Raw genomic sequence first — 72,089 nt, 5'->3', positions numbered from 1 at the left:
CGGGAAGTGCAGGCCGTGCCTACCTCCTAGTTCGCTGGAGACAGAACTGCGGAATCTGGTCAACGGTGGAAATTCAAACCTAAATGGAGACTTTATCCTATAAATTATCCAAAAATAGTTAAGAAACAATTATTTGGAAATCATATGGAATGAAATGAATGCAGATGCAAACTCTACAACTTACACCAAATTCACTCAAAATTATTCAGACAAATTTTAAATGCAAAATTATTCAAAATTATAGCAGAAGATGTAGAAGAAAATTGACAGGCGCTTGGGTTTGGTCAGGTAGGTCATGAGCTCTGAGTTTTAACAAACAACACAAAAAAGCAATCCACAAAGAAAAACAAGGAATATCATGGACTTTGTAAAATTAAAGATTTCTAGTCTGTGAATGGCCTTAATCAAAAAAATCAAAAGATAAGTCACAAACTGAGAGAAAAATATTTGCAGATATATCTAACATAGGATTTTTTTTTTTTTGTCACACCCATGGCATGTAGAAGTTGTTGGGCCAGGGATCAAACCCATGCCATAGCACATAGCAGCAACCTGAGCCACTGCAGTGACAATGCCAGATCCTCAACCCACTGAGCCACAGGGGAACTCTACAACGGATTTGTTTCAAAATATACAAAGAACTCTAACACAAACAACCCTATTAGAAACAAAGAAGGCTCTGAATAAACACCTGGTCAAAGAAGGTAACACAGATATTACATAAAACTATGCCCAGGACTAGGAGTGGCAAAGAAACAATGGTCCAGCACAAGGGTCTGTGTGATCCTAGACTAGCCCTGTCCTTCCTGGAGGCCTCAGAGAGATGGAAAGGGACAAGGGGGCTTAGGGCAGGTTAACCTAACTCTAACCTTGACCCTAATATTCTAACCTATAACCCTAACCCCCAACCTAACAATCCTACCCTCGGACCCTAGACCCTGATCCTGACACCGCAGTTCTTTTTTTTCTTTTTAGGGTCGCACCCACAGCATATGAAAGTTCTCAGGCTAGGGGTCAAATCAGAGCTGCAGCTGCTGGCCTACACCACAGCCACAGCAATGCCAGATCCAAGCCACATCTGCAGGCTTTACCACAGCTCATGGCAACCCCAGATTCTTAAGCCACTGAGCAAGGCCAGGGGTTGAACCTGCTTCCTCATGGATACTAGTCAGATGTTTCCACTGAGCCACAATGGGAACTCCCCTGACACCTCAGTTCTAATCTCTGACCCTGAGCCTTTAACTATCACCCTCTACCTTGACTATCTACCCCCAACCATAACCCTAAACCCTGACCCCTAAGCCCTGACACGGACTCTGACCACAGACCTTAACCCTAGGCAAAGTGGATACCCTGGGATGACTATAATTTCTCAAATAAACAAAGGGAACGAATCTTCATGACCTTGAATTTAGCAATAGTTTCTTAGATCTGACATCACAGCACAAGCAATGAAAGAAAAAAAAAAAATACATTGGATTTCTGTAAAGTTAAAAACTTTATTGCACCAAAACTGCTATCCACAAAGTGAAAAGACAGCCTACAGAATGGAAGAAAATATTGGCACATCATATATCTAGTAAGAGTCTGTTATCCATAATATATCAGGAAACTCATCAACCAAATTACAAAGATTTCAATTTTCCAAGTACACAAAGGACTTGACCAGGCTCTTCTCTAGAAAAGATATATAGGAGTTCACGTTGTGGCGCAGCAGAAATGAATCCAACTAAGAACCATGAGGTTGCGGGTTCGATCTCTGGCCTTGCTCAGTGGGTTAAGGATTCAGCATTGCCGTGAGCTGTGGTGTAGGTCGCAGATGCTGTGGCTCTGGCATAGGCTGGGGGCTACAGCTCCGATTCAACCCCTAGCCTGGGACCCTCCATATGCCGTGAGTGTGGCCCTAAAAAGACAAAAAAAAAAAAAAAAAGAAAGAAAGAAAAGACATACAAGGACAGGCAAAGATGTCAAATATCAGTAGTCATGATAGAAACGAAAATTTGAACCGTGATGCAATATCCCCTCAAACACACTAGAATTGTTAAAATCAAGAAAAACAGGAATTCCCACTGTGGCTCATACTAAGGAACCCAACTAGTATGCATGAGGACATAAGGATGCAGGTTCAATCCCTGGCCTAGTTGAGTGGGTTAAGGATCCGGTGTTTCTGTGACTGTGGTGTAGGCCGGCAGCTGCAGCTCTGATTCAGCCCCTAGCCCAGGAACTTCTATATGCCACAGGTGTGGCCCTAAAAAAAAAGAAAAAATAACAAATATTGGTAACAATGTAGAGCAAACAGAACTTTTAAACATTACTTGTGGAAATATAAAATAGTGCAGCCTAGGTGTACAATATTTTTGACATTTCCTCAAAAACATAAATGTATAGTATGATAGGGTTCAACAATTCCACTCCTAGTGATTGACACCAAAGAACTGAAAACAAGTGTTCAAACAAAAATTGTAGGGAGGTTTCTGGTGGCCTACCAGTTAAGGGTTTAGCATTTTTACTGCTGTGCCTGAGGCTCGATCCCTGGCTTGGGAACTTCCACATACCTCAGGCGTGGCCAAAAACACAACCCCAAACCGCAGCAAGTTGTACACGAATATTCATAGCAGCATTGTTCATAACAGCCAAAAGGTAGAAACAAAATGTTCCTTAACAGGTAAATGAATAAACAAAACGCAGCACATCCATGGACTGTCCTATTATTCTGCCATATGAATGGATGGAGTAAAATGGTACAGCCACCATGAAAACAATATGGCAGCTTCTCAAAAAGTTAAACACAGAGTTAACATATGACCCACAAATTCCACAGTGTATTTACTCAAAATATCTGAAAGCAGGAACTGGAGCAGATATTTGTACACTCATAGTCATAAGAGCGTTATTCACAAGAGCATTATTCACAGTAACAAAAGGTGGAAGCAACCCAAGTGTCCACTGGTGGATAAATGGATAAATAGAATGTGGTATATTCACAAGGGAATATTACTTAGCCTTGAAAACTAAGGCACTTCCGTCACATGCTACAACATGGATGAACCTTGAAGTTATTGTGCTAATTGAGATGACAGTCATGGATGTGAGAGAGCCGCCCACTGAAAACCTCAAGGCATCAATGAAGAAACTAAAGATGCAAACAAATAGAACAATATCCTGTGCTCTTGGATGGAAAGCGGTAGGAGTGCTAAAATGTCCATTCTACCCCAAACCATATGCACATCCAATCCAATTCCTACCAAAATTCCAATGGCATTTTTTATAGAAATTGAACAATCCTGACATTTGTTCAAAGGGCCCCAAAGAGCCACGCGGACTCTGAGAAAGGAGGACAGCAACTGGAGTAAAACTCACTCACTGACTTGAAACCACATTGCAAAGCTCTGCGAACCAAACAGTGTAGAAATGACACAAAGAGGGGCACACAGGCCAGAGGAGGAGAACAGAGGGGCCAGGGAAAACCCGCACATGTGTGGTCAGTTCTAACAAAGCGGCCAAGGACATACACCAGGGAAAGGACAGTCCCCTCAATAAACTGTGTGTGACAAAAAGAAAGGACAGAATCCCTCTATCGGTGTCTTGGGGACTCCCAGGGGGAGCTTCTGACAGTGCAGGTGCAATCTCTTCATCCTTTCCCTCCTTGGTGGCGATTTCCATATGACATGACCTTCTCTAAGTATCCTGGCTGCACTGGGGCCTGAAGAAATCAGAGCTGAGATTCAAGTTGTCTTCACAGACGATATCTCAAGGTTAGGGCTAAGTATCACTTCAGCAAGGGAATTTAAAATGCTATTAGTGTCTTCTGTTCCAAACACCTAAGGGGGAAGTGTCGCTGCTGTGGCTCTGGTGTAGGCTAGCAGCTACAGCTCTGATTTGACCCCTAGCCTGGGAATCTCCATATGCCATGGGAGCAGATCTAAAAAGACAAAAAAAAAAAAAAAAAAAGAGAGAAGTGTGGGCAGGAGCCTTGTGTTCATGCTTAGAGCTGTCTGATTTCACTGCATCTGTTCATTCATCCCCAAATGGCCTAACCCCTATTTCACTTACTGGTGATGACCAAGGTGAATTCAGAGACTCGTTAGTGGGAAGGACACTTTTGGAAACGTCCCTATGGCCTGTCCTGCTGGTTTCTCTACACCTTTTTTTTTTTTTTTGTCTTTTCACTATTTCTTTGGGCCGCTCCCTTGGCATATGGGCATATGGAGGTTCCCAGGCTAGGGGTCGAATCGGAGCTGTAGCCACCGGCCTACGCCAGAGCCAGAGCAACACGGGATCCGTGCGCCGGATCGTTAACCCACTGAGCAAGGGCAGGGACCGAACCTGCAACCTCATGGTTCCTAGTCGGGTTCATTAACCACTGCGCCACGACGGGAACTCCTTCTCTGCACCTTCTGGTCACTAGGTTGTGTCACTTCCTTTGGTGCCTGGGTACCAGGTTTTCAATACGGTTCTAACCAGTTATGAGACTAAGAGTGAACGGAAACCAAGCTAGCCCATGAAATCTCTCTGAAAGTGGAGGACAGAGTCATTTCTTTCTTTTCTTTGTTTAACAGGTCAATTAGCTACTGCTCATTACTAACTAGGCCTGCTTTACAATCATACCAGGCTCTCAACTGAGACTTACCCATATGTATATTTACACTGGTTCTACCTCCACATTGATCAAACATATGAACAACTTCACCTCAATCTGGAAATACTGGAAAGGGAGAAGAAATTCAGCTTAATGTAATTTATGTAAATCATTTCTTACAGAGAATTCTCTTGGTGGGAAAGGTCGATGTTTACCACCAAGTAAAAATAAATATTATACCAATCTGATTTCAAAATTTTTTTTCTAGGAGTTCCTGTTGTGGCGCAGTGGTTAACAAATCTAACTAGGAATCATAAGGTTGCAGGTTCAATCCCTGGCCTTGTTCAGTGGGTTAAGGATTCGGCATTGCCGTGAGCTGTGGTGTAGGCTGCAGATGCGGCTCGGATCCTGCGTTGCTGTGGCTCTGGCGTAGGCCGGCAGCTACGGCTCCAATTCGACCCCTAGCCTGGGAACCTCCACATGCCGCGGGAGCAGCCCCAGAAAAGGCAAAAAGACAAAAAAAAAATTGTTTTCTATACACACACACGCTGGCGTGGGCACACACACCCTCTGCTAAAGTTACCAATAGCTTTTATTGGATTACCTGCCCTACTTACCTTTCAATTATTTTTTTTTTTGGTCTTTTTTTTTAGGGCTGCACCCTCGGCATATGGAGGTTCCCAGGCTAGGAGCTGAATCGGAGCTGTAGCTGCCGGCCTACACCACAGCCACAGCAAAGCCAGATCCGAGCTGTGTCTGTGACCTACACCACGGCTCACGGCAATGCCGGATCCCCACCCAATGAGTGAGGCCAGGGATCAAACCTTCGTCCTCATGGATGCTAGTCAGATTTGTTTCTGCTGAACCTCGACAGGGACCCCTAAAGTTACCAAGAGCTTTTGGAGGTCAGTGAAACCCCTAGACTATGAGCTATGGAATGAGCCAGATCTTGGTTTAAATCCTGCCTCTGGCTGTGGGACAGGGCACAGTTCCCCTCCCCTCATGTACTGTTTTCCTCTTCTGTTAAACACCACCCACTAGAGAAGAATTAATGTGAGGATCAGACAGAATAGTGCCCAACAAACCAGTGCTTCTCAAACTCCAAAGCGCACACAAAGCAGAATCTTGTTACAGAGCAGATTCTGATTCAGATTCGCAAGTGGGGCTTGACATTCTAAGCCTCTAGGTGATTTCACGCTGCTGGTCCATGGACCAAACTGTGCAGCAAGGCGAATACTGAAACTTTATAAAAGAGAAACCAAAATTACTATCCAGTGGTCCTGCCAGCTACCTAAGAGAAGAAAGCTGAGAAAGGATTTTTTTTGGAGGGGTGCCCAGTGTGAACTTGGCATGGACTCAGTTTCTCTAGGTATGGAGAGGGTAACACCTTTGGGGCAAGGCTTTTGTCTGCCCCCTCCTGAGCTTCAGCAGGGCTTCATTTCCATTCCTCTACCCAGGTCAGCCAGGGGCTACAGGAATGCACAGAGATGGGCAGTCTCCTACCTGTCCTAGTCTTGGCAAATCTCCCCCACAGCCACTAAGGCCTTCGGGGACTCAATGGGTAGGTAAGGGTGGATGCAGCACAGGGAACAACTGTTCCTGGGGTCCCTGTTGGAGGCAGCTGAATTTCCAGCTACTGGAAGAGAAGAGAGGTGGATGGGTGGATTGAAAGTGAATGCATCCCATAGGAGTTGTAATTAACTCGGAGAGAGACATGGCCTAAGGGGGAAGAGCAGCATCTTACACACCCTACTGATAAAAGCAGTGCTAGAGAAGACGTTAGCCTTAAAAACTACTTATTGATCTGGCCGAGGCCATTTCTGTAGTCTTCCATCTCCCTCTCCCCCATGCCCTCTGGTGTCCCCGTACAAAGAGGAACTTGAGACTGCTATCCAGCCAGAAAGCCCAGCCACTGCTGATCCACGATGGTACCAGGCAGCTAGAATAAGGGTGGAATATTGTAATTCACTAAGAAAGGTCTTCTGGGAATTTCGGTCGTGGCGCAGCAGAAACAAATCTGACTAGCATCCATGAGGACGCAGGTTTGATCCCTGGCCTCGCTCAGTGGGTTAAGCAGCCGGCGTTGCCATGAGCTGTGGTGTAGGTTGCAGATGCAGCTCGGATCCCACGTTCCTGTGGCTGTGGCGTAGGCTGGCAGCTACAGCTCTGATTCAACCCTGAGCCTGGGAACCTCCATATGCCAGGGTGAAGCCCTAAAAAGACAAGAAAGAAAAAAAAAGAAGAAGAAAGGTCTTCTGTGTTCTCCAGACAGTTCCATCTCTGAGGCTGAGGTAAACACCCTTCGAATTCTGTGTTAAAGCTGTGGTCTGTGTAACAAAGCTATTGCTACTTTCATGAGTGGCCAGCTGCAGAGAGATATGCTGAAGTGGTTATAATAAAATTTCTGCCAGAAGCAGTTCTGTATATGTCTCCATGCATTGTAAAAACTTCTACCTGCAACAAAGAAGGTGCCTGAATGCTACGGCATTGTCAGTGGCAGGTGGAGAAGAGAAACCTCTGTTTTGCCACCAAGTTGTCATTATCCTGGAACTTCTCAAATTTTTCTGGCTCCCAACATCAGCATCATCTAAATAAAAGCTGACTCTCTCAACAGGTGTCTTGATGTAAAACTAGAAAATGAAATCAGATAATACAAAGAGCAGAGGGAAAAACATCCATAAAGAAAAATGGCAACTCAAGAAACAAAAGCAAACATTTTATCCTCCCCAGGCAAGGGGGAGATCCTCCAAGCATGTAGGCACCAAGTGGCATATTTGAGCTACTGGTGAGTAACTGGGGTATGTGGAGAAATGTAAGTAACATCTGGATGAGCATTAATAGACTTTGGCAACAATTTACACTAAAATTTTTTTAAAATCATGGGGCTAGGATTAGACTAAGACAAAGAAGTAACTAGGGCGCAAACTCAGCAAGGCACTCATCTGAGCTGACGCAACATCTACCTGGTCCTGAGAGTGATGTCTCCTTAAAATCTGCATCCTAGGTGCCTCTATTTCTTCACTCTTGTCCTGGAGCTGCTGCATCATTTCATTTCTGTCAACTCTTCATCCCTAGGCCTGGAATAATTTCCCTATGTTTAACCAACTGTGGTGGAGGCAGAGATGATGGTGAGAAGTGGATTAGATTGAATATACTAAGGACAGAAAACAAATAGGATTTAGTGACTGACTGTGAAGTTGGATGCCTGTTAGGGGAAGGGAGGGGCAAAAACAAATAGGATTTAGTGACTGATTGTGAAGTTGGATGCCAGTTAGGGAAAGGGAGGGGCCAGATCTCCTGAGGGCTGTCCTGCCACTGTGCCACCCAGCCAGGCTGCAAGTGCCCCACCAGATGCTGAAGGCAGACCTGTCCTCTCTCTGAAGCGAGGCAATTTTGACCACAGAGTCGGAGGTGTGGGGAAACCAACCCCTCTCTCTGGGCACCTCTTTGGGGTTCTGCCAAACCCTCTCCACCCCCAACTCTGAGCCTGGAGGTCGCGCTTGGCAGAGGCAGGTAGGCTCCGCCGGTGTTCCGACGCCCTCTAGTGGCCATCAGCTCTAACACAAACTCGCAGCCTTTCCTCCTGCCTCCCTCCCCAGCCCTGGGGGCTGCACTTGCCTTGGGCTCCTTTCCTTCCTCCTCTCCCTCTAAGGACAATGAAGGCCCTACAAAGGTTTAGGATCTCTTGGAGAAGGCATCTTAACTCTGAGAAGGTGGTTTGGAGAATGAACCTGAAATATTGTATTTTTTTCCTGATGTTTCCAAGGAGGAACAGCTCTAGTTTTCTTAGTCATAAGAAATACAAAGTTATAGGGAGTTCCCGTTGTGGCTCAGCAGGTTACTAACCCAACTAGTATCCATGAGGATGCAGATATGATGCACATGAGGCCCTAAAAAGCAAAAAATAAAAAATAAAAAAACAAAGTTATAAATATGATGTTCTTAGCCAGAGATAGAAAAGCAATTTTTTTATATATATAATATATGGAAGTTCCCAGGCTAGGGGTCAAATCAGAGGTGCAGCTGCCGGCCTACGCCACAGCCACAGCAACACAGGATCTGAGCCAGGTCTGCAACCTACATCACAGCTCAAGGCAGCGCCGGATCCTTAACCCACTGAGCAAGGCCAGGGATTGAACCCTGTCCTCATGGATACTAGTCAAGTTCATTACTGCTGAGCCACAAGGGGAACTCCAGAAAAGCAACATTTTAGAAAATGTGTTCTTTCTTTTTGAATGGATCTTTCGCTGAAGATGGAATAATGGTCTCCCCTTGACTTGGACTGTAAACACATGCAATCTCTCCTTGACTTTACTGACTCAGTTGTGACACTGAAAAGAGAAAGTGCACGAGCAATTCTTCTCCATAAAACATGCACATTAACAGGGTTTCTAGAGACCTTTACAAAGCTGCTTTCTATGAAGAAAGATTAATTGATCGTGATGCGTGGGCTAACTAGATTAATGTGCTTTTAAAAAAATTATGAGATACTGAATAAAATCCACAGCCTAGCTGGACAGAACTGCAGAGTGGGCTGTTTTTTCCAGTTATTTTCCTTTGCTCTCTCTGGCCTTACCCTTGTATCCTCCCCAGCACCCCTCACACTCAGTCTCCTCACTCTTGTTACCCAATATGGAACCAGCTCCCCTTGTCCTCTCACCCTCCCAATTATATGACCAAACTGAGGGTTATTTGATTCTTTTGATAGAAAACAATTCCTGGAGTTCCCTTGTGGTGCAGCAGATTATGGATCCTGTGTTGTCACTGAAGTGGTTCTGGTTGCTGCTGCAGCAACACAGGTTCAATCCCTGGTGGGAGAACTTGTGCGTGCTGCAGGTGCAAGAAAGAGAGAGAGAAAGAGAAAAAGACAAAGAGAAAGAGAAAGGGAGGGAGGGAGAAAGGAAGAAAACAATTCCCAGAGTTCCCGCTGTGGCTCAGTGGTAACAAGCCTGACTAGTATCCATGAGGACATGGGTTCAATCCCTGGCCTCTCTCAGTGGGTTAAAGACCTGGCATTTCTGTGAGCTGCAGTGCAGGTCTCAGACACGGCTCGGATCCAGCATTGCTGTGGCTGTGGCGTAGGCCGGCAGCTACAGCTCCGATGCGACCCCTAGCCTGGGAACTTCCATATGCCATGGATGCAGTGCTAAAAAGAAAGAAAAAAGAAAGAAAAGAAAAAGAAAACAATTACCTACCCCAAGAGAATAAATCTCTACATTTCTGCTGGTTGACTCTTCTGTCACTGTCATTGTCCTAGGGCCCACTCCCCAGCCACTGTCCACCCACTGGCAGATGGGGCCAGCTCTGTTCTTCCTCCTTCTAACAGAGTCTCTGAGAATTTGTCAACAGCAAATTAATAACACACAACATTGGGCATGTCATGCGTTAGCCTTAGAGATATGAGTTTCTTCTGAAAAGATAAAAGAAAATGTCAACAATTTGTTTTCCTATCTTATGTCTGAAAAAAGTGGATAACCTTTTGCAACATTTTTCTATTTCAATATACAATTCACCTGTCCTATTTGAAATACCTTGATATTAAAAGCATGAAAGTCAAGTGTTCTACAGAATGAGGCTTGTTTTTATTTCATTTACATAAAATGTTTTCAGTATGGTCCAAACTAATTGTCATCTAAACCATATTTTTTATTATACTTGTCAGGTCCAAATGCGGGATACTGGGGGAAAAAAGGGTAGGAATACACCCTTTTCGGTGGTGATGACCTCGCACAAGAATGTGCCTCTAGGAGTTCCCACTATAGTTCAATGGGTTATGAACCCGAGTCGTATCTGTGAGAATTCGGGTTTGATCTCTGGCCTCGTTCAGTGGGTTAAGAATCCAGTGTTGCCATAAGGTGTGATGTAGACTGCAGACTCGGCTCGGATCCCACGATGCTGTGGCTGTGGTGTAGGCCTGCAGCTACAGCTCCAATTCGGCCCTAGCCTGGGAACTTCCATGTGTCATAGATGCAGCCCTAAAATGTAAATAAATAAATAAATAAACAAATAAATAAATAAAAATAAATGTGCCTCTCACAGAGGATCTCCTTCCTCCCTTTCCAGAAGAAGAGAACACGCACAAGAAGAAGCACCTAGTGCAGAGCCCCAATTCCTATTTCGTGGGTGTGAAATGCCTGAGATGCTGTAAAGTCACCACTGTCTTTAGCCACACACAACTGTGGTGTGGCTGCTGTGCTGTCTTCTGCCAGCCCACAGGGGGGGATGCTCTTTCACGGAGGCAGCACTAAAAGCACCCTGAGTCAAGATGAATGGAAACCATCCCATTAAACACACTTTGGATGCCAAAAAAAGGGGGTGGGAGGTAGGATTTCAAAATGTAGGTTTTGCAGCTCTTATAAATGTCTCTAGGGGCCTAGTGCTTAACAAAAATGCTTCAGCCTTCATCTTTATGTTGAAAGCACTTGTTATTTCTGTAGTTTAGAACAAATTAAAATTTTCATAATCAATTAGCTTATCAGGGGCCCTATTTCATTTTTCTTTTTTCCTTCTCTCTCTTCTCCCCATCTCTCCCTGTCCCCTACCTTTCTTCCTTCTGTCCCTTCCTTCCATTTTCAAAACATTTTGGTAGAAAATAAGTGAGTTCTAGCAGGACATAAGCCTAGATTTTAATCTCGGTTTGGACACTCAGCACCATATTTACCATTTTTCCTTTGGTGAGTTAACCCCTATGAAGTTAGGTTTCCTCAGTTATAAATTGGAAGGAGGGTTACATAACTTACAAAGTAATGGGAGTGAAATGAATCAGCCAATATATGTAAATGCCCCTGATAAACGCTTAATATAATGCCATTTCCCCTCCATTTATATCATAATCTAATGTAGAGATGATTATGTGTAAGTATTGTTTATCCAGCTATACAGGTAACAATATATATAACCCTGAATGCCAGATCCAGCTATATAGGTAACAATATATATAGCCCTGAATGCCAGATCCAATACCAAAAGGTAAAAAAAGAGTCATCATTTTCCTTAAGACAATTTAAGATATGGGGTGAAGGTCCAAGTGGCTGTGACATTCCCAGCCAACTAACACTCCACAACATTATTCACTCTCAGAAAAACTACCAGTCACTGGTTTTGGTAAACAGTAAACAAACACAACAGGGTAAGAGAATCCAGGTGCCATTTGGGCGACTTAGTATTGTAGAGAAGTCTGGTCACACACTGGTGGGAAAATAACATCTTAGAAAACATACAGCCTTGGAAACAAAAATCATCCATTATTTCATCCATATGCGATTCAATAGAAATACTACATTAAATTTATTTCTCTGAACATCAACATTACCTTTACTTTGCATGGCAATGGGATTTGATTACGAGTAAACAACGAAGAAATTACAAAATAACATTGCTGGCATGATAGCACTATCTCGAAACTTTTCTGAGGTTATGGATAGAGTGTTCTTATTTGGATCAAATGGAGATGCAGCTCTCATCCTTAAAAATATATTTTTTTTAAATTCTAAACCCTTGCTTTGGCTCTGCCTTCCAATTAAGCATCTCTTCCTGTACTTAACATTTATTTAACAGAGAACTTTTTGAAAAACTTCACTTGCTATTTCCTTTTCCCATTCATTCTTCAGTGGCTCCAACCACCAGACCCCAGAGACACAAACTCCAGTGGCCTCTCCCAACAGCCAAACCCAGGGGCTGGCTTCCTTCCACGTCTCACCACTGACCACATCTTAGTTTTCCTGATTTTATTTATTTTCTTACTTGCTGATTGTTAAGTATTCATTTCCGTAGCTTCCTAGCCATTGTAAGCCAGTTTCTAATCTGACTCTATTCCTAAGGCTCTGATCATTACTGTTGTTGTTGGTTTTTATTTTTTATTTTTGTCTTTTTAGGGCTGCACCCATGGCATGTAGAGGTTCTCAGGTTAGGGGTCGAAATGGAGCTGTAGCTGCCGGCCTAAGCCATAGCAACACAGGGAGCCAAGCCGAATTTGCAACCTATACCACAGCAACTCAGGATCCTTAATCCATCGAGCAAGATCAGGAATCGAACCTGTGTCCTCATGGATGCCAGTCAGATTCGTTTCCACTGAGCCACAACAGGAACTCCTCTCATGATTACTTTTTTCTTTTTTTCTGTCTTTTGTCTTTTTTTTTTTAAGAACCGCACCCACAGCACATGGAGGTTCCCAGGCTAGTGGTCCAACAGGAGCTGTCGCCACCGGCCTACACCACAGCCACAACAATGTCAGATCTGAGCCACATCTGCGACCTACACCACAGCTCACAGCAACACTGGATCCTTAACCCACTGAGCGAGACCAAGGGTGGAACCCGCAACCTCATGGTTCCTAGTCAGATTTGTTAACCACTGAGCCATGACGGGAACTCCTGATGATTACTTTTGAGTCCCTTTAAAGGTAGCAGTATCTTTCCCTTAAATCATGTTTTTCAATAGCGTTTTCTTTCTTCTGTTTTTTTTTTTTTCTTCTCCCATGACCTCTTTGAGTCGTCTTATGACGACTTTACAATTGTTTATAGTCATTCGTTTTATCCTTACCCTTGGATACATGCAAAGATTGTATTTCCCCTCTCCTTAAGTTACTCCACATACAAGCAATCATAGGTCCTGTTTATGCTATCTAAACATAAAACAAACAAACAAACAAAAATAAATAAATATATAAATAAGGGAGTTCCCTTATAAATAAGTGGTTAGCGAATTCGACTAGGAACCATGAGGTTGTGGGTTCGATCCCTGGCCTCGCTCAGTGGGTTGGGGATCCAGCGTTGCTGTGAGCTGAGGTGTAGGTCTCAGATGCGGCTCAGATCCCAAGTTGCTATGGCTGTGGCATAGGCCAGTGGCTACAGCTCCCATTAGACCCCTAGCCTGGGAACCTCCATATGCTGCAGGTATGGCCCTAGAAAAGGCAAAAAGACAATAAATAAATATAAATAAATAAATAAATAAAAACAAGTAAATAAATAAATAAACTTAAAACTTTCCTTTTAATTCCCAGTGAACCTCCCAGTCATCCAGTCTCATCTGGGCTCCTGTGACACTATCCCAGATGGTCTCTTCATACAAACTTGGCCCTTCCTAGATTCTCTTCTCCCTCCACATCACAGCCAGAATTCCCCTCGTGCAACAATTCCCCACACCCTGCGAGTGAAACCTGTAACATCACACAGAGACTTTGCCCTGATCTCCTCAGTCTGTTTTTCTCTCCCTCTCCCTCTCACCTTCTAGTTCTCTGCTGCAGCCACCTTGATGTCTCTCGTTTCCTTCAAAACACTGTGTTCTTTGACCTGCATCTCAGAATATTATACATTCTAATATCTCAAACCTAGAAGTTTCCTTGCCATTTTTTAATCTTCTTTTTTTGGGGGCCACACCCAGGCATGTGGAAGTTCCCAGGCCAGGGATCAAATCCATGCCACAACAGTAAGCAGAGCCACAGCAATGACAATGCCAGATCCATAACCCTCTTCACCACCAGGGAACTCCTCCATTTTTCTCTTAGTTAACTCATATAAATTCTTCACATCTCAACCTGTACATCATATTTCACAATTCCTGATACACACAAAACCACAAACATTTGTGTAAGAACACCAGATCCGGAGTTCCCGTCGTGGCGCAGTGGTTAACGAATCCAACTCGGAACCGTGGGGTTGCGGGTTCGATCCCTGCCCTTGCTCAGTGGGTTAACGATCCGGCGTTGCCGTGAGCTGTGGTGTAAGTTGCAGACACGGCTCGGATCCCGCATTGCTGTGGCTCTGGCATAGGCTGGCAGCTACAGCTCCGATTTGACCCCTAGCCTGGGACCCTCCATATGCCGTGGGAGTGGCCCAAGAAATGGCAAAAAGACAAAAACAAAAAACAAAAAAACACCATATCCGACATGAATCTGTGACCTATGCCTCAGCTCACAGCAACACCAGATCCTTAACCCACTGAGCAAGGCCAGGGATCAAACCTGCATCTGTATGGCTACTAGTTGGATTCTTAACCCACTGAGCCACAATGGGAACTCCCTGATTTATCTCATCTTTAACTACAGTGTCCTCTATGAAGATGCTAGTTGCCTCAGTGTCGAATATTACGAGGTTTATTTTTCTCATTTTACCTTTTAGTTATTACTATCTTCTTTACTTGTCCCATTTAACTGGATCCTCCAATTTCAGTACAACTACTGAACAAAATAATTAAATGATTAATCTTTGGATTAATATACAGACTAGCCACAATAGATCTCATTAGCCGAAAATGCCAATCTTTAGTTGCTGTTGAGGAATGTTTTACCTATAGTTTCTTGTCATGCACATCACGAACTTGCAAAGTTTACTTTCTTGATAGCTTCACCAAAGTTTAGAATTTTTTCTAAAAGTAAGTTATAAGTTACAATGCCAGGGTCATGTTTTCTTGTCTTTTGGATGCCACTAAATCACAATTTAATATCATTAAGTATATTAAATTTTACACAGCTTATTTTGCAGGCAAAAATTGTGAACACAACTCCTTTTCAATAAATACAAAACCTATTGTAAACTACCCAAAAGGATGGATAATTTATATTCCTTCTTTCAATGAAATAAGCAATAAAACTATGATTTATAAGAACAAGACTACATTGAGAAATTTAAAGAAACAAAACAGGAGTTCCCGTCATGGCTCAGTGGTTAACGAATCCAACTAGGAACCATGGGGTTGTGGGTTCGATCCCTGGCCTTGCCCAGTAGGTTAACGATCCAGCGTTGCCATGAGCTGTGGTGTGGGTTGCAGACATGGCTTGGATCCTGCATTGCTGTGGCTCTGGTGTAGGCCAGTGGCTGTAGCTCTGATTGGACCCCTAGCCTGGGAACCTCCATATGCCATGGGAGCAGCTCAAGAAAAGGCAAAAAGACCAAAAAAAAAAAAGAAAGTATAACATTTTGTAAAATACATAACAACAGTGCAACTAAGTTACACATATATGCTTTTTTTTTTTTTTGTCTTCTTGCCATTTCTTGGGCTGCTCCCATGGCATATAGAGGGTCCTAGGCTGGGGGTCTAATCGGAGATGTAGCCACTAGCAACGCAGGATCCGAGCCATGTCTGCAACCCACACCACAGCTCACGGCAAAGCCAGCTCCTTAACCCACTAAGCAAGGCCAGGGATCGAACCTGCAACCTCATGGTTCCTAGTCAGATTTGTTAACTACTGCGCCACAAGGGGAACTCCCACATATGTGCATTTTATTTTATTTTTTTCTTTTTAGGGACTCACCTGTGGCATGTGGATGTTCCCAGGCTAGGGGTCAAATCAGAGCTACAGCTGCTGGCCTACACCACAGCCACAGCAACGCCGGATCTGAACTATGCCTATGACCTATACCTCAGCTCACTGCAACTCTGGATCCTCAACCCACTGATCAAGGTCAGGGATCAAACCTACATCCTCATGGATGCTAGTCAGATTCATTTCTGCTGAGCCTTGGCAGGAACTCCTAGAGAAATATTTTTGCTGCTTGAAAGCATTAGGATTGCTGACTAAGACATGACTCAAGTAGGATATAAGGGAAATTTTCTTCTGGTGTCTAATTTATCAAATTCAAGTTCTTTTTTTTTTTTTTTGTCTTTTTGTCTTTTTAGGGCCACAACCACGGCATATGGAGGTTCCCAGGCTAGGGGTCGAAATGGAGCCATAGCCTCCAGCCTATGCCAGATCCACAGCAACGCCAGATTCAAACCACATCTGCAACCTACACCAAAGCTTATGGCAACACCGGATCCTTAACCCACTGAGCAAGGCCAGGGATCAAACCCGCAACCTCATGGTTCCTAGTCAGATTTGTTTTTGGTTCACCACGATGGGAACTCCCAAATTCAAGTTCTTAAGGTATTTATTTCAGAAGTAGATTTCATTGTTTAAAGGATTTCTGACTTTCACAACAGGAATAAAAACAAAAAGAAACAAATGAGAACTAATCAAACTTATACACTTTTACACAGCAAAGGAAACCATAAAAAAGATGAAACGACAACCCACGGAATGGGAGAAAATAGTTGCATAAGATGCAGCCAACAAAATATACAAAATATACAAACAAAATATACAAATCTCCAAAATATACAAACAACTCATACAACTGAATAACAACAAAAAACAAACAACCCAATCAAAAACTGGGCAGAAGACCTAAAGAGACATTTCTCCAAAGAAGACATATGGATGGCCAGTAGGCACACGAAAAAATGTTCAACATTACCAATTATTGGAGAAATCCAAATCAAAAGTACAATGAGGTAGCACCTTACACTAGTCAGAATGACCATCATTAATGAATCTACAAATAACAAATGCTGGAGAGGGTGTGGAGGAAAGGGAACCCTCCTACGCTGTTGGTGGGAATGCAAATTGGTACGACCAGTATGGAAAACAGTATGGAGGTTCCTCAGACAACTAAATATAGAAGCAGGAGTTCCCATCATGGCGCAGTGGTTAACGAATCCGACTAGGAACCATGAGGTTGCGGGTTTGGTCCCTGCCCTTGCTTAGTGGGTTAAGGAGCTGGCTTTGCCATGAGCTGTGGTGTGGGTTGCAGACACGGCTCGGATCCTGCGTTGCTGTGGCTCTGGCGTAGGCCGGTGGCTGCAGCTCCGATTCGACCCCTAGCCTGGGAACCTCCATATGCCGCGGGAGCGGCCCAAAGAAATAGCAAAAAGACAAAAAATAAAATAAAATTAAAATTAAAAAAATAATAAATAAATAAATAAATAAATATAGAATCACTATATGATCTAGTAACCCCATTCCTGGGCATATATTCAGACAAAACTTTCACTGAAAAAGATACATGCATCCCTATGTTCCCTGCAGCACTATTCACAATAGCCAAGACATGGAAACAACCTAAATGTCCACTGAGTTAAGAAGATGTGGTACATATACACAATGGAATACTACTCAGCCATAAAAAAAGAATGAAATGATGCCATTTGCAGCCACATGGATGCAGCTAGAGATTCTCATACTAAGTGAAATAAATCAAAGAGAAAGACAAATACCATATGATACCACTTATATGTGAAATCTAAAATATGGCAAAATGAAACTATCTACAAAACAGAAACTCACAGATATAGAGAACAGACTGTGGTTGCCGAGGGGGAGGGGGAGGGACTGGAATGGACTGGGAGTTTGGGGTTAGTAGATGCAAACAATTACATTTAGAATGGATAAACAACACAAGGAATTATATCCAATCTCTTGGGATAGAATATGATGGAAGATAGTAGGAGAAAAAGAATGTGTATATATGCATATGACTGGGTCACTTTGCTGTTCAGCAGAAATTGGCACAACATTGTAAATCAACTATATTTTAATAAAAATAAATCAATCAATAAAAATAAAAGATTTCTGCCTTTCATTAAGTTCATATAACAATGTAAGCGCAGTCCTAGGGATATAAATATAAAACTTGTTGACATCCTTGTGGTTTTAGATAGCTGTTAATGTTTTTTTTTTCTGTCTGGATAGAATTAATTTGGTTTTTTGAATTGGTATGAAATAGAATACATGCATTTGCCTTGTTTCTATGTCTTTTATAAAACTGATTAAGGACAACTGAATTAATACTTATATTGCAAGAACAGATATGACCACAAACAATGGCAAAGGCATTATTTATTTTATTTTTTTAGGACTGCACCCTCAGCAAAAGTTCCCAGGCTAGGGGTTGAATCGGAGTTCAGCTGCCAGCCTACGCCACAGCCACAGTCACTCTGGATCTGAGCTACATCTGCGACCTAGACCACTGCTCATGGCAATGCTGGATCCTTAACCCACTGAACAGGGTCAGGGATCAAACCTCCATCCTCATGGATCCTAGTCAGGCTCATTACCACTGAGTCACAACGGGAACTCTAGGCATTACTTTAAAATGGATTCTTTAAAAAAAGAATTGCAGTAGTAAAAAGAAAAGATAATATTGCAGGTCTTATATTACTATCCTTTTGTAAAAGTTGTGAGAAACCATAAATAAGTAATTCTACATATATTAGCTAATAGTATGGTACTCCCAAACATTTCTCAAAATAGAAATGAGGTCCATATAAATACAGAGTATCACTAGAAAATATAGAGCCCCAAATGAACTTCTGAGGGTAAGGCTCTTAAATAAAGAATAACATTTTACGTGCATAGCTATTGCAAACTCATCTGATATTTACTTTAATTGCTATGATGCTAATGAGTATACTTTGTATTCAAACAGATGTCACATATACTCCTACCAAAGTTCCAATATAATTCAGCCTTAGTTAAGGTCAAGTAAATGGATATTTAAAGTTGAATGCTACCAGGAGGGAGGGGAAAAAAAACAATTACAGCAAACATTAGCTCCTTAAAACAGCCCATTAAAGATTTCTATTAAATCATGTTGGGTTTTTTTTTTTTCTTTTTCTCACTGGGATATATACAGAATATAGTAATACAGGAAATTTGCTATATCAACCACTCTTTTCCCTTGCTTCAGCTATTCTACTAATTAGCCTGGAAAATAGAAATTGGGATGCAAAAAATGACTCAGAAGGGGAGACTGTAATATGCTTTACAATATTTAGTCTATGAAAAGCGTTTTTAAAATACTACTAATGCCAATTTATTTTAGCTGAAGGAACAGGTAGTTACATATATCGTTTTACTTCAGTTGGTTAGTCAAGGGATAAATTAGGAGATTGGGATTAACATATACACAATATTATACATTAAGATAGATAATCAACAAAGGACCTACCATACACCACAGGGAACACAACGCAATCGTCTGTAAATAGGACTGTAAACAGATTCCTAACCTAAACAGGAATCTGAAAAAGAATTGCTAGTTGTGTATGTTTAACTGAATCACTTTGCTGTGCACCTGAAACTAACACAGCATTGTAAATCAACAATACCTCCTTAAAAATAATTTTTAAAAAGTAGCTTAATATTAAAAATAATCAATATGCTATTTGCTATTTACAAAGTTCTAAAGCTCATCAAGTCCTATAATAAGGACATGGTATATTTCCTCATTAAATTCTACCAGTCACCCCAAAATAGGCACTAGAATCCTTATTGGACTGAAAAAGACACTGGCAACTAGGCAGAGAAGTTCAATGAGCCCCCCAAACACACACACACAAAATAACATACCCAAGGATCAGCAAGGCTAAAAAGTGTGAATGAATCTCTGACTCAAAACACATGCTTTATTTCCACTATGATATGCTATCGATGGAGAGATTTCATTTTCTTTGACTACGCTGACTTTATTGCCAAGAACATCAGAGTGTGTGGGTCTTACAGTGAAGATATTTCCAATATACCCTTTGTAAACGTTCTATTTTCTACACCCCTAACACACACACACCACATACACATCCTCAAGCACTGCTAAAAGTAAATCATCATGAAAAAAAAAAAATTAGGGAGGACTTCTTGAGACCAAAAGATACTGTTAAACAATGACAGACAACAAAGAGCTCTAAATTCTATCCCGTTCTATATACTATCTACTGCAGACAGCTGCTGGAATTCTTTCCTCTTTAAAGTCAACTGAAGAACTGAAGGAAATTACTTGAAAGTTTACAAGGAGCTCTGATAAACTTTCACCCATAGCAACTACTGATTACTAAACATGACAAGCACTCACACAGAAATATATATCCATAGAAAATTGAAAAACCTATAAAAACAATGGAATTAAAAAAAAAATCGTATGTTCTTAGCTTTCTTTCCCAGAAAACAAAGCAGGTGGTTTTATTTTATTTTCACAGCCGCCTGCACTTTGAAGACTGGCTCGTTCGGGTAATAAGCCACACCTGAAGGATTGTTTCGGTCATTCCAGCCACTAGCTGAGATCGTAATGAAAAGTAACACTCCATTCTCAGCCTACCTGGGGTGTTCAACAGCCTCCCATCTTGCATTAGTAGGACACATACAGCTCAAACACTCGGAGCTGTTGGTGATGATGCCTATCTGGTCCATGGAGTCTCTGGAAACGAATATTTCTCTGGGTTGCAGCCCACTGCCGTAGGCTGTATCTGCAAATCATGAGATGCTATGCTATGGTCCATCCTTTGTCCTCTGTGAAGAGAAAAATGCCAGGACAGTGGGTCATTAGTATTCAAATGAATCTTCACTTGTCAGAAAATGAGTTACACTTTTCATCAGTTTTTTCCCCTGTACTGTTGTAGAACTGAGTTAAGATAGTAATTTTTAAAGAAACTCCTACCTACCCATTTTTCACTTCTAAGTTTTGCCTTATATACACAAAGTAGAAGAGTAATATTTTTATTAAAAACAAATCACAAGATACCTCCTGAAAACAAAAACAGTCTGGTACCTGGTCTAATGCTCCAATGATCTGCAGCCCTGAGTGTGAGGGCCATTTGTTCCAACACCTCCCGGACTTAGCAAAATCCATGCTATGGAAAAGGAAATAGATCGTACAAACTAGTTTTTCAACAGGTAAGTGATAAATTACAAGCGGAGACACACACACACACAGAGGCAGAGCATTAGATTAAAAGAGATGACCTAAAACTTGCCTTCTTGGGATCTTTCTATTCCAGGAAATGTTAACTTCCTCCAGTTCTCAAGGCGAAGGCCTTGGAGTTGCCCTTAACTGTTCTGTTTCTTCCTCCTCTGCTTGCAGCCTGTGCAGAGTGACTTCTATCTGCTCTGCCTCCAATGCGTCTTGGCACCCCCGCACCTCAGCCCCCACCACTGCTGGGTCGAAGCGAAGCCCTCGGAGCCCCTCTCCTGCACTGCCCAATAACCTCCTAACCAGGCCCCTCTTTCCGCTCTTGGACCCTCAGTTGCACCGTCAAAAAGCAGCCAGCCCTGAGCCTGTTCAACTACAAGTCAGATTCTGACATTTATCAGCTCAAAATTCTCTAGGGATCGCTGGGTCTCTTTTTTTAATTCCTAAAGTAGCCGAGGGCCCTCCTTGGTCCAGCGCCTCCTTCCCGCCCGCTTATCTCCCTCTTGCTCCTTGGGCTCTGGCCACCCTTACCTCCTTGGGTTCCTCAAACAGGTGGGAGGGAGGGGTCCCTCCTTGGAGACTTGAACTAGCTCTTTCCTGAGCCTAGAACCGTCTTTTCTGACATCTCCTGCTGCTCCTTCCCCAACAGATCTGAGCTCCAGCGCCAGCCTTCCCTCCGTCAAGTCCCACCCCCAGCACGTTGCTCTCTGCCTACCTGGGGGGCTTTGCACCTGTAAGTTTTTTTTGTTTGTTTTGTTTTTTCAGGGCAGCACCTGTGGCATATGGAAGTTCCCAGGCTAGGGGTTGAATCAGAGCTGCAGCTGCTAACCTACACCACAGCCACAGCAAGGCTAGATCTGAGCCGCGTCTGTGACCTACAGCACAGCTCATGACAATGCCGGATCCTCAACCCAGTGAGCAAGGCAGGGGATCAAATCCACATCCTCATGGATACTAGCCCCACTCATTACTGCTGAGCCACACAGGACTTCCTGTAAGTTATTTTATTGTCTGTCTTCCCTCATTTGAAGGAAAGAAAGCAGGGATTCTAAGTATGCACCCTGCTTAGAATGGTAATTGGCACATAGTAGGACTTCAAAATATTAGTTGAATAGAAGAATGAATTAATAAAAGTAAATAGAATGCAAACACTCGATCTAAGAACTTCTTAAAATCACTTTGGTTTGTAGTTCCCATTACAGCTCAGTGGTTAATTGTCTACAGCTCCGATTAGACTCCTGGCCTAAGAACCTCCATATTCGTCGGGTTTGGCCCTAGAAAAGACAAAATAAAATAAAATCACTTTGGTTCAAGTTCTTATATTCTAGTAGGGAAAGAAAAGAACTAATATGCAAAATTAAAATAGTATGTGTATTTAGCAAGTGATAATGGTGAGGAGAAAAATTCAATCAGGGAAAGGAAAAATAGGCTGTTGTCTACAGGGACTGCATTCTAAACACACAGGAAACCATAAAAGCCCTTAAAAAGTGACCTTTGAGTAAATAAGATAGTTATCCGGCAAGGCGTGTAGTCGTCTGTGGATGCTAGACTGAAGGCATGCAAATGTTTTAATTCTGAAATACTCTGGGTATCACTGAGGTGTGCAAAGAGGCCAGAGAGTGAGGAAGGGCAGAGAAGCAGAAATTGAAGGCAGAAATGTAATGGGGGTGAGTGGGATGTGACCTCACAGTGAGATGGAAGGCCATTGGCATTGGAAGGTTTGGAGAACTTTCTACTTATTCTTTGGCATGCTGTTCTTTGCTTCAATAAAATTATACTTCAGAAGGGCTTGAAAAATTATATATACCTTTACCAAGATATAAAACTTTTTCATGGCATTACAAAAAATATTATATAAGCTCTATTTTGTTTTTGTTTTTTTTTGTTTTGTTTTTGTCTTTTTGTCATTTCTTGGGCTGCTCCCGTGGCATATGGAGGGTCCCAGGCTAGGGGTCTAATCAAAGCTGTAGCTGCCAGCCTATGCCAGAGCCACAGCAATGCGGGATCTGAGCCATGTCTTCAACCTACACCACAGCTCACGGCAACACCAGAATGTTAACCTACTGAGCAAGGGCAGGGACCGAACCCGCAACCTCATGGTTCCTAGTCGGATTCGTTAACCACTGCGCCACCACGGGAACTCCAATATAAGCTCTATTTTGATAGTGTGAAACCATTACTGTTGATGCATCTTGCAAATTATTTTTAAATGCTTGCCTACCACACATTGCAACGGCTCCTTTGGAGCTATTAAATCTTAAAGGACAAATGGATATTAATGATTTTGCAGGTATCCAGCACCTAGAAGAAAGTTATGCTGAACTGATTTTTCTTCGCTTTCTTTACTTTTGAGGCTATGCCCGCAACGTGTGGAAATTCCTGGGTCAGGGATCAAACCTGCAAACCTGCATCACAGCAGTGACCCAAGCCACTGCAGTGACAACACCAGATCTTTCACCTGCTATGCCACAAGAGAACTCCTAGATTTTTCTTTGCTAGTATCGTCAGTGGAAAAAAAGCGTAATACTCTCAAGGTCCCTCCATGTTGTTGCAAATAGCAAGATTTCCCTCTTTTTTTGTGGCTGAATATGAGTCCATTTTATATATATACCACATTTTTAAATCCATTCATCTGTTGATTGGCGCTTAGGTTGGTTATTGTAAATAAGTTTAGTTATTGTAAATAATGCCGCAGTGTACATGGAGGTGCAGATGTCTCTTCAACATAGTGATTCTACTTCTTTTGCATATATTCTCAGGAATAGAATGCTGGATCTTACGGCAGCTCTATTTTTAATTGTGCGAGGAACCGCCATACTGTTTTTCCAAAGGGTCTGCACCAGTTTACATTCCCACCAACAGGGCCTGAGTTTCCCTTTTTTATTTTATTTTATTTTTTTTATGGCTGCACCTAAGGCATGCAGAAGTTTCCAGGGCCAGGGATTGAATCCAAGCCACAGCTGTAACCCTGGCTACAGCAGTGACAACATCAGATCCTCAACCCCAGAACCAGTTGGGGGCCTCCCTTTTCCCCACATCCTTGCCAACACTTGTTATCTCTTGTCTTTTTTTTTTTTTTTTTTGTATTTTCTACAGCCACATCCACAGCATATGGAGTTCCCAGGCTAGGGGTCTAATCAGAGCTGTAGCCGCCGGCCTATGCCAGAGCCACAGCAACGTGGGATCCGAACCGTGTCTACGATCTACACCACAGCTCATGGCAACACGGGATCCTTAACCCACTGAGCGAGGCCAGGGATCGAACCCAAAATCTCATGGTTTGATCTCATGGTTCCTAGTCAGATTCGTTCACCACTGAGCCATGACGGGAACTCCTCTCTTGTCTTTTTGATAACAGCCCTCCTGACAGGTGTGAGGATGATGAGTGATGTTGAGCCTCTCTTCATATACCTGTTGTTGTTGTGGTTTTTTTTTTTTTGTGTGGCTGTTGTGTAGTAGATGTTCTTTATTTGTTTGGGGTATTTACCACTTACCAGATATATGATCTGAAAGTAATTTCTCCCCTATTTGTTGCCCTGACTTTTGCTTTATGGAAGATGGGGGTCCAGGCCCTTGAGATTTGCCTCTCACACATGTGTTTCCAATAGTGGGTGGGGCAGTGTTCTGATAAAGCTGTACATGACCATGGATCCCTAATCCCCCTTCTAGGAGGCTGGCTCTGAGGAGGGTGGAGGAAGGTGGGCATGAGTTCCCTGAAGTCATCGGTCAGAGGGTCACGTGCTCTGGAGTTCACATCTCCCACTTCCCAGTGATGGGCGGTTTGTAAAGGGAGGACCTTGTTGCTAAAACACTGAGCAGGTGCTTTTGTTCCTTGTTGGAACAACCTGGAATCCAAGTTGTGCGGAACAGGGACTTCCCCCAAGCCATGAAAACTCTGTTCAGACTTCCTGGGATGCTGAGACCTGCTCCAAGCCACTCTCACAGAGGAGGGAAAGGCCTCAGACAGGAACAGAAGGTGCTGCTGGATGGCACTTGCGCTGCTTGTCAAGGATCAGCTGTGGGGATGTGTGGCACATATGCTTTGCTCTGGGCACATCAAGACTGCTTTCAACATCCATCCCAGGCCTGCACCCCTGCTGGCAGCATAGAGCCAGTCCTCCCTTTACAATCTGCCATGGGGCCTGAGTGCTGGCAGGACTTCCTTGCCTCAGTGTCCTCATCTGTAACAGAGAACCAGGGACAAGGCCCCAGAGGGCTCACTGAGAGCTGTTCTCATCAGCAGCCCCAACATGACAGAGGAAGGGGATGGAGGCCTGCTACAAGGACAGGGTCACATACCGTCCACGCCCCCCACGCCTTCCGAGCCATTGTACATCCTGCTCTACTGAGCACTCCTGTCCCCTGTCCCCACTGGATCACATCATGGTCATGCTCCGAGGCTACCCCAGTCATCTGCCCTCCTCCCCATCAGATGGATCCTCCTGTCCTCTTGAAAGCCCTCGACATCACAGCCTTCTCATCTGCTTCATTTGGTCTCTTGTGGTTAGATACCCAGGCCCTTGCAGTCCCCAGAGCTCCCAACCTGGGACTAAGGACACAGCAGGTGCTCAATACAGGTTTCAGGCTGCAGGGGAGGCACACTCACTCTCCTGCACAGGGTTATTCTCTGGAGGAGGCCAACTCCAGCACTTCAGAGTGCAGAGCAAGGCTCATCTGGTATGCAGAGGGCTGGATCAGGGCTCTGGGTTGTGGGTGGGGGAGGAGGAAGGGTGGGTGGTCTCAAAGCTCCCCAGGCTGCAGATCCGATCAAGGAGAGGGCAGGCCTGGAAGAGCCCTGTCCCCTCCATACCCTGACCAGGAGCTGATTCCTGGGGATAAAGAGGTTCTCTGACTGTTCACAAGGAGGCACCGGGTGGGGTCATGGGCACAGGGGCGGGGGCAGGGGAGCTGTGTAGTCACAGAGCATCCTGTTTGGACCCTGCCTCGGGGAGGCCACCTGGCTCACCCTCGCTCAAGAATCTTCTTCCTTTTTTTTTTTTTTTTTTGTCTTTTTTGCCATTTCTTGGGCTGCTCCTGTGGCATATGAAGGTTGCCAGGCTAGGGGTCTAATCGGAGCTGTAGAGGCCTGGCCTATGCCAGAGGCATAGCATAGCAACATGGGATCCGAGCCTCGTCTGCAACCTACACCACAACTCACGGCAACGGTGGATCCTTATCCCATTGAGCAAGGGCAGGGATCGAACCTTCAACCTCATGGTTCCTAGTCAGATTCATTAACCACTGCACCATGACAGGAACTCCAAGAATCTTAAACAAGGGCCTCAAACCAGGCCCAAGGACAAATTCAGATTTTTTAAATTCTAACATTGAAAGACTAGAAGATTTCCAACTAAATTCAGGGTTCTAGCTGTTTGTTTTGATATGAAATGAGAAGTTTCAGCCTTCTGGGTGGCGTTCCCCCAGGGCAAAGCTCTTCTGGGACTGAGTGGGAACCTCCTCTGGGTGGAGATTGTATCCCCAGTTCTGCGCAGTCCCCACCACTCCCTAAGCTTCCCCTGGGCCCAGGCTCTCTCCCCCCCCCCGCCCCCCCCCCCCGCCTCTCCTTGCCTGGCCCCTGGAGACATCTGGGTGCAGTCCTTCCTCTAGCCCGATGGAGCTTCACTGCTTCACAAGGAACATGGGGCCACAGCAGTATGGAGCCTATCCTGACACCACCTTCCCCAACCCCTGGGTGGGTGGAATAAATGGGCTCGGAGTGCAGCCGCCAAAACAGAGGATGGTCATGTGCCCTCTGCAGGCAGCCAGGAAGGGGTAGGAGGGAGTGGGAGAGGCCCAGGACCAGGGGCTCTGGAAAATGCCCCCTGCAATGCTATGTCTTTTGGCTCCAAAGCTGCACCCTCACCCTTCTCACACTCCCTCATGCATTGCTGCATCCAGGCATTCAGCAAACCCTGGCCACGCCAGCAGTCATGGTCCCAGGATCAGCAGTGAGGGCAACAGCAGCAGGGCCCCAGCCCCAGCCCCACCTCTACCTCTGGCAGCTCAATTAGCTCAGTGTTGCTGTGAGGTGGCCACTGCCAGATCCCTTTACAGTGAGAAATGGACCCTCTAAAGGGATAGGGGACTTGCTCAAGGTCACACAGACTTAGTTTATAACCTAGGTCTGCTGGTCTCTTAAGCTGGTCCTGAAGGGCAGATCATGTCCCAGGTAAACATTCAGTGGTCAGGCAATTGCAACCAGGAGAGCCAGGTACAGAGCCGGTGAGTCATGAATGGGATGGGTGCTCTGGCAGGGTCAAGGACAAGTCCTACAGAAAAGCAGCGTCTTGGAGGGCGAGGAGCTTTGCCAGCTAAGTGGAGGTGTTCCTGGTGGAGGACCCAGCCATGCGAAGGCCTGCAGGTGTGATGCAGCATGGGAAACAGTCTTGCGTGTCCAGGCGGGTACAGCAGAAAGTGACAGGATGTGACACTGGGAGCCCCCCTGGACTTGACCCAGGCCCTGGCAGCCCCACCTGCCTCCTTTCTCTTCATCTCCCGTCTTCTTGAAGCTTGAGGCCCAGCCCCTGAGCTCCTCCTTTTCCACCTCTTATGTTTCCATCTTGTCCAGTATCAGCTCAGATCCAACAGGTGGATCCCACTCTTGAAGTGGTAACTACGTTTCTCATTACTCAGAGGCACCATCATGACATATACTTCAAGTTAAAAAAAATTTTTGAAAATGAAAAAAAATCCAGACTGATAATGTCTAAATGAGCATGAGGGTGAGAGCAGGTCAGTCAGGCTCCTGTTGATGCTGGAGCCCTGCTCCTAGAGGGACAGAGAAAATGAGCTTGATGGACACATGGCCTGTGTTTTCTTTCATCTCTTTGATGTTTCATCTTCACATTTTTGTGAGCCCCCTTCTGCATCAGGCCCCTCATAGAGCTCAGGGGCTAGGGAGGTAATGAGAATGTGACCACAGCACTGGGGGTCCCAGGTGAGGGCTGCAGTCTGCAGGAGGGAGTGGGGATCAAGAAGGGCTTCATGGCAAAAGTGACCTCTGAGCTGTGTCTCTAAGGACAAGCTGTCATCTAGCCAGGAGTTTTTGAAATTGACAAGTTTCAATAATGTATGTTTTAGGGTGGGAACCTTTTTAAAAAGTCCTTGCATTTATCATTTATCAGGTATTATCATTTATCAGGTATTTGGCCAGGACAACCAATAATTCTCCTGGCAGTATTGAACCTTTTATTTATTCCCAGGCAATCTCAAGAGGTATATGTATTCCAAGTGTGACTCAAAACCAGTAATTCTTTTTATAGCTTAACCATAGACAAAAAGATGTCACTAAGGAACACAAAAAGTTCCCATTGTGGCACAGTGGAAACAAATCCGACTAGGAACCATGAGGTTGCGAGTTCTATCCCTGGCTTCGCTCAGTGGGTTAAGGATCCAGTGTTGCCATGATCTGTGGTGTAGGTTGCAGACACGGCTCGGATCTGGCATTGCTGTGGCTCTGGCGTAAGCCAGCAGCTGCAGCTCTGATTAGACCCCTAGCCTGGGGGAACTTCCATATGCCTCAGGTGTGGCCCTAAAAAGGACAAAAGACAAAAAAAAAAAAAAAGACAAAAGAGTATAGCCCCTGTGATCCAGAGTCACTCCCAGACAGCCAAAAGAAAGTGAACAAGGGAAAAGGTTTATCTCTATGCATGTTAAGAGCCAACCAAAAAAGTAACTAAGCTTCATGGTTAAAACCTGTTAGGAGTTCCCACCCTGGCTCAGGGTAACCAATCTAACTAGTACCCATGAGGATGCAGGTTCGATCCCTGGCCTTGCTCGGTGGGTTCAGAGCTGTGTGGTGTTGGTTGCAGGTGTGGCTTGGATCTGGCTTTGCTGTGGCTATGGCACAGGTCGGCAGTTCCAGCTGATTCAACCCCTAGCCTGGGAACTAGGGGTGTAGCCCTTAAAAAATCCTCTGGAAACACTTCAGCTCCAGGTTTGCTCCACTTCTCCGAGCACTTACACACAAAAGAATGGCCTGTTTAACAGTAGTCATGACGGTATACTTTTACTCTAGGTCTGCTCAACATGTAGCAATGTGCTATGCCAAAAAAAGTTGACTGCAGGAACAGGGTACTGTCTACAACTCATTTCCTTGAGTGATCTTAAATTTCACTCAACCAAGATACTGCACTGCCATGGCACAAGGAAGGAGGCTGGGGGGAAAGGGAGCATGTTATCTACCAAACCTGGAAGCCCAAGTTGGCATCTGAAGGCTTTGCTCCTACAAGGAAGACAGCACAACACAGTTGCCAGTATCTATGGTCATGGGGGGGGGTGGGCCACTGTGGCCAGACCTATTACCCACAGGAAAAAACACAACCAACATTTTGCCCAATCCTCCTTTCAAAAGCACCCTTGAATATTCCCAGAGTTTCCCAGGAGTAATCCGTGTGGTTTTCTACATCTGAGACTAACTCAAACCCAATTAATTACTCAGCACCTAGAACCTCACTTATTCCTTAACTCTCTGGCTTAGTCAAAGTCGCTCTAAATTTTGCTGGGTAATAATGTTCACTTGTTTCCTGCTACTGTGTGGCCACTAGCAAACATGAGACTGAGGGAAAAGCGCCATACCACTCACTATGCCAGATGAAATTTAAAATGCAGCTGTTAGAAGACAGTGAGGGTATGCTGTTGCCTGAAATATCCATATAGAAAATGTATATCCTTGATAGGTTAGTGAACACATACCTTTTGATTCTGTTTCTTGGGTATTTGTTGCATGCATGAGTCACTTACTTGACCCCAAAGTGATGTTGTTTTTAGCACTTTTATCATCTTTCAGTTTCACAGGAAATGTCATTAAGATGCCACATAGGGTAAGTTTTAAGTCATGTTTATTGAAGAATTTACATTCAGTAAAACACTGAAATTTGACAAATGCAGAAACCAACCTTAAATCAAAATGTAGGAATAGTTCCTCATGAACACACCCCTTGAAACTTATGCAACAAACTTTTCCCTGATCCTTAGCAATCTATTGATCCATTTTGTCAGAGAGATCAAAGTTAATTACCACCACCATAAAAGGGATAGAGAAAGCAAAAAACTCTGTTCCATATATTTCACATGTTCAAATATACCATACCTCCTTGAAAAGCTGCTTCTAAGCACCAGCCCTGGAAAAGAAGTATCATGGTGGATAATTAGAACAGCAATTACATTTTGAAAGACTATTATGCCAATCATTTATCCATTTTTTACAAAAAACCATTTTCTTGGCATAATAAATTACCTGTTTATTAGCAGCTTCCCCCCCTCCATTAAAACATACTTTTTACTAAATTCCCATTAGGATGGCCTCAGGTAAATCCTTTAACCCATCAGAGCAGAAGGATATCCATTCAGATTCGAGTTCTCATCTTTGGCCAACAATTCATTTAAGAAAATAACTCAAGCCAAATTCTCTCTGTTTAATCCATACCTGAATTTTGTCAGCATCTTAAACTGGACCAAGCCTGATATGGAAGTAAGAAAAACTGTTAATATCTTATGGTAACTTTTCATGGTTGTGTGTGTGTGTTTACCATCTTTCCAACTTTTTTTTCCTTTTTATACAAGCATGGAAGAATATCAATTTAGAAAAAATAACATTACTGGCAACAGTATCTACCTGGAAAAAAGGAAATTTTTTTTTTTAGGGCTGCACCTGTGTCATATGGAAGGTTCCCAGGCTAGGGGTCCAATTAGAGCTGCAACTGGCAGCCCATGACACAGCCACACCAGATCCCATCCAAGCTGTGTATGCAACCTACACCACAGATCATGACAACACCGGATCCTTAACCCACTGAGTGGAGCCAGGGATCGAACCAGCATCCTCATGGATGCTAGTTGGGTTTGCTACCACTGAGCCATGAAGGAAACTCCTGGAAACAAACTTTCGACATTTAAAGAAAACCAAATTAACTATGAAACTTGTTTACCCAGAGGCAGAACCCAGTGAGTAGAGAACAGTCCTTAAATAGACACTGGCTCAGGCTGCCTGGCTCTTAGCCCTTGCTTCTCCTCCTAGAGGGAATTGTTTTTAATGTTTGGCTCTACAGGAATCCCCAACATCTAAACCAAAGGTAAAACAACAAAGCCTGGAGTTCCCATTGCGGTGCAATGGAAGTGAATCTGACTAGGAACCATGAGGTAAAGGGTTCGATCCCTGGCCTCGCTCATTGGGTTAAAGACCTGGCGTTGCCATGAGCTGTGGTAGGTCAAAGACACAGTATGGATCCCAAGTTGCTGTGGCTGTGGTGTAGGCCAGCAGCTGTAGCTCCGATTCAACCCCTAGCCTGGGAACCTCCATATGCCATGGGTTCGGCCCTCAAGACAAAAATAAATAAATAAAAGTGTTAAAAAATAAATAACAAAGCCTGACCATCGTATATTGTAGTGCCATTCATTAGAGACGGAGCTAGTCAGGGCAGGGAAGATCTTCCTGTGCCTGTGCTCCAACCCTATACATGGCTGAAATGAGGATGCCCAGGATGCATGAAAAGTGCAATGCTACTACACTTTATTTCCTCTTTAAATGCAGGATAAAAATTGATTTCCCATTCAGTTTCCCAAACAGAAAATTAGATACTTTCTCATCATTGAAAGGGTCTTTCATAAGTGAGGCAAATGGAAAACACCCCACAAGCATATTTCAAGGGAGGATTAATAAGTGGTACCAATAATAGCTCTAACGATTAGATCTTTACAAACTTCATTAAATTCAGGAACAACCCTCTCTATACTAATGTATACCAATACAACGCTTAAAAGAGCCTCAGGGAAACTTAGAAACACTTCCTAGAGACAACTCTCTCTAGGGCAGACTTGCATATTTATCTTGGCCACACAAATCAGAACCCCAATGGTTCCGACTTTTGTCCAGGACAGAAAACCATGACGGGGCTCACCCTGAAAACGCTGGAAAAGGGTCTTATGCTGCCTAGCGCACTGTCAGTCCTGAAATGGCGAAATCTGGGGGAGGAAATTGTAGGCTCTCGCCTTAAGGCTCACTCCAGACCCTTTTTAAAAAAGCTCAGGGCTGCGCGAAGCGGCAAATGAAAGGAGTTTGCGACTGGGCCGGGGGCGGAGGTCTGTGTGGGCGAAATCACCCCCGTTTCTTGCTAACACCAGAATTTAAATTGTTTCAGGCCAGTGATCTCATCCGCTTCCTAAACTGGCCGCGTCCGGGTCGTCAGAGCCACCGGGCACGCTGGGGCCCCGCGTGTGCCGAACATCCGGACATTGTCCCGGGCTGTGCCTCACGTCAGTTCCATTCTAGGAATGTTTCTTTCATTGCAAAAGGAGCTTGAAGCTTCATGTGGCCCGGACCCTTGGGCGGGGAGGGGGGTGGTTCGAAGGCACAGAAGGTGCCGGGCGCCTCGGATCCTGGTGGAAAAGGGGAGCTCTCAGAGCCAAGTGGGGTCATTCCCTGAAGGAAGGGTCCCCGACACCACGAGGGGTCCTCGCACTGACTCCCCTAGAGGGTGGGAGGCCTCTCCCAAGGGGGCGCCAAGCTGAGGCGGAACCCAACTCCAGCGGCCGAGATAGGGCGGGCTCGGGGATAAGGAGGGGCGCCCCCAGGTAAGTGCCACTGGAGAGATCCCAGGGCACGTAGAGGGCCCGGGTATTGAAACTGTGGGAAGCTACTTACTGAGTCGCACGCCGCAGCCGAAAAGGGAGGAATCGGCAGAGATCCAGTTTAAAAGGAGCCTGGGCGGTCAGCACCCGGAGGCGGCCAACCAAAAAGTTGCCCCAGCGCCCCGCCCGGCCCAGAACCCGCCCCGCCAGGGGCGCCCTGGAGGCCCTCGCACGTCCCCTGCCGGCGGCCTAGGGGCACGCGGGGCGGGCGGCGGCTCAGGCCTCCCCCATCTCGGGCCTTGGGACCAATGGATCTCAAACACCTCCCCAAGTGTGCTGTTTACCTCGCTGCGGTTTCTGCAAAGCTCCTGGCACTCCAATGACGTTAGGTATTTCTTCCCATCTCTTCTCTCCCCACTTCAAGTATCCCATGCTTTCCCCCAGGGTGGCCTACAAGCCCCCAGAAGCACTGCTAGACAGCACTCACAGTCCCCAGCCTTGCTCTTACCTTTGATTTCATCTTTAACCTGTCCCTGGAATTTTGAGATTTGAGGCTTCCTAGGTACTGGAGCACTGGAGATCATTTTGGCTTGGAGGGACTGTTTCGTGCTACAAATATTTCAGAGAGCCCATCCTCAGGCACCACTGAGCCCTGTGAAGTTGAATGAGAAACTGCCTCTGCCTTCAGAGAACATAGAGTAAGGTTGACTAGCCCCTAAAAGTCCGGACAGTGTGCCAAAGGCATAGCACAAAGCCACCGAGCCCAACCTGCTAATGGATCAGGGAAGGCTTCTTGGAGGAAGGGGTACCTAGACTGAGTCTAGCATTATTATCAGGAGGCTGGCTGCACATCATATATATGAGAGGCCAAGAGAGAAGAATCATCGAGTAGAGGGGCATTATAGATCATACAGAATTTGTGGTGGAGTAGAGCCACCCTTGGTGTGTTCTGGAAAAGCAGTCTTGCCGTGATGATGGCATATAAGGTCTATGAAGACTAGGTTTCCTGCTTTACTGGATCCTTCGAATTCAGCTTAGTGCCTGGAGCATACTGGGTAAGTGGGAAATGACTCCAGGGAAACAGATTTGACATTTATCTCCCACAGTTGAGTTTTCACACTATAAAACTCTTCAAGAATCATTGTGGTGGGGTCTTATTCCAGACTGTAGATTTCCTGGGTCACCTTGAATAGGAATTTATCCCTGCATTCATAGTACATGGTCTAAAACTTGGTGCAATAAAACCTGCTGGATTTATAAAGCTTGGTAAAACCTGCTGCATTTCCTTTCTTTTAAAATTTAATTTCAATTTTTTGGCCATGCCCATGGCATGCAAAGTTCCCAGACTAATGACTGAACCTGCACCACAGCAGTGACCCAAGCCACAGCAGTGGCAACATCAGATCTTTAACCCACTGAGTCACAGGGTATCTCTTGGATTTCCTTTCTTGGTGTGTGTTTGGTCTGCCTTTCACACATGTGATGAACTACTTGTAGAGCAAGCATCCACAGCCCCTGGGAGGTGTCAGACACTCTTCCCTGGGTAGTTTTGCTGCTGCTGCTGGGGAACCTCACCCCCATCCCCCATTCCCCACCTCTCCTCCCCATACCATGTTTCTTTGTGGAGGAACTTCTGGCGAACAATGCCCTGAGCCTCTGTCCACCCTTTATTCATTCCCTTTCATAAGAGGAAGGAATTTCAATAAAATCCTGTTCTAACATGTATTTTGAGAGCCTGCAAACCTGTGTAGGCTTGTTGGTGTCCATTCTCCGCCTGTTCCTTGTTTTCAGATTATTATTTTCTCTGATGAGAAGGGAAAACAGGGGGTAAGGACTGACCGTTTGAAGCCATTGAGGGTTTTCTTGGTTTGGTGTACATTCAGTTGGGTACATTATAAGTGTCACTCCCTTAACCTTTGTGTTTTTTCAATAGTCCAAACTGAATAAAAAATAGCATATCTCAATAACCTTGCAATAATATGCTCCTGTGTTTTACTCATTTAAAATTTTTGGCCTGCATGTCTGTTATGGCAGGTGATGTCCAATGGCTCATCTTTCTCAAAGAAGAGCAAGTCCATTAGAAGGCTGTTAGCTGTGAAGATTCATGTTCTTTTTCTTCCCCTGCTGCTGCCCAGGATCAATATAAAGTAATGGGCAACCAAAGTCTAGACTGGCGAGGAAAGTAGAACAGACTCAGCTCTGAAGACATGGTCTTGTCAGTAGTAAAGCTAACACTTTAATTTTCATTCTGTGTCTTATTTGGAGTTCTGAAGGTGGGAAGAAAGTACATTATTTATTCCCCTCCCAAGCCCTGCAGTTGTCTGATCCTTATATCCAGGAGATGCCAAGACTCATTTGTTCTCAGTGGACTAACATCAGACGCAGATCTGGGACATTTGCTTTTGCAAATTAATTGGCCCATTCATCTTCTTTTGTCTCTGTGTCTAGTGCACATTTCATTGTGTTGTTGTAGTACAGAGTCAGGAGATAAAGCAACTGCAGGCATTATTTATGATTTAAGTGATCACTTCAGTTGGGTAATATTTTAATTGTCATCATTGGGCCATTTGCCACAGGCAGGTTCTGCCCAGCAGGCTGCTTTTTCCAAGCAGCTGTAGGCTTGTTTTCAAGCCAAGAGAGAATGCCTGTGCTTACTGAGGCCTATTGGTTTCACCTGCCTAAATAGAAGCTGATGATTGCTGAAACATGGTGGATCTCAGTAATTAGAGGGTGTACAGGTAAGCATCCTAGAAGTCCTGGGATACAGGTGTACTTGTTTCTGACTCACAAGTGGGTACAAAACAGGCTATTAAAAAAAAAAAAATCCTCTCTCAGGTTTTTTGCTTACAAACCTGAGTGTTATTGTTCACAAAACCTCTAGGAAATATAGGAATAAAGGTATAAAATAGATTTCTGTTTCATATTTATATTCAATATACCAAATACATCACCTTTATTGATAAGCATGACTTAGTTTGCTGTAAAACAAATAAAACATCCATTAACTCCTCATTCTTCTGCAACTAACCCCTCATTTCTTTTTCTCTTTATAGCAAGACTCCTCAAAAGCATTGCCAGTTCCTCTCCTTCATTCTGTTCTGAATTTCATTATGTTGGGCAGCCTCCGAGATGGTCCCCAATGGTCCCATCTCCTGCTTTTCCTTCCTTTGTGTCATTTCCTCTCTCCAAGTGTGGGCTGGACCTGGTGAATTTCTTCCAGTGACTAGAATACAGTAATAGTGATGGGATTACACCAGGAAAGATGCTCCTTGTCATATGTCACTAGGGAATTGCAAACTAAAACAACAGCGAGATACCATTACATATCTACTAGAATAGCTAAATTCCAAAACCCCAATACCACCAAATGCTAGTGAGGATATAGAATGACAGGAATTTTCATTTTTTGCTGGTGGGAATGCGAAATGGAAGACAGTTTGGCAGTTCCTAACCAAACATGCTCTTTCCACAAAATCCAGCAATCACGCTTCTTGATATTTGCCCAAATTAGCTGAAAACTTAAGTCCACACAAAAACTTGCACAGGGATGTTTATTGCAGTTTTACATGCTCATAATTGCCAAAACTTGGAAAGAACCAAGCTTCAATAGATGAATAGATAAGTAAATTGTGGTACATTCAGACAATGAAATATTATTCCATGTTAAAAAGAAATAAGCCACCAAACTATGAAATGATGTGGAGGAAACTTAATGCATACTACAGTGAAGCCAATCTGAAAAGTTTATCTGCTGTATGATTCCAACTATATGGTGTTTTGGAAAAGGCCAAGCTATAGGAACAATAGAAAGATCAGTGGTTGCCAGAGGTTTGTGGGGATGGAGGATGAGTAGGTGGAGCACAGAGGATTTTCAGGACAGTGAAACTACTCTGTAGTTTCAAGTAGTGTGAACATTGTGTACAGAATTGCTAAGTGGAAAGGGCTTCTAGCTTCTCCGTGGCTGAATCTCAGTGGAGACCTGGGAAAGAAAATAATTGCAGATCACCTTTGTTCTGCTGTGTATTTATATGATTGTTCAAATCACCACTGCCAAGTTTAAATTTCAAGAGGGTAGGATTTGTAATTTCTTACCTTTTTACATATGAAGCCCAGGCTGCCTGAACCTCATGCAGGTGGTTGCTAATAAATGCCTTTTGTAGAAATGATGATAAATGTGTGAAGCCATTTGATTGCAGTGTCCTTCCTGATTAACACTATTTGTGACCCACATTTGGAAGCCTGGAAATTGCCGTCAGGCCCATCCAAATCTGTGCTGGGTAATTGAAAGCAGCAATGCCACAAATGGCTTCTCCTAAATCATGCTTCAAGCTTTAGAAAAATTACAGTGAAAGAGTGCTTAATCCTTTTGTTCTCTCCAGCATATATTTAAGCATGTGTTTCCTTCCTACCCCTTCCTGGACTAAACATCTGTGCAATCACGACCATTCTGCCTTAAAGGAAAGCAATAAACCTGTTTAGCCTCTCTTGCTATCCATCCTGTGTCCCTTCTCCTCTCCTTGCCAAAGTAGCCTTTGAATGGGGGTAAGCAGCATCACAAATGCTGTATCGAGAGCAGAGCTGGTCTAGATTTGTTTCCATTGCTGATCTGCATTCCCTTAAGAGCCCGTGTTCTGCTAAAGAGTGCTGGATGTGCTTAAGGAATTTTACATTTTCGTCAAGTAAATTTACTCAGATTCAATAATTGGAACAAGCTTTTGGGATGAACACTGAGTCTGTTTTTGTGAAAAGGTCCCATCTCTCTGATTTCTGCTCCGCTTCTCTTCTCCTCCCCATGGCATATGTGGGGAGGCGCTTATGGTCCCAGAAGGGAGGCAGACAGACCCAGATGAATCTTTTGCTTTCCAGCTGGTCTTTGCTGCTGTGGGTGCTGCCCTCGGGATCAGTCAATGTTGTGATGGGACTGTTTACAGCTCTGGGTCCTGCTGAACACCTGGGACCTGGTCACTCATGACCACACTGGCTTATGGCTTGAGCAGGCCTTGGGATTCTGCTCTAGTCAAGTCCAAAGTCACTGTCCCTGGCCACCCTACCCAAACCAATCCCCCCCAACACACACATTTCTTCTCTTTCTTTCACACTGCCTTTTTTTTTTTTTGCCTTTTCTAGGGCCGCTCCCTCGGCATGTGGAGGTTCCCAGGCTAGGGGTCTAATCGGAGCTGTAGCCACCGGCCTACACCACAGCTCACAGCAATGCCAGATCCTTAACCCACTGAGCGAGGCCAGGGATCGAATCCACAACCTCATGGTTCCTAGTCGGATTCATTAACTACTGAGCCACGACGGGAACTCCGCACAATGCTTTCTTTATGGCATGTATCTATCTATCCATCTGTCTCTCATCTGGCTTCCTCTACTGAAATTTTAAGTACCTTTCAAGATGATTTACTTGGAAGTCTCCTGCCCACTTCTATATCTCTGCTTTTATCTCCCTCTCCATCTCCATGGCCAAACCCAAATCCATACCCATATCTATACCAATCTATGTCAATTAAAAACATGGACTCTAGGAGTTCCCGATGTGGCTCAGCAGGTTAAGTACCTGATGTAGTCTTTGTGAAGATTCAGGTTCAATCCCTAGCCTCTCTCAGTGGGTTAAGGTTCTGGCATTGCCACAAGATGTGGCTCAGATCTGATGTTGCTGTGGCTGTGCCGTAGGCCAGCAGCTGCAGCTCCAATTTGACCCCTACCCTGGGAACTTCCATATGCCACAGGTGTGGGCATTAAAAAAAATTCAACTTCCTGGGTTCAAATTCTTGTTCTGCTACTTCCTATCTGTGTGCACTTGGACAACTTACTTAGGTTGCCTATGCCTTGGTTTCCTTACTTGTAAAATGGGGATAATAATAGCACCTACCATATAAGTTGTGATAAAAAAATAAAATGAGCTACTATATGGAAAGGTTTAGAAAAGGATTTGACATGTGGAATGCACCCCCTAAGTATCTGCTGCTATTTTTATTCTTGACTGCCTTCCCCAATAGAATATAAAGTCCATGAAGGCAGAAACGTTGTCTTCTTTATGTCTCCTTGTCCTTCAAATAATGTCTGACTCACATCAGGCACTTAATACCTGTTTGTTGGATGAAATGAATAAATAACGAATGTATAGCGAAACAAACAAGAGAAAAAACACAACCTATTTTTAAAAAATATTACCACCCTGGAGTTCCCATCGTGGCTCAGTGGTTAACGAATCCGACTAGGAACCATGAGGTTGTGGGTTCGATCCCTGGCCTTGCTCAGTGGGTTAAGGATCTGGCGTTGCCATGAGCTGTGGTGTAGGTCGGCGGCAACAGCTCTGATTGGACCCCTAGCCTGGGAACCTCCATATGCCATGGGAGCAGCCCCAGAAAAGGCAAAAAGACAAAAAGAAAATAAAAATAAAAAAATATTACCACCCTTTCACACTCCCCCTAGTAAAAGGTTATATTCCTTTTGAGATGATTTCCTACTGTTTAGGCTTCTCCTATTCCCTAGGAGGATGAGAAATAGGTTTTAGTCATTTCGTTTTGTTTGTTTTTTAGGGCTACACCCAGGGCATATGGAGATTCCCAGGCTAACTACAGTTGCCAGCCTATGCCACAGCAACACAGGATCCCAGCCACGTCTATGACCTACACCACAGCATTGACAGATCCTTAACCCACTGAGCAAGGCCATGGATCAAACCCACAATCTCATGGTTCTGAGGCAGAGTATTTATCATCCAAGGGGAGTAGGGGTTGGAAAAGCCCGCCTCTTCTTTTCTGGGAGTGCAGGCTCCTCCTTGGTATCTGGTAAGGTGTGCATTCAAATCCGCAGAAGGGTGGTCCTCAAACTCTTGCCCTTGATCTGAATCTGAATGCAGGCCTCATCCCATCCCCCACCCAATGACCTGAGGCAATTCTCGCACTTCCACTAGTCAGGCAGGCCTGCCTTGATCTGATGGCTTTTGTTTTGTTTTTTTGTCTTTTTGCCATTTCTTGGGCCGCTCCCGCAGCATATGGAGGTTCCAGGCTAGGGGTTGAATTGGAGCTGTAGCCACCGGCCTACACCAGAGCCACAGCAATGCGGGATCCGAGCCGAGTCTGCAACCTACACCCCAGCTCACGGCAACGCCGGATCGTTAACCCACTGAGCAAGGGCAGGGACCGAACCCGCAACCTCATGGTTCCTAGTCGGATTCGTTAACCACTGCGCCACGACGGGAACTCCTCTTTTTTTTTTTTTTTTTTTCTTTTTTTAGTAGTTAACTCCTTTTATTTATTTTTTTTGCAGTTTTTTAAATTTTTTTTTTGTCTTTTGTTGTTGTTATTGTTGTTGTTGCTATTTCTTGGGCCGCTCCTGCGGCATATGGAGGTTCCCAGGCTAGGGGTTGAATCGGAGCTGTAGCCACTGGCCTACGCCAGAGCCACAGCAACTCGGGATCCGAGCCGCGTCTGTGACCTACACCACAGCTCACGGCAACGCCGGATCGTTAACCCACTGAGCAAGGGCAGGGACCGAACCTGCAACCTCATGGTTCCTAGTCGGATTCGTTAACCACTGCGCCACGACGGGAACTCCTCTTTTTCTTTTTTTTTTTTTCTTTTTCTTTTTTTAGTAGTTAACTCCTTTTATTTATTTTTTTTGCAGTTTTTTTAAATTTATTTTTTCATTTTTTTATTACTCAAATGAATTTATCACATCTGTAGTTGTATAATGATCATAACAATCTAATTTCACAGAATTTCCATCCCACAGCCCAGAAAAACATTTAGAAATGTTAGAAAACATTTATTTATTTAGAAATGTTTTCTAAAGACCTGAATTTGACTGTTTCTCTTTCTTCTCATTTCAGCTGTGAAAATCCTGTTTGTCTTTGAGGCAAGGTGATTATCTACAGCCTTAAGGCAAGGAGGTGGGGGGAGGGTGGAAGATAAAAAAATGTTTCCATCTTGGCTTTTCATCCCAACCCCCACCCTTAGTTCCTGAAGGTCAAGTGTATATCCCTTCAAATTGACAAAACTGTCTTCTGGAATTGTGACCTGTGATTTCCCAATTTTCACAAGCAAAAGCTTTGTTCTCACTCCTCATCTTAGAGGATTTTTCTGCAGAATCTGACACTATCGGTCATATAATACTTTCAGAAATTGAACTGCAACCATGAGAGGTGCTTCTGTAGGTAGCTGAACAGACAGAGGGCGCTGAGGGCATGCTTGGGAGGGTCTCCCTATTCCCCTAAGCTCCCTAGACCTCTGAATACAGGCCTGCTTGGACTATATTTTTCTTTTTTTGGCCACCCTGTGGAATACGGAGTTCCCAGGCCAGGGATCAGATCTGAGCCCCGGTTGCAACCTATGCTGCACCTGTGGCAATGCCAAATCCTTAACCCACTGTGCCAGGCCAGAGATAGAAACCTCCTGTGACCTGGCACTTTACAGATGCCTCCGATCCCATTGTGCCACAGCGGGAACTCTAGGAGCTTTGAGTAACTTCACACAGCCCTGCTTCTCCCTCTGCCTGAACTTTCTGCTCTACCAGGCTGCCTCTGTCCCCTGGTGCTGTCATCTCAGATGGGCATTTTCTGTGAGTTCTTCGCTGGCTATGTTCTCTCTCTGCACTCTCTCGCTTACAGGATCTTCTGTTTTCTTATGACTTCTACCCTAATAAGTCCTTTGTCCCTGCATTTGTTCTCTCCTTGTCTCCAGAGCCAGCTTCTGTCGTCCTGCTGCTCTCTCCAGCACCTCACTTTTGCACTTCTACAGTCCCTTTTCTCTTGCTTCAAAAGAAGTCATTCAGCCTTGTGGTTTTTTTTGTTTTGTTTTGTTTAAGGGCCGCACCCACAGCATATGGAGGTTCCCAGGCCAGGGGTCAAATCAGAGCTTACAGCTGCCGGCCTACACCACAGCCACAGCAACTCGGGATCCGAATAGGGCCAGCGACTTATACCACAGCTCATGGCAATGCTGGATCCCTGACCCACTGAGCAAGGCCAGGGATTGAACCCACATTCTCTTGGACTAGTCAGGCTCTTAACCTGTGAGCCACAATGAAATACTTACAATCACCCAAACTTGAATTCTCATAGGTGATTTGAATTGCTGTCTTTCCAGTCAGTTTAACAGGCCACTCACATCCTTAGTTTTCCATTACCAGTGCCACATTCAATGTTAGGTATTTACCAACTCATATTTTCACATCTACCTTTGCTAGTCTGTTTTCTCTTCCAGGCTTTATCCATATTTCGACATACTTTTATAGAGTTGTAGCCCAAATGCCCCTAAAATTTTGCTTTGTCCTTGTGTCAGTTAACAATGCTTTAACCCTGTTGCTACGCGGTCCACATAACACATGGTTTAAAAGGCTGCACACCTATGTATGCCAGCACTGATAACAATTCTTCAGCTGCTGAACACTGAGGTTGCTTCTAAGTCAAAAATCATGCTGCAGTGAGTATTTTGGCAGGCTATTTTCTAGGTAAATTCTTTAACTGCAAGAAACTAATTCAAGCTACCTTCAGTCAACTGGCAAACTTTCAGTGAGGATGCAGGAAATGTTGCAGAAAGGGAGGAAAGGTGATGGACCCTGGGAAAAGACTTGATTCTCGAATCAGGTGAGCCTCTTCCATGTGCTTCTGCCTGGGTGTGCTTCATTTTTCTCTCATTGCCAACCAGCTTTCTCTGTTACTCAGGCTCCATGTGGGAGAAGAGGGCTCCCTTCCCTCTTTCAACATTATATTTCTGTCTGTTTTTGACTGGAGTAGAATCTCTTTGTGGGAGTTCCCCTTGTGGCTTAGTAGGCTAAGGACCCAATGCCTCTGTGAGGATGTGGGATCGATCTCTGGTCTCACTCAGTGAGTTAAGGATCCCACTGAATCTTTTCCCACTAAAAAGAAAAAAAGAAAAAGAAACAAAGGTTTTGAATCTGTTTAGCCTGAAAAAATTTATGGGTAGGTTTGGCCACATTGTCTTATTTTTAGAGAAATTTTACATGAAGTTCCCTTTCAGGGAAAACAAAAATAAAAGCTGCACTCTGCTTTTCAGATGAACCAATGTGGGTGAGACTTTGGTGCCATTCTGATTGGTGATGTTTTGTTATTTCATTTTATTTTATTTTGTCTTTTTAGGGCCGCATCCACAGCATTTGGAAGTTTCCAGGCTAGGGGTCCAATCAGAGCTGCAGCTGCCAGCCTATGCCACAGCCATAGCAATGACAGATCTGAGGCACAACTTTGACTTACACCGCAGCTCAAGACAACATTGAGGCCAGGGATTGAACCTTCATCCACATGGACACTAGCTGGGTTTGCTATCACTGAGCCATGATGGGAACTCCTGGAAACTGATATTTTGAATATCACCCTGAGTGAAACCCCTTTAGAATGTCTGGGTTTTAACTGAAATCGCTTCTTGACATTTCCAACAGGCTGATTTACCTGCAAAGTGTGCTGCTATCACAAAGTCAGACTGTTGGATGGGTTGTATTGTACCGTGCATTGTATTGAGGCAGAATGGCTATTAAATGCAAATGTTTTATTTCATTATTACTGTGTGCCCCTCCCCCACAGTCATTAGTGACAGGATTAGAAAACAGAAGAGCTCAGAAAATGATTTTAAATCAAAAATAACATGGGGGGAGTTCCCATCATGGCTCAGTTGTTAACAAATCCGACTAGGAACCATGAGGTTGCAGGTTCGATCCCTGGCCTTGCTCAGTGGGGTTAAGGATTTGGTGTTGGCATGAGCTGTGGTGTAGGTCGAAGACTCGGCTCGGATCCCGAGTTGCTGTGGCTCTGGCATAGGCTGGCGGCTACAGCTCTGATTAGACCCCTAGCCTGGGAACCTCCATCTGCCACGGGAGCAGCCCAAGAAATGGCAAGAAAGACAAAAAAATAAATAAATAACATGGGTTAGGATACAGCTTTCTTTGATACTCAAACTGAGATTGAACTTGCCATGAGGTAACTCCTATTTCTACTGTACGTAGAGGATTCTGACATAGGTGATCATCATTACAGTGGATTCAACTTAAGCAAGTAGTGTTTCATTTAACAGCTCGCCTAACTTTCAAGATAATTGAAAGTTGGAGTTCCCGTCGTGGCTCAGCAGACTTGAATCTAACTAGCATCCATGAGGATGCAGTTCGATCCCTAGCCTCAATTAGAGGGTTAAAGATCTGGCATTGCCGTGAGCTGTGCTGTAGGTTGCAGACATGGCTTGGATCTGGCATTGCTGTGGCTGTGGCATAGGCCAGCGGCTACAGCTCTGATCAACCCCTAGCCTGGGAACCTCCATATGCCGTGGGTGTGGCCCTTAAAAAAAGACAAAAAGATAATAATTGAAAGGTAAGTAGGGCAGGTAAGTCCAATATTGTTGATGAGAAAGCCAAAACAGGAGGGTTAAATGATCTGCTCCACATCAAACAACTAGTGAGCAGAAGATTAGGATGAGAACTGGGTGCTCCTGATTCCCCAGCCACTGATTTCCCACTGGAACATTTATCATGGTTACATAATCTGGTACATAGACCCTCTTAACCACGGAGCCAAAGACTGGGAACACACGGATGGACACTGTTATTAATTTTCCAGAATTTAATGGAAATCTGAGATACTTTCCTTCATTTTATTAAAAGTACTACTATGCATCTATAAAAAGGGCATAATCCAACGGTACCTAGTCTATACCAACATAGAATAATGGCTAAGACATATTCTTAATACTTTTTATTTCAACATGCTTTTTTTTTTCTTTAAGGGCTGCACCCACAGCATGTGAAGTTCCCAGGTGGCTGGGGTCGATCCAAGCTCCAAGCCGCATCTGCGACCCACACCACAGCTCACCACAATGCCAGATCCTTAACCCACCAAGCAAGGCCAGGGATCGAACCCACAACCTCATGGTTCCTAGTCGGATTCGTTAACCACTGAGTCACGAAGGGCACTCCTACTTTTAAATTTTTTAATTTATTTTCATTTTTTATTTTTTAGGCTGTGCCCACAGTAAGTGGAAATTCCCAGTCCAGGTATCGAACCTGTGCCACTGCACAGACCCAAGCTGCTGCAGTGACAATGTTGGATTTTTAACCCACCGTGCCACAAGAGAACTTCCCAAGACGTATTTTTAAATGAAGAAACGTGAGATACTGTATAGTATGCACACTATTTGTATATTTTAAAAGGGCTGGGGAGAATGTGTGAATTTGTGTTTATTTGCTTCCATATGCCTGGAATATCTCTGGAAGGATGTATATGAAACTAGACAAATTGGATTGCCTCCAAGGAGAAGAATAAGGCAACAAAGCATAAAAGAAATAGAATTTGAACTTATGCTCTTTTGTACCAATCCATCTATTTTTTTAAAAAGGTAATGAGAAATTTTTCAATGTATTCTTAGGAAATAATCTCTAAGTTATATATATGCATATATAATATATAATTTAGATTAGGTATATAGTATCTATATTATTTTTATTATATTTATTGTCTATATTATAATTATGTGTGGCCAGGGATCAAACCTGGGCCACAGCAGTGACCCAAACTGCTGCAGTGACAATGCCAGATCCTTAACCCACTGCGCAACCAGCGAACTCCATCTAAGTTATATATATATGATACATGTATGCATTTCTTTTTTTTTTTGCTTTTGTCTGTTTAGGGCCGAACCCACGGCATGTGGAGGTTCCCAGGCTAGGGGTCTAATAGGAGCTACAGCTGCTGGCCTACACCACAGGCACAGCAAGCCAGATCCGAGCCACCTCTGTGACATAGACCACAGCTCACGGCAACACCAGATCTTCAACCCACTGAGTGAGGCCAGGAATCGAACCCGAAACCTCATGGTTCCTAGTTGGATTCATTTCCGTTGCACCACTATGGGAACTCCTATATGTGTATATATTTTATGTCTACACCCATGGCATATAATGGTTCCATGCTAGGGGCTGAATAGGTGCTGGAGCTGCTGACCTACACCACAGGCACAGCAATGCCAGATCTGAGCCTTGTTTGGGACCCACACCACAGTTCATGGCAACATCAGATCCTTAACCCACTGAGCAAGGCCAGGGATCCAACCTGCAACCTCATGGTTCCTAGTCAGATTCATTAACCACTGCACCACAATGGGAACTCCTTAAGTTACATTTTTAAGGTAGGTAAATCTGACAGCATTCTATTTACAAAACAACAGTGGGGAGGATTGTGTGTCTTTGCTTCTGTGTGCATAGCTCTCTGAAAGAATATACAGGAAATGGTAACACTGATTTGCCTCTAGAGATAAAAATGGGCAGGAGAGGACAGAAGCAGAGGAGCTCTTTAACTATGTAACTTTCTGTACATTTTCAATGCAGACTATGAATTTATTTCCTTTTCAACCAAATTAAGAAAAGTGAAAAAAATTAAGCCCCCCAAATAAATTGCCCTCACCTTGTAATTTTTTTTCTTTAAAATATTCAGTAGCTTTCCAGATACTCTCTGGCTAAAATCCAAATTTCTTAACTTGACATTTGGATTCTTTTTATAACTTGGTCTCATTATTTCCTGCTTGGAGCTTTCTGTTCCACTGAAAGCATTTTTCACTCTCGCTTCATAATTGTGTACTTTCTGGCATTTCTTTATTCTTTGCTCCCTCTTCCCCAGCCATTAGACAGCAGCTCAGGCTCACTGCTATGATGTTTTCCTGGAACCATCCAGCCCTCAGAGGTTTCTCTCTCCTCCACTTCCCTATAACAATTTACTGTCTGCCCTACACATTTGGCCCTTATCCAAAACCCTCTTGCTTTTCAAAGGTATGTGCACTCTGTCCCCAAATCCTTGTGGGCAGTAGCTGAGGAGAGTTTTCTGAAACTCCCTTCTTCTGGCAGAACTTTATGCTTGGTTCCAGTGATGTTTTTTAACTAATCTCTTCTTTGTAGAAATTGTACTCCACTCATAGGCTTGCCTGACATGCTTAAGAATTTCAAGCCATATCGTGGCAATTAAAAATTATCTATCCACCCAAAAACACGGTAGCAGAAAAAGAGAGGACAGTAAGAGTTAAAACTCATGAAAGCACATGGTGATTGAATATTGGTATATTTTTAAGTATACCATTTCTGGAAAACAAGATGCATAACAAAATTGTTTCCTCTTTTTCATTTTGGTGTGCATATTTGGCTGCATTTTTAAAAATAGGCCCTATTTTCCTGAAGACCATGGTGAATTAATTAGTTTTTCTGATATATCATCAACTAGTTCTTGAGGTCTTTGTTTTGGATAAACGGCAGAATTGGATTTAAACCTTGGCAATTCAGGAAAAAATAAACAAATAAATAAAATAATAAGACATGGAAACAACTTAAATGTTAACCAACAGATGAATGGATTAAGAAGATGTCGTACATGTATACAATGGAGTACTATTTAGCCATAAAAAGAACCAAACAGGAGTTTGTGTCATGGTGCAGTGGTTAGCGAAGCTGACTAGGAACCATGAGGTTGCAGGTTCGATCCCTGGCCTTGCTCAGTGGGATAAGGATCTGGCGTTGCCGTGAGCTGTGGTGTAGGTCAAAGACGTGGCTCAGATCCTGTGTTGCTGTGGCTCTGGCGTAGGCCGGCAGCTACAGCTCTGATTAGACCCCTAGCCTGGGAACCTCCATATGCCTTGGGAGTGGCCCTAGAAAAGGCAAAAAGACAAAAAAAAAAAAGAACCAAATACTGCCATTTGAAGCAACCTGGATGCATCTAAAGATTATCATATTACACGAAGTTAGAAAGAGAAAGACAAATATATATCCATATACTTATATGTGGAATCTAAAATATGGCATAGGAGTTCCTGTTGTGGCTCAGTGATGTTGTCTCTGTGAGAATGTGGGTTTGATCCCTGGCCTCACTCAGTGGGTTAAGGATCCACTGTGGCTGTGGCATTGGCCGGCAGCTGCAGCTTCAGTTCTACCCTTGGACCAGGAACTTCCATATGCCGCAGGTGCGGCCATAAAAAGAAAACAAATATGGCACAAATGAACCTATTTACAAAACAGAAACAGACTTGCAGATGTAGAGAATAGATTTGTGTCGGAGTTCCCGTGGTGGCGCAGTGGTTAACGAATCTGACTAGGAACCATGAGGTTGCAGGTTCGGTCCCTGCCCTTGCTCAGTGGGTTAAGGATCCGGCGTTGCCATGAGCTGTGGTGTAGGTTGCAGACGCGGCTCGGATCCCGTGTTGCTGTGGCTCTGGCGTAGGCTGGCGGCTACAGCTCCGATTCGACCCCTAGCCTGGGAACCTCCATATGCCGCAGAAGCGGCCCAAAGAAATAGCAAAAAAAAAAAAAAAAAACACTAAAGAATAGATTTGTGATTGCCAAGGGGGAGGGAGATGGACTGGTAGTTTGGGGTTAGTAGATGCAAACTATTACAGTTAGAATAGATAAGAATAGACAATAACTTCCCACCGTACAACACAGGGAACTATATCCAGTCTCCTGAGATAGACTATGATGGAGAAAAATTTTTTTTTGTCTTTTTGCCTTTTCTAGGGCTGCTCCCAAGGCAAATGGAGGGTCCCAGGCTAGGGGTCTAATCAGAGCTGCTGCCCACGGCCTAGACCAGAGCCACAGCAACATGAGATCCGAGCTGCATCTGAGACCTACACCACAGCTCATGGCAATGCCGGATCCTTAACCCACTGAGCGGAGCCAGGGATCAAACCTGCAACCTCATGGTTCCTAGTTGGATTCATTTCCGCTGCGCCACATCGGGAACTCCCTGGAGAATATTTCAAAAAAGAATGTATAAGAAGAAAAAAGAATGTGTATATATGTATAATTGAGCCACTTGCTGTAAGCAGAAATTGGCACATTGTAAATTGTATTTTAATAAAAGTAAAAAACATAAAAATATAATAAACCTTGGCAAGTTGACTTTCAGATCCATGTGCCTTTTAAGCCTGTGTTCTTTTATTTATAGCAGTGGATATATTTAGGTTCCCTCCATGGTGCAACACTGTATTCAGGTTTAATGGGCACAGAATATAAACTATACTCCTTGAGGAGCTTACACTCTATTGCATGTTGCATTAGTCTGTCCCTTGTTCACTCTGCGGCCGTGTATGTGGTAGATGCAGCCAATTCTTAGAAAGCTGTTGATATGCAGCCTTGGAACTAAAGAAGAAATTTTGAGAAAGGTAGATCTTTAAAACAAACCAGTAAGAACAAAGGTGCAAGCAACAAACAATAATAGAAATATCTTACCTTTGCTTAAGTCTTTTAGTTAAATTCCGTATTTCATGCATATCATCTCTTCATCTTTATAATAACTGACTGAGGTGCATATTATTACTATTTTTATTATTATTAATCTTTTTAGGGCTGCACCCTTGGCATATGGAAGTTCCCAGGCTAAGGGTTGAATTGGAGCTGTAGCTGCCAGCCTACACCATAGCCACAGCAACGCAGGATCTGAGCCATATCTTTGACCTACACCACAGCTCATGGCAATGCCAGATCCTTCACCCACTGAGAGAGGCCAGGGATTGAACCCACGTGACTCAGGGATACTAGTTGGGTTCGTTACTGCTGAGCCACATGGGAACTCCAAGGTGGAGTTATCTTCTTGTGTGGATGAGAAAAGGGAATCCGAGAGGTTAAACAACTTGGCCATGATCACACAGTTAACTGACGGAGCCAGGATTCAAATGCAGAGGTTCTGCCCCTTTAGTCCTTGTGTTTAATCTTGATGTGATGTTATTATTTTTCCAAAGATTAGTCACATGGACAAGTAACTTGTCTTACTCTAATTAGATCACAGAACCTTTAAGTGGAAGACTGCATCTCATTTTCTTAAGGGTCTCCACACATAATTGTCCAGAATACGAGGAACTCAATATTCCAGAACGAATGAATGCATGAAAACAATTATGGTTTATAAATGCAGTATTAATAAGACTATCATGTTCAGATTCAAAATTCAACCAACCAAATACATACCAGCCAGTGTCATGGGTGAAAAAATATGAAGTTTTGGTGGACTGGAGATAATGTCCATGGCAGGCTCGGCATAGGGAGCTGTCCAATACATGATACTTTCGTAAATACACTCACGTGATCTGATATAATTTTTGTCACGCACAACTCTGTTATGGTAGTGTATTAATCTGCTCATGCCACCATGACAGAACACCACAGACCAGGTGGCTTCAACAAGAGGCTTGTTTTCTCACAGTTCTAGGGGCTCAAAGTCCTAGATTGAGGTGCAGACTTGCTGGCTTGCAGGCAGCCCCTCTCTCATTGTATTTTCACATGGCCTTTCTTCTGTGTGCACGCGGACAGAGAACTCTAGCGTCTCATTCTCTTACAAGGAGTGGCCCTGTCAGATCAGGCTCCCACTCTTAAGCCCTCCTTTAATCTTAATTACCTTTTTAAAGGCCCTTTCTCCAAACCCCTCCACAGGGGGTTGAGGCATCAACAGATGAGTTTGAGAACATAATGATTTCTTTTCTTCCAGTCCATTGTTTACTTCTCTCCTATAAGGCAGTGGTTAACATTCAAATTCTGGAACAAGAGTGTTTGGGTTTAGACCCTACTTTTACCACTGACCAGCTCTATGAAATTGGGCAAATTTACTTCACTTCCCCATGCCTCAGTTTCTTCATCTATAAAATGAGGTTTTTAGTACAGTCCTCATCTCACAGAGTGGCAAGGATTCAACCAAGGAATGTGAGCAAGCACAGTGCATATATACACTAAGTGCCCAGTAAATATTAGTTAATATTTTACTTGATTTTCTGAGTGTAGTTGCCCACCAGGAAAAAGAATGTCAGTTCTTTTGCAAACTATTTGAGACACCTGTTCTAGGTTAAGTAGCATAATTAAGCAAGGCTGTTAGTTCCTGATACAATTCATTGGAGTTCCTGTCGTGGCTCAGCGGTTAATGAATCTGACTAGGAACCATGAAGTTGCAGGCTTGATCCCTGGCCTTGCTCAGTGGGTTAAGGATCTGGCGTTGCTGTGAGCTGTAGCGTAGGTCGCAGACGAGGCTCGGATCCTGCATTGCTGTGGCTCTAGCGTAGGCCAGTGGCTACAGCTCCAATTAGACCCCTAGCCTGGGAACCTCCATATGCCGGGGGAAGCGGCCCTAGAAAAGGCAAAAAGGCCAAAAAAAAAAAAAAAAGAAAGAAATTAGGAGTTCCCGTGGTGGCGCAGTGGTTAACGAATCCGACTAGGAACCATGAGGTTGCGGGTTTGGTCCCTGCCCTTGCTCGGTTGGTTAACGATCCGGCGTTGCCGTGAGCTGTGGTGTAGGTTGCAGACGCGGCTCAGATCCCACGTTGCTGTGGCTCTGGCGTAGGCCGGTGAACCTGGGAACCTCCATATGCCGCGGGAGCTGCCCAAGAAATAGCAAAAAGACCAAAAAAAAAAAAAAAAAAGAAAGAAATTAAAAAGTCCTAGACCTGGGGTCAAAAGCTCAAATACCCACAGCGGTCAGGCAGTTACTTAATCATAAGCGGAGAACTTCACAGATAAACCAAAGGCTAGGCTGCACCACAGACTTAACGGAATTCCTAGGATTTGGTCCCAGGCAGCAGTAGGACCCCAGCAGAAACATGCCTTTAAATCTCCTCATTTTATTCTATTGTGCAGCCAGGAGTGGGAGCCACTGCAATCCTAAACCACTAAGGGCAGGATGGATGTTGATTGTTGCCATGGGGTTGGCCAACTTTTCTGAAAAAGTCCAGATTTTCTGTGAAGTTTCCTAAACTTTAAAATGTTGGCAAGTAATTTAAAACGTTAAATAAGCAAAACAAATACTCTAGAAGTGAAAGAAAACATGAATAGGGGCCTTTCTGGGCGCCAGTTTCTTTGCAGTTAAACCTTCAGTTTGAAGAAACAAAATGATAGGGACGGAAGTTAACTTGTCCAAGATTACCCGGCAAGTCAGAGTAAGAGTCTGGACTAAAACTCAGTCCTCTTTAATTTCCTTAGTGTCCCTTCTATGTTCGGTAAAGAACACTTCAAGATACACTTTAAAAGAATGGGTTAAGGACTTCCCCTTGTGGCTCACAACAGAACTACTCAGCATTGTCTCCATAACGACTCTGCTTCGATCCCTAGCCTGGGAAACCCGCTTTGCTGCGGCAGGGGCCACATTAAAAAAAAAAAAAAAAATGGGTAAGGCTGTAGTTAAGAGACAGGGCGTTCAGGCCTGAAGGAATCCCAAGAGCAGTTGCCCCAAGAATGCGGCAATCAGGGAAACCATGCAAAAAACCGAAGAAAGAAAATTTAAAGCCTCCATCCGAGGAAAACCAACCACTGCATGCGCTCCCTACTGGCGAGGCCGCGGAGGGGCGAGGCAGGTCAAGAACGCAGAATTACGACCGCCGCTGGTGACGCTCACGACTCTGCCGTAAAGGCGTGTGTAGCGCATGTGCACCTCTTTTCTTTCTCGGATTCCCAGTGGGGTTGCGGCTGTGGTGTGTCTTGAGCGTGCCGCCCGGGTCGTCGCCATGGTGAAACTGAGCAAAGAGGCCAAGCAGAGGCTGCAGCAGCTTTTCAAGGGGGGCCAGTTTGCTATCCGCTGGGGCTTCATTCCTCTCGTCATTTACTTGGGTCAGTGGGAGAAGGACCTGGGAGGAGACGGGAAAGAGGGTGGAGACGCTGAGACTCCATATTCGGCTTGGCGCGGGAGAGAGAAACGCGACCGTGCCGCGCACGTCCTTTGAGGCTGTCGGGTTAAGTGGGGTTGGCTTAATCTGAGTTCAAGTTCCTGTTCTTTCCTTCACTGTTTTTATGGTCTTTAGTAAATTACGTAATCTTTTCGTTTTGTTTGTACATCTGTGAAATAGAGGTGACTTCTCAGGATTATTGGGAGAGTTAGGACGACCTGATATATGTGAAAGCGACTAATTCGTTCTTTGGTGCTAGGTGATTTTTCAGGCGTTTGTACTCACCTCTCCAGGTGGGCCTGAGGCTCTTGGACCTCGTGGATGGCCACTGCCTTGAGGCATGATGTGACAGTTGCTGGCTGCCTCCGCCTTCTCATCTGTAGTAAAGGGTTTACATGTGAAAAAATAGAAGTTTAGGAAAGTTTGTTCCGTGCTCAAGGCCATACAGCTATGAACTCAAACAGTGGGCATCGTGGTCCATACTCTTAACCACTGTGCTGTATTGCAAGGCTTTGTAAGTGCTCAGGCAAATCTTCAGCTGGGGCAGCACGTTGGACTCTATCCATTTCTAGCCTTGGATAGTTTTGTATTTTTAACCTTAATTGCGCTATTCAGGCAGTATAATGGAAATGAAAGCATTTCAGCTCTGTCAGTTTAAGCGTAAGTTTGACGGTTTCAAAGGCTCAGATTCGCATTTCAGAGTTCTCTGATTTTATTTTATTTTATTTTATTTTATTTATGTTTTGTCTTTTAGGGCCACACCCGCGGCATATGGAGGTTCCCAGACTAGGGGTCTAATCAGAGCTGTTGCTGCTGGCCTCTGACAGAGCCACAGCAATGCCAGATCCGAGCTGTGGCTGCGACCTACACCACAGCTTATGGCAATGCCGGATCCTTAACGCACTGAGCGAAGCCAGGGATGGAACCTGCAACCTCATGGTTCCCAGTCTGATTCGTTTCTGGCTTCTCCGCGACGGGAACGCCCCTGATGTTATTTATTTATTTGTTTTTTGCCTTTTTATTTTTTTTTTATGGCTTCAAATGTGGCATGTGGAAGTTCCCAGGCTAGGGGTCTAATTGGAGCTACAGCTGCTGGCCTACACTACAGCTACAGCAACACAAGATCCGAGCCGCGTCTGCCACCTACACCACATCTCATGGCAACGCCGGATCCCCGACCCACTGAGTGAGGCCAGGGATCTAAATAGTATCCTCATGGATAGTAGTCAGATTTGTTTCCACTGTGCCATAAAGAAAACTCCCACTAGTCAGATTCTTAACCTGTTGAGCCGCAACAGAAACTCCTGAATGCATTTTTTTTTTTGTCTTTTGTTGTTGTTGTTGCTATTTCTTGGGCCGCTCCCGCGGCATATGGAGGTTCCCAGGCTAGGGGTTGAATCGGAGCTGTAGCCACCGGCCTACGCCAGAGCCATAGCAACGCGGGATCCGAGCCGCGTCTGCAACCTACACCACAGCTCACGGCAACGCCGGATCGTTAACCCACTGAGCAAGGGCAGGGATCGAACCCGCAACCTCATGTTTCCTAGTCGGATTCGTTAACCACTGCGCCACGACGGGAACTCCCATTTTTTTTTTTTTTTAAGAGCATTTACTTTCCCAGATTTTAGTGACTTTGTATAGGTATCAAAGATTAGAGCAAGTAATTAGGACACCCTGCTCTAGTAGGTTGTGAATCATCTCTTTCTCCCAGACCCTCCCCCCAGCTTTCACTTAATGGTAGAAGGACTCAGTTTGGCTAGGACAGGCTCTCCTTTTAGCTAAGGAAGGTTTGGGGGCTTTGATTCTTCTACTTCTTTGCACCACCTCCTTTCTCCATTATTGTGTATATTCAGTCCTGTTTTAGTCTGCTACTGCTTTCTGTCCCTGTGGTTTTGCTGCTGCTCTTTGGGTCTTTTCACATGGCTTTCCCTCCCTTTTTTGAAATTCCTTTGCTACTTCCAGGAAGTGGTGGTGGGTTGTTACAATCTGTCTATCAAGGGTTTTGCTCTCCTTTTCCACCCTAGAGTTTATTTTGTTTTAGTGCACACTGGCAATATTCTCTTTACTAGGACCATCATGGTGATTTTTTTACCCTAGTGTCCAACTCAGGTGGAGATTATGTTAAAACTATTGTCTGTTTAGTACTTCTTCCTTGTTAATTATTTTTTTTCCTTAAACTAACTAAAATTAATTTTATATCTAACCTAGTTCCCATGTTTTACTTCTCTACCTTAGCTCTCACTAAAACCTGCAACTGCATATTGAACTTCTTGTATAACTTAGAATCAAACATACCTTTCAGAGCTTTAGGGTGTATAGTGGGAATATAGTGCTATAAAATAGGACAGACAGTGACATGATGATAAAGAATCTGGACATTTACCAACAAAAGGATTTTAATCAATTACCTGTTTGAAGACAGTTCTCCTTGGTGTCCTGAATTTCTACAAATCTTGTGAACGGAGGCTCTGACCACCCTTCGTTCCATATTTTCCTTTTAAAGATGTTTGTAGGGTGAACAGCTTTGAAAAATAGTACCAGAGCAAGGGGGAGACATGCTCACTGCCTGTTATAAAAGACTCTGGTTCCCCAGACTTAGAGTTCATCTCTTCAATGATGATACTCTGATCACAGTTATTGCTGAGAGTTATGAACTGTCCTTATTTCTCTGTTGCAATCTTGTGTCTTCTACCAGCATCTGTGAAGCTGGAAGTCTTAAAAATGGGATAAAGTTTCAAACTCCACAGTTCTTGATGCCAATTCTAATTTTAATTGGTTATTTCAGCAAATTAGCATATATGCTGTCCAGTTAATAAATATATTTTAAAAGATAAAAAGTTTATTTAGTCATATTTGTGATAAAAGCATCGACTTGATTAGGTTGTTAAACAATAACTTGAATTTTTTTTCCTCTCTTTCTATCAGCAATTTTTGGTTGCTTTATAAAAAGAGGAATTCGTAGGGGATAAAATATCTTCAGTTTCCTTAAAAAGTATAGTTAGGAATTCCCATTGTGGCTCAGCAGATTAAGGACCCAGCATAGTCTCTGTGAGGATGTGTGTTTGATCCCTGGCTTTGCTCGGTGGGTTAAGGATCTGGTGTTGCTGTAGCTGCAGCTCTGATTCAGCCCCTAGCCTGGGAACTTCCATATGCTGTCAGTGCAGCCTTAAAAAGGAAAAAAAAAAAGGTATAGTTAAAAGAAAATCTTTGTGCCTTGTAGTCCTTCATCCAGTAAGACTTATTGGTGAAGCCTTTTTTTGGGGGTATGACTAATAATGAAAGATAGTGCATGCTGAGGGCTACTGCGCAAAATGTATGTATTACGGGAATAAGGTAGTTAGTCTTCCCTGCTGGTTAGTCATGTACATAATCTCATACTCTAGTGTAGATTCGAGACTGTTCTCTTGCATAGGAAATCTGGATAGTTCTATTAGATCTGGGTATCATTCTAGCTACCCTAGGTTGATTTAAAAAGTCTTGAGTATAAATTTTTTGGTCTGCTAGGGTTTTAATTAATATTCTCTTTCTCTTTCCTCCCTCCCCCAGGATTTAAGAGGGGTGCAGATCCTGGAATGCCTGAACCAACTGTTTTGAGGTACTGCTCTTAAAAATAAGCATTGCAGGGCAGATGTTCATATATTAGTATTGAATCATGGGAAGCAAAAGAGAAGTAGTGGTAGGCATTGTAATGGAGCTTTATCAGTCACATGTAGTTTTGGCCTGTTGGAAAACTGCAGCAGTTTGCAGACCACTGTAACTTATCAGGTAATTACATTTGCTCCCCTTCCTAGTTTTTATGCTGTACCATGTTATAATGAAGCCTATTTTAAAGGAAAAGAGTTAATTATCATTTTACCTCTTTCAAAGGTGAACTGTTTTTAATTCCTATATTCCCATCTTTTCCTTATTCAAATAAATACAACCTTTTATAAGAGTATATAGAATTTTGTTTTTTAACGTAAAATTAGAGGTGATAGCCCAAATATTTTCCAGTTGTTGATTGCTTAGGTTTTTCAGGTTTTCAGTATTTTAAATAACATGTTAGAAATATTTTAATGTGCATAGATTTTTATAGGTTTTTATTTATTACCTTGTAAATTCTCATGGGATTAATAAGTCGAAGTGTATGAACATTTGTGACTGTGAAAATACACTGTCAAATCTCCTTTCTCAGAAACAACCTTGCCAGTATTGCATAAGCACCTGTGAAAACTTCTGCATAAACACAGATTACAGACTACATATTCATGTGTGTGTGTGTGTGTGTGTGTGTGTGTGTTTGTGTGTGTTTGTATATATGGTTGAAGCCGGAATGTGGAACAGGCAGGATTGCTCAATAGAAAAAACTGATAAGGCACTATGATGACTAGGACCCCTGTATAGGTACCATGGGGTTTCAGCTTGACCCTCTGTCTTAGAGACGTTTCTTGTGGCTTGTCCTAATACATTTTTCACTGGCTAGTCTAGGTCTTCAGTTTCCTCAGACTCCTAAACTAAGCCACTTTTTTCTACAATGGGCAGAAATAATAATAGTCATAGTATAGTTATTTACAGTGTTATCAACCACTGTTTTAAGTGCTTTGTTGTATACAGTATCTCTAATTGTTACTTCATTACAGTCAGTAGGTGGTGGAGTGTGTCGGTCTCCAAGACTCACACACTTTCCACTGGGTCACATGACCTCCTCCAGATAATCTGACCTCTTACTCAGCACTGTGCCTTGTCAGCCTCTCCTTTCTCAAAATAAGAGTTTTTTTCTTTCAGGGTTACCACCATATGTGCCCTCTATGTGTCTGTCTGTCCTTCCTTCCCTTTTTTTTTTTTTTTTTTGCCTTTTTAGGGCCACACCCTCAGCATATGGAGGTTCCCAGGCTAGGGGTCTAATCAGAGCTGCAGCTGCCAGCCTACACCACAGCCACAGCAATGCAGGATCTGAGCTGCATCTTCGACCTTTGACCTACACCACATCTCATGGCAACACCGGATCCTTAACCCACTGAGTAAGGCTAGGGATTGAACCTGCATCCTCATGGATACTATCCGATTCATTACCAGAGCCACGATGGGAACTCCCACGTGTCCATTTCTGCAGTTACTGTCTTTTCCCTGATAAAGTTCTTTGGTACACGGTCTTCACTCATTGTTTCCTTTCCTCACTCCCCTTTTACTTTAACCTTTTATGGTTTTTTTTTTTTTTTTTTGGTCTTTTGTCCTTTTAGTGCTGTGCTTAGGGCATTTGGAGGTTCCTGGGCTAGGGGTCTAATTGGAACTGTAGCCACCAGCCTACACCAGAGCCATAGCAGCTCGGGATCCAAGCCGAGCCTGCAACCTACACCACAGCTCACGGCAATGCCAGATCCTTAACCCACTGAGCGAGGCCAGGGATCGAACCCCACAATCTCATGGTTCCTAGTCGTCTTTGTTTCTGCTGTGCCATGACGGGAACTCCCTATGGTATGATTTCTTAAAACTGCTTCTAGGAGTTCCCTGGTGGTGGAGCAGGTTAAGGATTCAGCATTGTCACTGCTGTGGTGTGGGTTTGATCCCTGGTCCTGGATGTTCCCTGTGCCTCTGGTGCAGCCTGAAAAGTAACTGCTTTCAGAGATCCCTACCAACCTCTGTGTTTTCAGCCTTTACTCTTGGAACTACCAGGCTACTTTTTTGTAAAGTGAGGACTCAAGGTAACATCTGCTACTGAGTAGCCGGTTGACCTTAGACCAGTTATTTCTCTAATAACTGGGAAACAGTACCTAGAAAACATTGTCAGAGATGGGGCTACCTGGCCAAGTTGTGTAAACATTTTCCAAGCAAGGGAAATTATCATCGAATACTTTCCCCCAAGAGGCCATTAACCTTTCTAAGATAAAGTTTCCTCTTTTGTAAATTGAGGATGATACCTACTTTATCTTAGTCTTATTCAATCCTCATTGCCTTGGCAGTGATTAAGACTATGTGTGTAAAATATTAACAGTGCTTGACAAGTAATGTGTGAGCAGTTAGCTATTAATAATAATTTTTAAAATTAATAATTAATAATTTTTAATCTTTTCTATGTCATCTCCTTTACCCCACTTCTTCTCCAGTGAGAGCTATACTCTAGCTGTGTGGTACTGCATGCTAATCCCAGAAGAAACTCTTTTTTATGCCTTTGTATGCTTGTTCTCTCTCAGCCTGGAATACTTTTTCCCCCTCAGTTTCACTTGACGAAAACCTGCTTTTAGAAAAACTCAATCTCAACTTTCACCCTGTCCCTAAGACTTTTCCCCCTTCTCCTAATTGAAACTGCTCTGTTCTTTTGTGTTCCTATAGTATTCTTTTTTTTTTTTTTTTTTGTCTTTTTGCTATTTCTTTGGGCCGCTCCCTCGGCATATGGAGGTTCCCAGGTTCACCGGCCTACGCCACAGCCACAGCAACGCTGGATTCGAACCGCGTCTGCAACCTACACCACAGCTCACGGCAACGCCGGATCGTTAACCAACCGAGCAAGGGCAGGGACCAAACCCGCAACCTCATGGTTCCTAGTCGGATTCGTTAACCACTGCGCCACCACGGGAACTCCTAATTTCTTTCTTTTTTTTTTTTTGGCCTTTTTGCCTTTTCTAGGGCCGCTTCCCCCGGCATATGGAGGTTCCCAGGCTAGGGGTCTAATCGGAGCTGTAGTCACTGGCCTATACTAGAGCCACAGCAATGCAGGATCCGAGCCTTGTCTGCGACCTACGCTACAGCTCAGGGCAATGCCGGATCGTTAACCCTCTGAGCAAGGGCAGGGACAGAACCTGCAACCTCATGGTTCCTAGTCGGATTCGTTAACCACTGCACCACGACGGGAACTCCCCTATAGTATTCTTTCTTGTCTGTCATTCCCCACCTTGTGTTATGCTTATTGCTTATTTATATTCTATTTTGTCGTGTATGTACCTAAGGTAGCTGCCAACTACTTTGGCAGCCCTTTTTAAGTGTTGGATTAACTTAATTAAATGATCCTAACCTCTTGGTGGTCTTGGGACAGGAATAGCCTGCCTGTTTTTAAACTGGAGTTGAGTGTTGGGAAATAGCAGGTGGTCCAAGATCCAGAGGTGGGGATGGAATGTGCCCTTCTCTTGTATTAACTTGTATTGACTTCAGTTATCCCACCAAGAGTTGACCCTTCAAAGTTGAGGACTAATCCCTGTGTGGCCTTGCTGGACCCACCATTGTTTCCGTGAGGATGCAGGTTTGATCCCTGGCCTTGCTCAGGGGGTTAAGGATCTGGCATTGCCACAAGCTACAGCATAGGTTCAAATACAGCTTGGATCTGGTGTTGATGTTGCTGTGGCTGTGGAATAGGACTCAGCTACAGCTCCAATTTGACCCCTATCCCCGGGAACTTCCATATGCTGCAAATGTGGCCGTTTAAAAAAAAAAAAAAAATATATATATATATTTATATATACACACACACACAAAGTTGCAGACTAGATGAGGCAACTACTGACCTGCTTTTTCATTTCTTCACCTGATTGTCATCTTAGTGCTCCTCTCCTTTCTGGTGTGACAGTCATTCTTTTCTGTCATCGGGGACATTTTCTGTTTCTCTCCAGGGGTATTTTTGATTTAGGAAGAAATTGAGGAGTGTCTGAAAAGGATTATGCTGCTTGTGCTGGTGAGACTGACTCGAGAGGTTTTCCTGGGTTGCCTAGTCTGTACTCTTAAAGGAATAGACTTGTGTCTTGCTGGGGTTTTTATTAATGTAAATGCTATGTTAATATAATACTTATTTAATTATAAAGTTTACTGTTTACATATAAATTTTTTAATATAATACTTATGAAAATGTAGTTCGTGATTTACTGGTCTATTTTTCTTGTTGGCTTCCATGAGATTGTGTCTGCATTTGTCTTAGTGTCCTCTTCTTTCACTCAGGATGGCACATTATCCGTGGTTGGTTGATACGAATGTTTTTTTTTGTTTTTTGGTTTTTTTTTTGTCTTTTTTGCCATTTCTTGGGCGGCTCCTGCGGCATATGGAGATTCCCAGGCTAGGGGTCGAATTGGAGCTGTAGCCGCTGGCCTATGCCAGAGCCACAGCAACTCGGGATCTCAGCTGCATCTGCGACCTACACCACAGCTTACGGCAACGCTGGATCCTTAACCCACTGAGCAAGGCCAGGGATTGAACCCGCAACCTCATGGTTCCTAGTCGGATTCATTAACCACTGAGCCACGTAGGGAACTCCGATATGAATGTTTTATTTACAATGCACTACTTTAATGAATAAGGGCTAATATTTTAGTAAAACATTATTTAGGCAAAATATATGAGTACTAAGAATGATTGTTCCTGTTATCTGTATAAGGCCAGGGAAGATTTTTCATTTCTCTTTATCTTAGATGCTCACTACCATTGAAGAAGAGACCTTGATAAATGAATTATTTATTTATTTATTTTTTTGTCCTTTTGCCATTTCTAGGGCCGCTCCCGTGGCATATGGAGGTTCCTAGGCTAAGATCTAATCAGAGCTGTAGCTGCTGGCCTACACCAGATACCCAGCAACTCGGAATCTGAGCCGCATCTGCAACCTACACCACAGCTCACGGCAACACTGAATCCTTAACCCGCTGAGCAAGGCCAGGGATTGAACCCTCAACCTCATGGTTCCCAGTCGGATTCATTAACCACTGAGTCATGACGGGAACTCCCATAAATAATTTATTTTCATATCTTAACTATATGCAGAAATACTCAGGGTTTGATGGGAGATTTTGATACACTTTGGAAAACTGGAAATAGATGTATGTTGGTTTGTTTGACATGCAAAGGGAAAATACTTTCTAAAAATAAACAGAATGCTAAAATTGTCATTGTGTAATACAGTTTTATTTAGGTTGACATACTACTAGAAACTACCTTTTAAATCCACAGGACTTAGAAATGAAAGGCCTCTTGTCTCCTTCCTGAATCTAATAATGATACAGCTTTACTGTCTGGGTTCATCAATCCCTCATTTCAGTTTTTGATTGACCTCAGTTTATGTTTTCCTCTTTGTTTATAATAGGTGACTACAATAAAAAGTGACAAAACTATTTTTAAAGTCTCTTTAATTTTTTTTTCCTCTATGAGATTGATCCTTCTGCTGCCTCCGAATTTGATAGATGAATAAACACAAACATAAATGTATAAAATCTTCTAGTTCTTGAGGTATGTTTGAGAAGTTTTTACCTTGGGGTTTAATTTATTTCTCCTCTTCACAAACATTTTAGCTTACTTTGGGGATAAAGGACTATTTGGTCATCTGGTTTTGGAAGCAGTCACTGCAGAGGAACAACATGGAAGGTGTGCATTCTGGCTGGGATAAGAGATGAGACATCGTTCAGACGTTCACCAGTTGGATGGCACAGGGCTCTTACTTCTCAGATGCATCTCTGGCAGAGTGGAACCTCTATTGACTTATTTATGATAGACTGTATTAAAATAAATGTTTTTAACAATGTTATGTCTTGAGTCCTTTTTGAATGGAACGCAATAGGATTGTTAGGTAAAAATTTAGCCTTTTGGTATTATTTCAAAAAAGGAATCTATTTATGTGCCTAGCTGTTGCTTTAAAAATATGAAAATTCCCAAGTTAATTCCTGGTCACTCACTTAACATGGATTCCAGTTTCACTTTGCTGTGAATTAATAACCCCCTCTGTGATGGTAGTAAAAGTAGAGACAGCTCTCTGTGACAAACCAGGCCTTACTTCTGTATTGCATTAAAGTAATGTTCAGATTAAAAGAAGCAGGGTTCTTTGGCTCTGCTGTTGGGGGGTGGGAATGGCACTGGGAGTTGTGTGATTTGTGAGTTAAGTGTGAATCTAAGATCTCTCTCAATAGTGTTAGAAGCCTATAGAGATGGCTGGGCAGGACCTTATGGAGACTACACAGAATAGCAGCACTTTGTATTTTCTGATAGAAGAAAAGGCATTTAACTAATGGGAACTAGTTTTCAGTTCGAGGTCCTGGTATCCTGGGACTTTACCTGTATTTGAAGTCCCCCTTCCTTTTTTTTTTTTTTTTTAATTTAGATTTTTCTGTAATTAAAAAAAATAGATGTTTACTTAATTTGGGGGAATTGTAATTAATATAGGAAGGTTAGGCCTGAAACAAGATTTGGGAGGAAACCATTGGCTTGAATGTTTTAAACATCCAGTGTTAAGTAGAGAATGATCATGAATATAATATCAGGTAAATGGAGCTGTCATCAGAAATTTCTTCCTTGTTTCTAATGTAAAACCCTTTCAGCTATTTAAGCCTATTTCCTCAAGTTGTTAACCTTTGCCATGGAGACCTAGAAGACTGTTAGGAGGCTTGTTGCATAAGGGGATTTTAAAGTGGAATTCTTGAGAACTGACTGCAGGGGAACCATTTTTGGTGTGCGCTTAATGTAATTGCTTTAATATCTCCATGAATCTAGGCACGTATGATCTGCTAAAATCTCTGAGCAGTTTTTAAATCCTCATAGAATTGCTTAAGATTGTGCCCTTTCCCCTGACACTCCCATCCTTGCTGCTAAATGTATTGTCAGTGAATTTTTTAGTATTTTGGTGCAGTTTTTTTTGTTTTGTTTTTGTTTTTGTTTTTGTTTTCCTTTGTCACTTAGGGTTTTCAGAAATTGAGAAAATAAAGCTATGGCAAGTAAAAAATACTAAATAACATGGATAGTAAATGTAACTGGTTTTGTTCTTTTAGGAATTAACTTGTAGCTATGTATAAAACCCCAGGAAATTTTCAAATAAGAAATCCAGAATTAAATAGAAAGGGACCAGTTCCTTGTTCTTACATGTGAGGAAGCTACAAGAACAGTATAAACATTTGTTCAAGGCAGCTAAGACCTGAGACTGGTACACACTTTAATACCTGTGTACATCTGAAGGTTTGTGAAATGTTTATAACAGCTCCTACGTTTTATTGGATTTTAGTTGTTAGGGCAGTGCAGTCTAGTTCACGCATCGGTCTTTGTTTTGTGCTAGACACTAGAGAGTCTTTACCGTTAAGATGATTTCTCACCTTGATTTTGCTTAGGCAAACACCAAGCTGATAGGACCCGATTTGAGTCCTGGCCCTGATGTTTAGTTCCTTAATCTTTAGACTTGAGTTGCTTCCACATGATAGGGGTAATACTTGTACCAATGTGTTATTCCCTAAAGCAGTGGTTGTCATAGCTGATTCCAGACTAGCATCACCCCGGACCTTGTTAGCAGTGCACATTCTGAAGTCTTCCTCAGTCAGAATCTGGAGGTGAAGTTCAATGATCTGTGTGTGTATTTTAATTACTTCAACCATTGTTTTAAATTAAACTTGTTGCGATAATTGTAGAGTTGGATGGAGTTTAAGAAATGATACAGGAGTTCCCATCTTGGCGCAGTAGAAACGAATCCAACTAGGAACCATGAGGTTGCAGGTTTGATCCCTGGCTCTGCTCAGTGGGTTAAGGATCCGGCATTGCTGTGAGCTGTGGTGTAGGTCACAGATGCGGCTTGGATCTGGCATGGCTGTGGCTGTGGCCAGCAGCTGTAGCTCTGAATAGACCCCTAGCCTGGGAACCTCCATGTGCCGCAGGTGCAGCCCTAAAAAAGACAAGACCAAAACGAACAAACAGAAATGATACAGAAAGATCCCTGTATCCTTTACCTAGTTTTCCTCAAATGTTAGCATTCTGTAAGTCTGTATACAGTGTTGTGATACTGACTTTGATACAGTCAGAACATTTCCATCAAGGAAGGCTCCCTCAGGTTACCCTTTCAATAGCCATTCCTCCTCCATCACACTTCATCCCTATCCCCAAGCTCTGGCAACTAGTAACCTGTTGTCCATTTCTATAATTTTGTGATTTCAAGAAAGTTACATAAATGGAATCATACAGTAAATAACCTTTTTGGGATTGGCTTTTTTCACTTAGCATAGTTTTGAGGTTTTATGTTTATCCAGTTTATTCCTTTTTGTTGCTGAGGAGTAGTCAATGGTATGTATGTATATATGTGGAGGACATTTGAGTTTCCATTTTTTAGCTGTTATGGATAAAGCTGCTAGGAACGTTTGTGAACATCTTTTTGTGTGATCAGTCTGCGTTTAAAGTCCTGTAGGTGAATGAGACAACTCAGATTTGAGAATACTGTCCTATACTTAGAGTGGCCCTCTTGCTTCCCCATACGCATTAAAGTCACTTTTCCACATCATATCCAGTGATCCTTTTAAAAGTAAGGTCACATCACACCCTGACCAAAGCTCGCCAATGGTTTCCTACCTCACTGAGAATAAATCCCCAAATCCTTATTTTCAATAACCTACAAAACTATAATCTAGTTTCATGTGCCATTGATCTCTTCATTACCCAGGATTCTTCTTCCATGTTCACTTGCACTCTTGCTGTTTTGATCTCTTGTCCTTCAGAAAGACCAGGCGTGTTCTCACTTTGGAGTCTGAATTAGCTGTTCTCTCTGCTGGCACCCCTCCCAGATACCAACACATGTGGTTTTATTGTAGTCTGTGCCCAACTGTCGTCTTTCAGAGACTATGTCTTTGACCCTTATGTAAAATAGCAAACTACACCTGCCTTGTCTCTCCATAATTCTTTTTTTATTTTTAACTGAAGTATAGTTGATTTACAATATTGTATTAGTTTCAGATGTACAGCAAAGTGGTTCCAGTATATATATATACATACACAAACACATAAATGTATATGTATGTGTGTATGTATATTCTTTTTCAAGTTCTTTTCCATTGTAAGTTATTATGAGATACTGAATATAGTTCCCTGTGCTATACAGTAGGTTCTTATCTATTTTGTATATTGTAGTATATCTGTTGAGCCTGAACTCCTAATTTATCATCCCCTCCACATTCCTCTTCAGTGACTGCAAGTTTTCTTTTATGTCTCCGAGTCTATTTCTGTTTTGTAAATAAATTAATTTGTATTTTTTTTTTTTTAGATTCCACATATAAGTGATGCCATGTGATATTTGTCTTTCTCTGACTTACTTCACTTAGTGTGGTAATCTCTTGATCCATCCATGTTGCTGCAGATGGTGTTATTTCATTCTTTTTTATGGCTGAGTAGTATACTACATCTTCTTTACCATTCATCTGTTGATGAATACTTAGGTTGCTTTCATGTCTTGGCTCTTGGAAATAGACCTGCTATGAACATTGGGTTGCATGTATCTTTAAAAAATTTTTTTTTCCAGATAGATGCCCAGGAGTGGGATTGCTGGATCATATGCTAACTCTATTTTTAGTTTTTTTTTTTTAAAGAAACTCCATATTATTCTCCATTGAGGTTGCACCAATTTACATTCCCAACAATGGTGTAGGAGGGTTCCCTTTTCTCCACACCCTCTCCAGCATTTATTATTTGTAGACTTTTTGATGATGGCTGTTCTGAACTAGTAGTTTTGATTTGCATTTCTCTTAATAATTAGTGTTGTTAAGCATCTTTTTATGTGCCTGTTGGTCGTATGTAGGTTTGGCCCATCATTCTCTCCTTTTTTTTTTTAATTAATTTATTGTTATCTTTTTTTTTAATTAATTTTTTTTTTTTTGCCATTTCTTGGGCTGCTCCTGCGGCATATGGAGGTTCCCAGGCTAGGGGTCGAATCGGGGCTGTAGCCGCCAGCCACAGCCACAGCCAAAGCCACGCGGGATCCAAGCTGCATCTGCGACCCACACCACAGCTCACAGCAACACCGGATCCTTAATCCACTGAGCAAGGCCAGGGATCGAACCCGCAACCTCATGGTTCCTAGCCAGATTCGTTAACCACTGAGTCACTGTAGCTGTGGCTCATTCTCTTCTTTAACCTTATCTTACTTTTCCTCAAAGAACTTTTACCCACCTTTAAAATATATGTATATGAATAATCTTATCTCTCACTTTTAGAATGTAAGTTCCGTAAACACAGGACTGTATTTATATATATATGTATTTTTATTTTTTACTTTCTTGGTCTTTTTTTGTCTTTTCTAGGGCCGCACCCACAGCATATGGAAGTTCCCAGGCTTAGGGGTCTAATCGAAGCTGTAGTTGCTGGCCTACGCCACAGCCATAGCATTAGGAATCTGAGCTGTTTCTGCGACCTACACCACAGCTCACGGCAACACCGGATCCTTAACCCATTGAGCAAGGCCAGGGATCGAACCCTCAACCTCGTAGTTCCTGGTCAGATTTGTTAACCACTGAGCCACAACAGGAACTCCAGGACTCTATTTTTAGAGGCTAGTACAGGTCCTGATATATAGAAGATGTCCAAGAAGAATGAATGAATGAATGAATTATGGGGTTGTATGTGTTAAGTGTAAAATGCTTTGAGAACTGGAAACTTTTATAAAAGGAATCGTTGTATAGGGCCAGTATTTTTCTCTTCATTAGTGATAATTGGTAATAAATCCTGAATAAAAGATGTTGGAAAGAGATGATGTGGGAACGGGAATGTTTACTCTGACTTGGCACTCTTTTCATTTAATCACCACAACAATGCTGTGAAGTAGGATCTAATCTCCATTTTGCAGATGAAACAGGCCTGGGTCATTTTTTCCAAATCACAGAGAAAACTTGAGTTTGAACCTATGTCTGCTCACTAGAAGCTTAGTATGTTATTACTGATAGATGCCACATTTAAAAGTAACTTAAAACAACTGATGAAATGGTATAATAGACAATTACAGCAACTACAAAATATTAACATTTCAAGTTCCATAGAGAGGGCACATCTACTTTTATCTGTAATCCACAGCCCTATATATGATAGCACAGGGAGTAGTCAAATTTATGTAAGTTTAACTTATTTGAAATTATTATGCCAGCTATAGGAAACTCTAAACATTTTTTTGTTTGTTTGTGGAGTTGCTGTCGTGGCTCAGTGGTAACGAACCTGACTGGTATCCATGAGGATGTGGGTTCAATTCCTGGCCTCGCTCAGTGGGTTAAGGATCCAGCGTTGGTATGAACTGGTGTAGGTTGCACATGTAGCTCGGATCTGACGTGGCTGTGGCATAGGCTGGCAGCTGCAACTCCAATTCGAGCTTTAGCCCAGGAACTTCCATATGTCGCAGGTGCAGTCCTAAAAAGGCAAAAACAAAAAACATTTTATGGTCTTTTCTTGAATAGCCTACATTTCTATCGAGGTCTATTTTACGAACAGTGAAATGAGCAGATCTATGTATACAGTTTGATGAGTGCTGCCAGTCATGTATACCCTGTAACCACCATGCCAAGATGGGGACCAGGATCTACTCGAACCTGGGATCCTTAGTGCATTGCACTTGGTAGGTGCTCGACAAATATTTTTGAATTAAATGTGGAAAAATTTTTTAGAGGTCGACATAGATAAACTGCAGGGAAGTTTGAGTTGATGTTCTCTTTCCTATAAGCAAAGATACTAAAAGTTAAAAATAATAATAATTTTAGAATTTTACTGAGAACTGGGATGAGGAGAATTTTACTGCAGCCCTTTCTTTCCTCTTCTATCAAGGAAGTCCAGAAGAGGAAGTAAGGAAAAGGGCACGGAGGCAGAAGGAAAAATACATTTTTTTTTTTTTCTGAAGAAAACTGCCACTAACAGGAAGTGAGCGAAGAAATGTCAACAGTTCCCTGGTGTTCCCTAATGCCCACTGAAGTTGAGGCTGTGGACAAAAAGAAGCTCCCAGAGATCAAAATTAGAGGTCCAGGAGGAGTTTCCTGGAAAGCAGAACTGAAGGCCCCAAATATTTACAGGAAAGGAAGTGTCTGTTTCGGTTCCGTGGAGTTTTGTATTGCTGCAGACTCGTGACCACTGCAGGTTTCCTTCCCTTCCCTTTTCTGAATGGCTGTTTCAATGAGGTTATTCCACCTTTGTATAATGGGTAGGTTGAGGGCGGTTAATTTGTACTGAATTGTTGGACCCTGGAGAGCCATCCAGTCCAGATGGGAGGTGCACATTTCCCAGATTTCCCTAACTTTGCCATGGATGCAATATCTAGATAAGACTCCCTGGGAGTAATTGATTGTGTTCTGAGTATGAGAATTAGTGTGTGTGAATATTTGGTCAGCAAAGAAGAAGACATGTCAGAGAATATTGTCGCTTATCAAACGTCAGTTTTATTTCTCTAATTGTGATATTTGCTTACATTATGGCTAAGTTAAAGGCTCTCAGACTCCTTGAAATTTAGGTGTGGCTCTATGAGTAATAAGTTGATACTTGAGATATAAGAAATGTTGTATGATACTTCTGGGAAGTGTGTTTCTTGGATCTGAAGTAACTGGATCACAGCTGTTTCTGGACCAGGAGGATAAAGCCATATACTAGGAATGGTTGAGTGGTGTGATGTTAGGAATCCAGGTTTCTCAAGATTCTATGAGAAGTTCTGTTTGTTCACACTTTCAGTGACTTCTTTGTTATCAAATTTTCTAGTCTTTCCAAACAGATAAAAATACAATGTATTGTAGTTTAAATTAGCATTTTATGAGTGAGGTACAGCATTGTTTTTTGTTTTTTTTTCACATTTTAAAGCATTTGTGTTTCCTTTAGCCCATTTTTTTCTGTTGCAGTATTGATCTTTTCCATATTGACTTATAGGTACTTCGTATTTTAAGGAGGTTTTACCTGTGATATTAATTATAGACATTTCCCCCCAATTTTTTATTTGTCATTTGACTTTGTTTATGACCATCTTTGCCATGCAGATGTTTTGAGTCTTATGAATCAAATTATTGACTTTTAAAAATGCCTTTTGAGGAGTTCTCTTCATGGCTCAGTGGTTAATGAACCCAACTAGTATCTATGAGGACGCAGGCTTGATCCCTGGCCTTGCTCAGGGGGTTAAGGATCTGGAGTTGCCATGAGCTGTGGTGAGGTCACAGATGCGGCTCAGATCCCATGTGGCATGTGGCTGTGGCATAGGCTGGCAGCTGTAGCTCTGATTCAACCCCTAGCCTGGGAACTTCCATATGCTGCAAGGGGGGCCCTAAAAAGCAAAAAAAAAAAAACAAAAAAAAAAAACAAAAAAAAACCTTTTGAATTGTATCAAAGTCTTTTTCTATCTTGAGATTGGAAAAAAATCTTTTCCCAAGCTTTCCTTTGGTATATATATTTTTGATATTTACTTATTTGCTTGTTTACTTGTTAGAAAACATTTTGAATTTAAAAATTAAAAATTTTTATCTTTATACAATTTTAAAAGGTTATACTCTATTTTCAGTTTATTACAAAGCATTGAGTATATTTCATGTGTTGTGAAATGCATCATTGTATCCTATTTTGCATCCAATAGTTTGTACTTCTTACCTTCCCACCCCTTCCCCACAACTGGTAACCACTAAGTTTGTTCTCTAAGTCTGTCAGTCTACTTATTTTTTGTTATATTCACTAGTTTGTTGTATGTTTTAGATTCCACCCATAAGTGATATCACACAGTGTTTGTTTTTGTCTGACTTATTTCCCTTAGCATTGTGCCCTCTAAGTCCATCCATGTTGCTGCAAATGACAAAATTTTGTTCTTTTTTTGGCTGAGTAGTATTCCTTTGTATATCTATGCCACATCTTCCTTTTGTTACATTTTGGTTTATATTTTAATATTTTGTTCCGTTTGTAATTTATAACTAAGGCAGTTTCTCATTTTTCTGACCTCCACTTCTCTTAATGATCTTATTTACTACCCTGCCTTCAGGTTCCAGAGAGGAGATAAGATCAACTAGATCTTATCTAGTATAGATAGGATCAACTAGAAAAGGTGTGGGTGAAGTGAAATAAGAAGTTTAAGTAATAAATTCCAAAAGGATCACATTAGTTTCTTGGAGTCATGTCCTCTCTTGCCTTGGGACCTCAACTAATGCCCATTAATTCTTCCTCACTATTCCTATTCCTGCCCCTTTTTTCTGGCTTTCTTACCATAAGCGCAAGAACCTGGTTGATTTGTTCATCGCTATATCCCTAACACCTAGAATAGTGCATGGCACATAGTGGGATCACCATATTTGGTAAGCAAAGAAGTAGAAATGGCATAAAATGTTAGTTGCCTACCAAAAAATTCATTTTTGTGCCATCTCTGGCATATCTGCTCATCTCAGTTCTCTACGCTCCCAGAAACTGTTCTGTGCTGGGTTTCATGGTATCTCGCTCACCCTGTGCTCATACAGCTAAAGACCAAGGATCCGAGAAGAGTTTCTATAAAATTCATCATTGGATTCATTTTTAGTGAGGAACATGTGCAAGAAAAAGGTACTTTTCTGATGTGAGGAGAACTGTAGATGAGGGCTGTAGCCACTGTAGATGGGGCTAAATTAGATGGAAACAGATGATAGGGGTCTGGAACATTAGAAGAAAGAGCTTGGATGTCTTCTTATAGACAGTGGAGAGCTACTCTTGATAAACAATAGAGAGCCACTAATATTTAGTTGCAAACTAATTATAGATGAGCTACAAGTACATTTTATTGGAACTAGAATAAAACAGTTTGGGAAATGCTTTGTTCAAGTTTATTATTATAGATTCTAGACAGTGTGTACATAGTGTCTTGAAGAACTCCTTCCTCTGTGATATGTTTTAATATTGAATATATTTTAACAGGGCCATTCTCCAAAATTTAATTTGTTTTTCTTTTACTTTTGGGTCTTCTGAGTAATGGATTGAAGGAAGGTAAATAAAACACCAAAGATTATGCATTTATATTTTTTCTGATATTAATGAATTGTTTAAATGCCAAGAGGCTCAAGAGTTTATATGTAATCAGAGCAAGTAGTAGAGGTATTACTGTCGTTTTATTATCATCCTCTTCCTCCTCATTTTATTATTTAAAATAAAATTCCTCTATTCTATCCTTCACTGGCATGTCTTAGAGTACCAAATTCCAACTTCAGTAATTTACTCCTGTGCAGTATTTATTGTATTGCCAGGATTATCATGTTGAATGATAATCTATAAGGGCTAACAGATAAATTGCATTGTTAATTAGCATATTCACTTGCTTAATATGCACAACTTGAGGGGATGAGACACAGGGTGAGCACCTTTTCTTTGGAGGGTCTGAGACCAAATTTTTGGAGAGCAGACAGTTCAGTAGAGGTCTTGAACTTGTTAAAGAAAAGCGCAGTGGTTTGGCTTCTGGACTCTGGATGTGGACAGAGTAGGGACCTTGAAAGGGGGAGATTTGAATTGTCCATACAAGTTTTCTGCTTAATATTTGTGGCCAAGACTAATTCCTAATGAAAGACTGTCTTCACCACCCTAATAAACCCATCATACGTGGAAAAGAAGTTAAAAATGCATTTGTTACCAAACATCGTAGCTTAGCCGGGCTTACTTTAAATGTGTTCAGAACACTTACATTAGCCTACAGTTGGGCACAACCTATTTTATAATAAAAAGTTGAATATTTCATGCAATTTGTTGAATGTGGTGCTGAGAGTGAACAACAGAATGGTGTGGGTACAGGATGGTTGTAGGTATGTTAGCTGTTTATCTTCATAATGGTACAGCTGACTAGGAGCTGCAGCTTGCTTCTGCTGTCCAGCATCATACCACATTTCACTCGCCCAAGAAAAGATTAAAATTCAGAATTCTAAATTTGGTTTCTACTGAACGCGTCTTGTTTTTACACCATTGTAAAGTAAAAAAAAAAAAAAAAATTGTTAAATCGAACCATTGTTCAGTCTGAGACTGTCTTTATTATGTGGATGTTTCTTACCAGGTAAGTATTATTTCAAATTCCATCCTTACCCACCTTTTTCTCTTATTAGAAAAATAATTTGTTTGGGAAAAAGAAGAAAAAGAGAGGCAAATAAGAGAGTATCTCTCCAAAAATGTATTTTTAGATGACTTATTTTTTCT

The 72,089-nt window shown here is 42.9% G+C and overlaps 1 protein-coding gene, 1 long non-coding RNA gene and 1 other non-coding gene across 3 annotated transcripts; 1 reads left to right on the top strand and 2 right to left on the bottom strand.

Moving 5' to 3' along the window:
* Positions 1-29,901: 29,901 nt before the first annotated feature.
* Positions 29,902-32,780, bottom strand: LOC125111643 (uncharacterized). The gene is made up of 2 exons (XR_007130912.1): positions 32,720-32,780; positions 29,902-30,539 (listed from the first exon to the last, which is right to left on the bottom strand). It is a non-coding gene; the product is annotated as an uncharacterized LOC125111643 (long non-coding RNA).
* On the bottom strand, positions 30,379-30,452 carry LOC125112287 (small nucleolar RNA SNORD93). The gene has a single exon (XR_007131085.1). It is a non-coding gene; the product is annotated as a small nucleolar RNA SNORD93 (small nucleolar RNA).
* Positions 32,781-52,034: 19,254 nt separating the features above from the next.
* TOMM7 (translocase of outer mitochondrial membrane 7) lies at positions 52,035-61,743 on the top strand. The gene is made up of 3 exons (XM_047753746.1): positions 52,035-52,215; positions 55,818-55,866; positions 61,511-61,743. The coding sequence occupies exons 1-3, from the start codon at positions 52,113-52,115 to the stop codon at positions 61,524-61,526; spliced, it is 168 nt and encodes a 55-aa protein (XP_047609702.1). The 5' UTR covers positions 52,035-52,112; the 3' UTR covers positions 61,527-61,743.
* The last annotated feature ends 10,346 nt before the right edge of the window (positions 61,744-72,089 follow it).

This window comes from Phacochoerus africanus, chromosome 11, assembly GCF_016906955.1.
Source record: "Phacochoerus africanus isolate WHEZ1 chromosome 11, ROS_Pafr_v1, whole genome shotgun sequence".
NCBI lineage: Eukaryota > Metazoa > Chordata > Mammalia > Artiodactyla > Suidae > Phacochoerus > Phacochoerus africanus.
This window is presented reverse-complemented; position numbering and strand designations above follow the sequence as displayed.

Excerpts from the sequence above, each read along its gene's own strand:
- TOMM7 (XM_047753746.1), top strand. The coding sequence starts at position 52,113 with ATGGTGAAACTGAGCAAAGAGGCCAAGCAGAGGCTGCAGCAGCTTTTC. Across the intron at positions 52,216-55,817 it reads TCCTCTCGTCATTTACTTGG|GATTTAAGAGGGGTGCAGAT; the intron begins GTCAGTGGGAGA and ends TCCCTCCCCCAG.